The 72089-nt window shown below is 31.4% G+C and overlaps 1 protein-coding gene and 1 long non-coding RNA gene across 2 annotated transcripts; one reads left to right on the top strand and one right to left on the bottom strand.

The window, feature by feature from the left end:
* The first annotated feature begins 15226 nt into the window (after positions 1 to 15226).
* LOC123658020 lies at positions 15227 to 15984 on the top strand. The gene is made up of 2 exons (XR_006743811.1): positions 15227 to 15385; positions 15865 to 15984. It is a non-coding gene; the product is annotated as an uncharacterized LOC123658020 (long non-coding RNA).
* Positions 15985 to 17753: 1769 nt separating this feature from the next.
* Positions 17754 to 34651, bottom strand: LOC123658043 (lachesin-like). Its single transcript, XM_045593525.1, has 11 exons — positions 34401 to 34651; positions 32921 to 33009; positions 24202 to 24305; positions 22585 to 22792; positions 22110 to 22265; positions 21279 to 21407; positions 20174 to 20311; positions 19887 to 20036; positions 19553 to 19621; positions 18899 to 18982; positions 17754 to 17836 (listed from the first exon to the last, which is right to left on the bottom strand). Exons 1-11 carry the CDS (start codon positions 34649 to 34651, stop codon positions 17754 to 17756), a joined length of 1461 nt encoding a protein of 486 aa, XP_045449481.1.
* Positions 34652 to 72089: the final 37438 nt, after the last annotated feature.

A 72089-nucleotide genomic window follows, 5' to 3' on the forward strand; every position in this document is an offset into this window, starting at 1 on the left:
TGTAGCAAATATTAAATAAAACTACAAAATGAAATAATTTCTTTAATATATGATTTGTAGATACGAAAATTCTGCACATCAAAGGCATGTTTGCTAAGCAAACAAGCGCAAATTACGACTAAGGTGATAGATGAAAAATTATTCCAGGAAGAATTTTACAAAAGATTCAATTAACTCCGGGCACTCGAAAGGGTTTTGTAGGATATAGGAGGAGTAGTGACTAACGAATTTCGTTGATGCTTAAAAGCGTTCCAATTTTGAAGCTATAGCCAAAAGAATAAATTATGGTCAACCTCAGTATAAGTTTTTGCTGAGGCAGCGTTAAAAGTTGGACGTTTTTAATACATGAATATTTTTAGCTCTAAATTATTATTAAGAACATTATTGGAATTTTGTATATTTAATACTATATATTCTTAATTTAAGATTTTATATCGAAATATTTTTATCCCCACATAATGAATCAGTAAATCATAACAATAGACTTTATTGTACACCAATATAGAAATAATACATATCAGATTGATTTTAACAGAGTATCATAAGGTACAAAGGGCGGCTTTATCGCTGAAAAGCGATCTCTTCCAGGCAACCTAGGGGCTGAGGAGATGGTATTGTGTCGGTGTACAAATTGAGACATAAACGTTTGAATATATTTACTTAAACACAGATACATAGAGGTACATACATACACACATACATACATACATACGTAATTACATACATATAAACAAACATACATACAAATATCGAAACTTGTTTTTCAAAGATTCCGAAAAATTTTATGTCAATAAAACCCGGCAAATATATAGAACTCACTATATATAAGAGAGCACTTATTTCATTTTTAAGAAAAATATATGCATTTACAACTACGGACGAGAAAAGAGAACACAAATTGTGTCTCTACATTTTCTAAAAGCACTGTCGGGAACGAGCAACAAAGTTTCTTGATATTTATCAAATCGTCTTCTCTGTTTCACCGAAACAAGGCGACGTATGTATAATCTTATTGTAACGTTCATTTTGAATTACAATGAACATTTCATATAAGTTTTTTTTAGAATGAAAAAGAATATGTTAATCAACAATATTTCAGTCACAATATTTTTTTTTTAATTATACTTCTGGATAGATGTTCTTATGAAAAAATAAAAAGGAACAATTTTTATTCCTCACATACAATATTTAGTGGGAAAGTGCCCCAAAATTGAGTTTTTACGTAACCATTTATTTATTGTTCTCCTATTATGGCTGAAGGGTGCAGAAAATGAAAATAATTATGGTTAACCTTAGATGAGATGGACCATTCTCAAAATAGGTTACAGCACATAAAACGAACCTATCGTGCACTTTCTTTATGTATATAAATATAGTTGCTTTTTGTCATAGCTAATAATTAAATAAAATTACTTGAAAAACTTTATTTTTTAATTTATTCTTAAACTTTGTTGACGATAATTGTCAATGTAACAATGTACACCACAAGTAGTAAGTATAAGTTTACATAGTAAACCTTAATATTAAATACATATAGTGCAATGGGCGGTTTTATCACGCGCGTTGCACGTCGCTTATATAGTGATCTCTTCCCGACTATCAAAAAAAAAAAAGAAAAAAAAAAATGAAGTAAATACTTCTACGGTTCGCTTCAGCCTGTAATATCCCACTACTGGGCATAGGCCTCTTTTCCCATGTAGGAGATGGATCAGAGCTTAATCCACAATGCTACTCTATTGCGGGTTGGCGGATATATTCCATACTACGAGTAACGATCGCTATCAGGTGTACATGATAACAACCGGGATCGACAGCTTAACGTGCTCTCCGAGGCACAGTAGGGAGACCCACAAGGACTGTACAAACACCCAGACCACGGCAAACACCTGTATGGCCAATACAAATGCTTGTCACGTGCGGGGATCGAACCCGCAACCGCCAGCGCAACAGGTACAATCCATGGCTGTAACCGTTGCGCCAACGCGGCGTCATCTACGGTTAATGTACATTCTACGATTAATGTACATTCTACGGTTAATGTAATTAATAAATAGATGTTAGATTTATTGTTTAATTAAATTGTTCTGTCTGAAAATAGTTTCATTTCAGGAGTTTGCTTCCAATATACTAACAAAGTCGTGAATAGACCATAAACTATGAGAATAATGACTTATCCATTCATTTTGTAGTTTCCATATTGAGGTCACAGCTTAAGTTATCGATAGCCATTAACTTATATTGTAACATCTTCATATAAGTTATATTTTGTTTAATGAAGTTTTAAGTTATTTTGAGTAGTCGGAAAATGGATATTACAGAAAAAAGCCGGTAAGGATGTCAATATATATATATATATCATAAAACTAGGTCAGCAAACAAGCGTACGGCTCATCTGATGGTAAGCAATTACCGTAGCTTATAGACGTCTGCAAAACTAGAAGCATTGCAAACGCGTTGCCGTCCCATATCACCAATTTTCAACGGGGAAATGCTACCAGCATTTTTGGAACAATTCCGGACATGATTTGAACTATAACTATCTGTAAATATTTAGTTATTGAATTGTGAATTGTAAATATGAAACACTATTATTTAGCTGTGATCTTCTGTAAGGTCGAAGTATTAACCCCAGTCGGGCTGCTTCATATTTTGAGCAGGAACTTTCCTGCCTCAGTTAAAAATATTCAATAATAATTCTTGCACACATATATAAATATCCTATACATACGTGTCGTATATTTATTGTTATTTGTTTATTATTACTTTTTATTTTTACTTGAATTATTTTTACCTCACACTGTCGCTGGAGTCGCCGGCGGGGTGAGTAAAAGCGTTTCCCAGCATTGAAAAAGCTTAAATGTTGCAGGTTCGTAAGTGTTACGGTAACAGTTTACAATTAGGCATTTTTTTTAAATATCATATCAAAAATATACCGTTGATATGATATTATGAAATGTTTACAATTCCTTAATGTGTGGGTACACAAAAAATAAATAATAAGAATTAAAAATAGTATGGTATCGTCCCCAAGATCAAAGATTTTTGTTGTAATCATTACAGCCTATATAGTCCACTGCTGGACACAGGCCTCCACAAGTTCGTGCCAAAAATGGCGTAAACTCATGTGTTTTGTCCATAGTCACCACGCTGGGCAGGCGGGTTGGTGACCGCAGTACTGGCTTTGTCGCACCGAAGACGCTGCTGCCCGTCTTCGGCCTGTGTATTTCAAAGCCAGCAGTTGGATGGTTATCCCGCCATCGGTCTGTTTCTTAAGTTCCAAGGTGGTTGTGGAACCTTGTTATCCCTTAGTCGCCTCTTACGACACCCACGGGAAGAGAGGGGGTGGCTAAATTCTTTAGTGCCGTAGCCACAATTTTGTTGTAATATGAAACTTTGAACAGTTATGGGTGCTGTAAAATACTCACTATAGAGGGCGCCGCAGTCGCTTAGAACCGAATATAAAAATCATAGTATTAAAAATTTCGGCCTAACGAGTCCATCGTTCCATAGCGTAATTGGCTAGAGAACCGACACGTTGAGTCGGAGATACTGGTTCGATCCCCACTGGAACGGTCGATTTTGATATGATATAAAAAAATGTTTAGAATGCCCTTATGTGTGGGTACACAAAAAATAAATAATACGAATACCATCAGGCGTTATCACATGCTTGTTTAGCACTCTGATGGTATTGTATAAAAATATATTGTAGCTCCACTCAGGTCAAGCTGTAAGGGCTTCTTTAGGAATATGCCAACTTATTATAGATAACTTATAAGGTATAATTATTAATTTTTCCAATTTGATTACTCCTAACTATGTAGTAAGGGTACACAAGTAATTGAACAACAATATCTATGTATTACTGTAGATCAACTCTCACAACACGGCTTTAGATATTCCAATTTTCAAACAAATTACTTCTATGTTATTATACGAATCATGTTGTTTCATGTTTTAAAAGCATTTCATTGTTCGAAGCGAGCAACGTAGTTACGTAGGGAAAATGGGATGGTGCATTTCGTTTCCTGTGCCTTGGGCTGCAAAATGAAATCGCCACGGAAGGCTTTTCATTTCGATATTATTTTTAAGTAAGATTGCATATGAGTAAATCTCGGGTAAACTTTATATTGACTATGAGTATGATTAACATAAGTTTAAATTTCACGATGGTAAATGAATAGGTTTGGTGATAAAATTCAACTTTTATTACTTTACACATTTAATTGTAACTAGTCGTCGCCCAGTGATCGAAATTCGTATAGTTAATTTAATTTAAGTTATAAATTTGAACGTTATTAAGGTTCTATTGTCAAAGACTACACTTCTATGACAATAAAAAACAAAAGAGTTATATGCGTGTGTGTGTGCCAAATACATGGTAGTGTGTAAAATGTTTTTTTTATTGATTTATTGTATTTTTATGCATAATCAAAAAAAGTAGTCGCTTTCATTTTCTGTTCTATATAAACTATAAGTGTGCGAAATTTCATACTCCTTCGTCCGCGCAATTTTCGTAAAAAGAGTACAAAGTTTTTGCTTCACGTGTTAATATATATATCGTAATATTATGAAACGATATGATTTTTTAAAATGTATTTCTAAATCGTCAAATTAAAATAAATTATTTGTTTGTTAATAGAGTAAATAAATAACAAATAACTTGTGAATTAGTAGTAGTAGTAGTACGAGTAGTATGTCATTTCGCTAAATAAGAAATATATTAAGTTTAATGCCTTCTTACCGTCTATCATACAATATATGCAGCATATGCAGTGGCGCTCTTTGTTTTCTGGTTAGCGTAAGCGAGACACAAATTCAAATAAATTGCATTAGAATTATACATATGTGAATTTATTTTACACAGTTAGCCGTGTTTATTTACTTTTTTAATTTAAATATATATAGCAAGCCTGCTGGTATATTGTTAGCACGAGTTATATCTAATAATCCGTTTTTACGTGATTATTTTTTCGTCGACCTACGTTGTATTATACCGCATAACTTTTTACTGGGTGTACTGATTATGATGATTTTGAATTTAATCGAAAGCCGATTACATTGCGGTACACACGGTCTCCATTCCAGAACACGTCTGCTCCAGCAGCAATCGATCCTATGAATGATACAGGTAACCAGTCCAGTGCCACTGACACTAGTTAGCTAACTTGCTAATTCTGTGGGCTATATCGGGTACCGTCGTCCTTTCGCGGAAAGTCTCATTTTTAATCCTATCTTTGAGAGCGACCACCAGCATAGCCCGTTCAATTGCATGTTTAGCGAGTTTAAGCTTGTGGGTTAGTCCCTTCGTCAATGTCCACGTCTCAGCACCGTATCTCAAACCATGTAGGACGAGACTTTTGTCTTCCGAATATCCGAATGAAGACTCGACGAAGTCTGCAAAACACCACCCTGCAAAATCTCCTATCGACTTCCTTCTCGAAGTTGTTTCGGCTAAGTTGAATGGTATGGCCTAGGTTTACATAGCCCTGAACAGCTTGGAGAAGGTATCATCGACTGATACCGGCTTCAGTATGGCTTGGTCGTTAAACATAACTTTCGTTTTGTCCAGATTCTTAGTTACCTAGACCGACTTGTCGGGAGGATTTATTTAGACCGCCCCGCATTTGGCCTAGCTCCTCCAACGTATCCGCAAGACGACAATATTGTCGGCAAACGAAGGTGAAAGAAGTATTTGCCGTTAACGTTGATCACTTAAAATCGTGTGGTTCCGTTTAAAATTGACTGAAATCTCTTGAGTACTTTTGGCGTTATCCTTAATGCGTATTTAATTAAATATTTTTTTTTCCACATACACACACTACACATTTCAGCCTATCGCAGTCCACTGCTGGACATAGGCTTCCACAAGTTCGCGCCAAAAATGGCAAGAATTCATGTGTTTTGCTCATACTCACCACGCTGGGCAGACGGGTTGGGGACCCGAGGGCTGGCTTTGTCGCACCGAAGACGCTGCTGCCTGTCTTCGGCTAGTGTATTTCAAAGCCAGTAGTTGGATGGTTATCCCGCCATCGATCAGCTTTTTAAGTTCCAAGGTGGTAGGGGAACTATGTTATCCCTTAGTCACCTCTTACGACACCCACGGGAAGAGAGTGGGTGGCTATATTCTTTACTGCCGTAACCACACAGCAGGCTTGCTTATTATTTATTATATTGTATTAAAACAAATGAATGATGCATTTCAATACCAACATACCATTTAAAAGTTATATAATATTTAAATTTAGGAACTATTTCTATCTATTCTAGTATAGTATACGATAAAGATTTTTCTCTCATCGAGGAGGTCTATACAATAGAATATCGAAACACATTGCCAGCATTCAATTCTTTTTGCAGTGCTGATATGAATATGAAATGATATATCTGATTTCAAATCTATGTCAAATGTGATTCAGACATGTAACACGTTTTGTATGAGATGAGAAAACTACCGTATATTGGAAAAACTGTTCACAATGAGAACTCGTATGAGGACACATTGTCTGGAGGCGAACTAATTAGTGGTTTTATTATTAGACTTGCATGGTTTAGTTACGAGTGGAGTTATGAACATAAAATAAGTAAATAGGAACTTTAGGGCGTCGTAACAATGAAAATGTCACTTTATGAAATGGGCTTACTGTTGATTAATGGAGTTAGAGTGGTAGCCTGCTTGGCGTTCTTACTCGTTTATTCATTTTGGTACCCATGTCAGAATAAAACAATATCGTAAATTATAATCCAGAAATTTTACAACGTGGGTAGTATAGGAGGGAACATAAAGAGACCGTGTCTGTTATTTTAGTTTAATAGCTTTGGACAAGTTATCGATGACCATACAAGCTCTACAAGTATGTTTATTTCATCAAAAATAAATGGAAATACTACACGTAGCGCATTACAATAGATTAACACGATTCCAAGCAAATGTAGTTATTTCTTTCGAATGCATTTTAAATATCTATGTAGTTTCAACAAAATATATTATGTTAGTGTTATACAAATGCTTTAGATCAAAAATCCGTTCCAGCGAGGATCGAACCTGCATCTCTATCTCACCGTGTCGGTGCTTTAGCCAATTAAGCTATGGAATTTAGACATTATGTCATTTATGAATAAGGGCATTTTTTTTTGCAATTAAGCTACAAGAGTTTGAATAATAAAAGTTATAATACTTGTTTAAAAATATATTGTGAATATTTCCTCTATACTAGATACATGTGTGCCCCAATACTAACTACATCGAGATGTGGCTTCTTTGTTCAATAACCTTAATAATTCGTATAGTAAATAAATGGATATTGAATCTTATTAAATTTCAATGAAGCTGTAATAATTTACTCATAATTGATTTCGATTACGTTAAAATATATCTAAGTATTCAAAAGTAAATATAAACGAAGGGTTTTAGATATTAATTATTTAATCAGGGCGGTCTGTAATGGAACAGAAACAATAAATGTCATGCGATACGATAACAACGCGATAGACAGTTTATGAAACGCCGTCGGTCCTGATAAATGGCGCTAAGGGACTCGACGCATGTAGTTTATTCATAGCACTCGTCAAACTCATTATGAAACCCCGAGGAATAATAGTGTATTCATCGAATTATTTTTAAATGTTAGTAAATGTGTATAATTTTATCATGAAAGTGATTTTAAAACAAAAAACTATCATTTTTAGTACAGAATACTTAATACTAATAATAAATGTTTATTGCTGTTGTCTATCCATTTGTTTAGCATCAAAAAATTTTGTATACTTAACGAAAAATAAATAACGTGTGAGGGTTTCGATTTAGATAATAAAATACATCAATAATGCGTAGCACGAAATTAAAAACGTACAGTAAATATTTTCAGGGGTTGCTTTGAATGAAATTGTATTCCAATATGGCGGGAGGGGCATTGAGAGTGATGTTTAAATAGGCTGCTAATCCCACCAATATTGAAATATCTGCGACAATATTCAGGCGGGATGCGGTGATCCGCTTTTATTAAAACACCGTTTTACATGCGAAACGGTAGAAAAACGAAGGTACGCCACTATTACGTGCTCGTTGTCGTCTCTGCGTATTAAAGACACAACAATAGGTATTACTTTTTCAGACTTTCAAATTAGAACTGTGTTGTCTGTAGTAGCACGTTTGAATGTTTATTAAAAATATTATTATTTATGATGTAATATTAGTGAAATATGTTTATAAAAATATACTATTCGTATTCTTATGAAACAACAGCATCGCGCCCCGACTTCGCACGGGTATTTAAAAAAAAATCCAAAATATTTTATTTTTCATATTTTTTTGTCAATATAATATAGCCAATGACACCTTGGATAGTGTAGCTTCCCAACAGTGAAAGATTTTTAAAAACCAGTTCAGTAGTTTCGGAGCCTATTTAATGCAAACAATCAAATCTTTCCTCTTTAGAATATTAGTATAGATTTAAGATTTCGAACGCTGAATACTAGAAAAATATTTTTTAAGTTTTATAGTGTCAATTCAATATAATTTCGTTTGATACCTTCCAACGAATATCAGTCGTAATGCAATGAGCTTCTAACGATAGGTTCCGTAGTAGTAAATATCTAGATTTAAGATGGTAGTAAATGTTACTTAGGGTGAATACATAATTTTTCCAGAAAGACGGGAATGATTCCTTTTATGTTTCTACGTAACAAGTATTAATGGTCCTGGCCGGGCCACCTTTCTTCTGTCATTTGCGAGCAATTAGGACACCCTCGTTTCATAAATTGCGTAACAATATGATTAATATCGTTTTTATTATGTCTTACTAAATTTTTAAAGATATTTCAGATCAGAAAATTTGGTAATTTTATTATCTCACAAATTTGATCGTAAATGAGATTTCTAAAAGTACTTAATATAAAGCAGCAATTAAAATACGGAACGATGGTAATTATATATTTTTTTCGAATTGTTTTTTACATAAAATACATAAACGCTGTGTCTCGACATTGGAGATAATATTCCATTCATTTATTTTTCCAGATACTTCTAAGCGTAAAAATTAATCAATTAAAAATAACAAATTCTTGTTAGGGCCTTATTATTTTTTTATCAACCACTTATCATAACGTTTTGTCTTTTTTAATCGACAAAAAAGCGAGGTTTCCCGCTCAAAGCGTGTTATATTTTTCGGGGTATGCAAAATTAAAGCATAACATTTTCCGTCGTTGGTTGTTCTTTATTATGTAATTGGTAGTCCACAAAAATTTTTCGTTTGTTTTTCGGCCTTAGTCGGTCTTTTGCAGACGACTTAGACAGTGTCAGACGGACACTGTGTCGCCTAGGACACTCTTCAGGAAAACGCAGAGTTGCCTAAGCTCTGCGCCACCCTCTCGACCTCACTGGCTAGGCCCACAGGAACTACGAGTCGATACGTGTGGAGCCAGTTCTGTTGCAGGAGTCTTTCGCGTTTTAGAGCTATGCCACGAATGCCTGACGGAGACCTCATTCCGGGTTTCAAATGAAGTTTTCCTTCTCCAGGTCTCTGATGATTTTGATCCAGGTTTATCCCTCGGTCGCCTTTTACGACCCCCACGGGAAGATAAGGGGTGGTGCTATTCTACTCGGCCGACACCACACGGTTTTTTTGTTCGTATTTAATTACCTAATATTGCATCATCTGCGCACTTATGAAGTATGCAACAGCTCGGCAGTAAAAAGGTTAAATAATTTTTTGAGTATTTAAAACTAGATGAAAAGAGGGATAGGGATCGAAAATTTATCTTAATATTCAACCTCTTAAATGAATGTAACTATTTTTAAGCCAGTGTTAAAAAAATGTTTTTAATAACATTTGTCATGAATGTATAAAAAGCCTAGCAGCTGTGCCCACGACTTCCTCTACGTGAAATTAAAAAAAAATTATTGTTCAGTTTGCAGAGTTACAAATTACTTCTTATTCTTTCTTATTACATCCGCTATCTGCCAGTAAACGTCCTGTCAAAATCGGTCCAGCCGTTTTAGAGATTGGCCGGAACAAACAGACATACAGACAAAAATTGTAAAAAATGTTATTTTGGTATATGTACAGTGTATACACCCATATGCATTTAGTAAAAAGCGGTTATTTTAATATTACAATGAGACACTCCAATTTTATTTATTTGTATAGATTTCTCGATGCATTGTTGAATTATTTTGTTTCAATAAAGTAATAATGATGATGAAAGTGATTTAACGAAGATTATGTTATTTATTACTTGCCATTTTCTTTATATGAGTCCAATTATTTGTTTCAAAATTTTCACGCTCGTATAGCTACTGTTACTTTGAAACTTCGAATACTATATTTTAACAGAAAAAATATTTGTATTTATCGCATTCATATGTAAAGTATAAATTTGTTTCAGCTACTTTAATTTTATAAGATATATTTTAGGAGGTGCCGATCTCTTCTTACTAACTCCAATACGTTTTAAAACCTTAAGCCGGTTGGAAATTGTAAATGAAAAATAAAACCGGAAGCTTACGCCAAGTTCACGAGTAAACCGCGCTAGAAGAGACCAAGGAAACAGCACTTCACTCAACTGCCTTGTTACAAACGATAACGTTGACCCAAGAGTGTACTTACACTTTTTACAACGCAACATGAGTGCTAGTTACGGTTAGAATTAATTTAAGAATTCGATCGATAAAAATTTACCTACTTTTGAAATAAATAAAAGATCGAACCTCTCTACAAATAAATATTCAGGTTACTTAGAAAAATATTTACTTTTTAATACGGTGAATAAATTTTATATATGCGTGTATTCTATTAATTGAAATTTGTAACATTTTATCCGTTTTTTCATCTCGTTAATTTTTTTTTATTTCGAAATTTTACAATATTATACATATTTACAATTTAAGAACTAAATATTTACATATAGTTATGGTGTTTTAATATTATAAATCTTAAATAAAGAAAAATTAAATTCTAAGGTTTCTAAGGTAAGCTATTTATAATCGATATACTTTAAATATAATCAAGGTGCGTTGGAAAAAAATATTACGAAAACAAAATCTCATTTAATTTAACAAAGTTCTAAAATAAGGCATTGTGTAGAATATTTTTATCTGTGAACGTTAAGGTATAAAATATTGTTACAAAAATATATATCTTAATAATAAAACCACTTTAAATATATGCAATTAAATATCATCTGAATTTTAATAAGGTATATCGTTTCGGAAAAAAAAAATAAAAAAAAAATTTGTATGTCAATCAATACTTATGTTATTAAAACATATCTTAATATGGATTACGTTATTTTGATACAATAACATGCTGAGTTGAAGTTCGTTTAACAATTTGTAATGGATAGTTAGTCAAATACTTGGAGCTTATTTCAACTCTGCCCGAGGTGGAAAGCGCAGTGCAAATTATATTTAGCACAGAAATTACACGATCATCCTGTTTATTTGAATGGATAAATAGATTATGTATATGGAACTCTACAACAACCTTATCCGTTATTCATTAGATTGTGTTGCTTGCAAATTAAGTTGGCACTGTCCCAGAAATTGATATTTTTGATAGCAGCTTCTGTATACATATTTAGAAAAAAGTTTTAAAGGTATGTTTATGTGCAAACAATATAAAGTTACAACCTTGAACTAGAGTTAATATAGATTTAAGCTGTAGAGCTCTTAGAGCTCAGACTTTAATATCTAGTACGTGATATTCAAATCCGTAAACGGACATTACTTTAAATTCAGATAAAGATATAAATATGTCAAAAGTTTCTTTGTTCAATAAATTTCATACTTTAAGTGGATACAATCCCACAAAATCTATGTTCGTACATTTTAAAATGAACGACGAAAAGGAAGTGATTATTTTAATGGTGGGAAGTCATAAAAAATGTTGGTGTTGGTTTCGTCATTAATGTGATGGACATAAAATTATTTTTCTGATAAAAATCTGTAACAAATGTAGGTAAAGTACCAGGGAGGAGACTTTAAAGAAAAATGGTATATCGTTTTCATATTTTTAATATAAGGTAGATTAATTTCGGTACTTTATAACGAAACATTGTAAAAATAATTACGCTCACAATGGTAGTGATGAATAATATTTGTAAGTGTTCTACAATTTGCACCTGATCATTTTTTATTGTATATTTACTCGATGTACTAAGTTAGAGATAAATGTGGAAATGTGTCGCTGCATATTGTTATACTTTATAATATGGCCTAGTTTGTTAACCACAAGTTACTCAATTCGACCGTATGTATATATATATATATATTTTTTGAGTTAATTGGTCTGCGATAATACAACGCAGCATAGCTTGTGTTTTTAATGCTAGCAGCCGCAACCCAGTACGCATCTTATTATACTTAATTTTACCTTCTGAGCCTATTTGCCCGTTAGAACAGTGTTATTTATTAGCTATGACGATGTTCTGGATAAACTACGCGGCTTGTCTTGAACCAATAAGAGTTAATTCAACATAGAATAATACGTTTAAAGATGTGGAATTATAGGACAACGTTATAAATCTTAAAATGTAAACACTGTTTGAGGTTTTTTTATCACTTTGTTTAACATGATGTTGTCGCATTTGTCGCTCACATAAAATAAACGGGTAACGACATTTTAGAACAAGTAGGATACATATCAAGCGTATTGACAGTAGACCAATGTTAAATACACAATACTTTGTTCGTATTCCATATGACGCGCGCGACATTATAAAATTGTAGGATTATATGATGTCTTACTGTCATTGCTAACATTTAATATGCGATTATAGGCAGAAGTTTCATAAAAGGCCCGTCGTCGATGCGCACGAAGCGCTGATATCGCATATATGACGGAGGATTTTTTTGAAGCGGATTTAAATTGCATTATGATTTATGATTGCATTATATAGATATATATATGTATTTTTTTATGTATGTTCGGGGATAACTTCGTTGTTTGTGAACCGATTTTGATTTTTTTTTGTTGGATATATCTTAAGTGTGGTACCATGATAAGAAAACCAGGGTCTAATGATCGAATCCCAGAGAAATCGAGGGATATCCTCGAAAATCGTAGTAACGACTAGTGCTTTAGTTGTTTTTTTTCGTCTACTTACGTTGTATTACTTGTCGATGTAATTGAAGTCGGTTTTTTGTCGTTTGCGAGCAAACACAATTATCTTGATAGCCTATGCAAAAACCCTGGATCAATACAAAATAGTAAGCAAGAAAATATGTAATGAATTTTAATTAGCTATACTCGAGACAAATTAACAACAATTTTAAATGAAGACATGACTTGTTTTTCTACTTACCGATTCTAAATTGTCTAGGAAACAATAGTCGTTGTTATTATTCGGCGGCAGCTCGGTCGTCGATAAATCCTTGTAAACAAAATTGTAACTGTCATCGATATCCTTCTTTACGATTGTATCGTTGAAGAGGACGTGAGATTCAAATTGTACTGAATCGTTTCTTCACACAGACGCCTACGAGCGTGTGTGATCTGAAAGAGCAGTTAAAAGCTTTTAACGTACGAGACCGTTGGACAATGACTTTGACGGGGCGTTATTATTATGTTTTATTCTCCCTCTCGACGCCTTATTATTTTTATACCTTTTCTTTATAGCAGGTTATCGGCTATAAAAATCGAAATGTTTTTTGCTTGATTGAACCTTCGTGAGGCGCGTGTTTTATTTCCTTATAACTTATACCAATATATTGTGACATGTTCTTAATATTAAGTTATAATAAATTTTTATTGTACTTATTACTGTATTTTCATTGAATAAACGAGATAGTCTGTATAACTTAGTAGCGTTATCAAGGTTTAATGAGACCATTCTGGTCTATTAACATTTTCAATATAGGCAAGCTATACAGCAATTTATTGATAGCTTGATAAGTGGGCGCGATAAATTAATAGCTCATTTTATAATAAAGCATGCGGTGGTGCGAGGTAGATAAGCAGGGCTAATATGGTGCAACCTGCTCACGGCTTGAAGCTAAGTTGTATTTTGCATAAAATCGATATGTTGTAGGGCGCTTGTAATAATAAATTCCTCTAGGGTAGGTTATCTTAGTTTCATTGTGTCTTTATCGCTAAACTCTGATAATTTATTATTGTAGTCAAGGAATACGAGAATTAAAAAATACTTTATTAGTATATATACAATAAAAGAATTACGACATTTAAACTATTGTGTTTTCTGTGTATATAACTGAGAGATTTTAATTGACATCTAAAGCCATTATAATATTATAGTAGTAAATTTTTTATACTGTTGGGTTTCCTACCAAGATATAATACATAAATACATACCTGACAAGTCTATATTATTATATTTATATATCATAAGCAGCCTTATTTTGCATAGGGGTGCTAAACATTGTAGTTTTTATAGTTATATATTCTGATATAGAGTGCATATTGTTTAATATATAAACAGTCTATAATTTTACAATGCATTTTATAAAGGTACGTTTGTTAAATTGAATATGTCTGTGTTACATTCATTCTATAATCCTTATATTAGCAATACGAAACATTACATTTCTAAATAATTAAGTAGAAATAAATTTAAAAAAATATTGCAGACCGTAGGAAATAATCTATTATTTAACAAATGCCACAATATTTATTATTGCAAAATGAGCAAGGCGAGTCTATGGGACAAGAATTAATGGATCTAATTCATAAAGATTTAAATTTATTAGGGCACAGAAGGAAATATCATGCTCGATGTCTGTAGCAGCCTGACTGGGGGCGTACCTCGACCTTACAGAACATTACAGCTAAATAATACTACCCAGTGTAATACTGGGATTTGAGGGTAGAGTCGGCGGCGCGCTTGTGATACTTCTGGCGTTCCAGGCATCTATGAGCGACTATTATCGCTTACCAACAGGTGAGCATAACACTTGTTTGCCGACCTAGTTACGAGTTACAAAAAGATGACATGAATATAATACCTCAAATTAAATTTGTTCGTCAAAATAACACAATTTTTTACTAAAATTTTAGTTTCCAGTTTTTACTTTGAATTATAATTAGTTACAGCAAAGGAGTCCTTGACGAAAAAATTTCATGCGAGTTCACCTCAAAAAAGCTTAAAACTGATACGAGTGAAAAACAAAGATGGCATGAACGTAGCAAAACGTCAGTAAAAAGTATAAAAAAATCTTCGTTGCAAAAATAGAGGCGCAGGCTTCGTCCCCCGGGCAGCTGCTGTCATCGCTTTCAGTTATGAATAAAACTCGACGATGTTTCTGCTAAATTTAAAACTAACATAGCTATATTCGGGATCGTCAGTCACTTCATAGACTGATCTAAGTGTATTCAGTACTTTCGCGTAGTCAGCGTAGTATTTTATGCAAAACAAGTTCCCGAGGATTAAAGTAAGTACAATTATTTTGGAAATAATAGTTGTTCGCAGCTCGACATTTCATATTTTCTGGAAGCTAGCTGCATAGCATTCAGTATCATCGAGATGCGAGAGATAAGAAATGAAAGTTTTAAAGTGTTAGTTTCTATTATCGTAAGTAGGTCGCGGGAATAGTGTTTGCGTACTGTAATAAGATGCCTCGAGGGTATTCGTCATTGCTCTTATGTAAATAAGTCCGCTTACGGAAAATATTTTTAACGTTACTTTTTTTTCAACTTTTCACTGGACTCAAAAGAAACCCAACTTTGATAAAATAAATTGAATGACCGACCGAAAAATGTATTTTATTTAATGCAACTGAAGATTTTATTTATTGGAGTTGTATTTTAGGTATAAATAATACAAATATAGTTAAAAAAAAGTTTATTTAATAACATTAAAGAAATATCTAACGATCACTATCGTTTATTTAACAAGTCAATTTGTTATCAGGATATGGTTAACGTAATGTGAAGATGATTGTTGAAGATTGTCTACATATAAACATCTATAAAGGTTCTACATTTAACATTTATTGAAAATTTGTATAAATAAATAAATAATGTATCATTATTGTTTCGTTTTATTTGTGAGCGTGATGCATGATAAGAAATATGTTTGAAAGATTTTTGTAAGCTATTGTTAACATACTTTACCAAAAGCGTAACATTTGATTCGACATGTATTTCTCTTCTAATTCAATTACATAATAACATGAAATTTTATTTCTTCCTCTTATCAAATGGTATTTATATTTCAAACTATTTATGACGGTAAGAGCCATCTGATTAGATTATACTATCGATCCACTAACATCTAGTTCAGATATCTAAACGTTTTATTACAACAATGACTGTACACAACTAACTAATACAATTACTCAGGCTAGGAATTTATATTACAAAGCACGCCATATTGTCTTTATTGCGAACAGAATGAATTATTATTTACACATTTTATAGCCAGAGTATTCGTAAAACGGATTTTTATAGCATTATATGAAGACTGACACGCGACTCTGGGGATTTTTCATAATTTAACGTTAAATAAAAGAGAAATGTGTATGTTATAATAGAAAATCTTACTTAAGTGAATTTAGATATCATTTGTAATCGTAAATCGTAAACGTAAGGACTTCTAAAATAAAAGATTTTTTCAGGTTTCACTCTCAATATAGAAGCTTATAACAGTACCATATAAAAAAAATATATCTTTTAGACCAGTATGATAATAAAAGATGTTTGGTTGAGAGTTGATAGTTACGATTTATCACATATCAAAAAATTAAATATTTTGATTCTTTTTCATACTTCATCGCTATTCACTTTTTGTTTGAACATGTCTGATAAACACATTTGATTCAATTAATATATAAATAATGAACATTAATCGAAGGGTAACATCTTGTGCTGCTTAAATACAATTATTTGAAAACAAATCATAATACGATGTCTTGCAAAGTTAATTATATTTTTACTCTAATTAATTAATTTTATATAGCCTAGTTATTAGTTTTCTATGGTCAGTTGTAAATGACTATTATTGTGAAATAAAGTTTTAATAGCTTATTAAAAATATGTTTTTGTTTCAGATGACCCACTAAAAAAAACTTACTATGAACGAGTCAGCTTTCTTACGAATGAAAGTAGTATAATAAGAATAAGAATCTTTAAGTGTTTTCTTACAATTAAGTAAATATAAAAAATAAGTCATTTACGGTAATAATATCGTTGATATTGATTTTCTGATATTATCGATATAACAAACAATATTATTTTTATTATTTACAACAGACATTTAAATTCATTGGAATATTGATATAGAATCAGATATGGCACAATTACCGTAAAATCTATCAGTCTTTATAAAGATACAAATCAATTAACGCCTACTTTTAATAAAATCTATAATAGGCATTTTAATGACAATAAAAAAATAACGGAGTTGTAGAAAAATTAAAAACAGCCTATATAGCTTAAAGTGATATCATACCCCAAAATTATACCCCAATTTTACTTTGTCGAAAATAATTTTAAGTTATAATAGCTCTTGTCTAGGAAACCCATTCCACTTATATTATCCTGAATTTACAAGCCTCACTCGCTGTTATAAACATACGTAAGTTCTTTGCTCAACAAAGCAGACTCAAACTGTAAAACAATTCGATGTTGAGAATTTATAACGCAATAAACAGAAACAGTCAAACGTTAATTTATAATAATTATTTACAGAATAACAACTATGAAAAATACTGTCTCGTTATTTATTATACATTAGTTAACTGGATACACTTTCACAATTAATTGGCACTACAACAGTTCTTTGAAGATTTCAACGACGTGTCAGCTAAGGAGTGCTACGGCAAAAGTGCTGTAAATGAAGCCATGTAGGCTAGACGAGCTAGAAGACTGAGTCGATTCATAATCTGTGGAAAAAAATATCTCTTAAATTGGTTGGTATATTATCGCTTCAGTTTGTAATATTCCTCTGCTGGAGATAGGCCACTTTCTGCAAATAGAATCTGAGCTTAATCCACCACACTGCTCCGATGCGGATTGGCGGATATATTCCCTACTATGAGTAACGATCGCTATTAGGTGTACATGATCACAACCGGGACCGACGGCTTAACATGCTCTCCGAGGCACGGTGGGGGACCCACAAGGATTCCACAAACACCCAGACGACTGCAAACATCTGTATGAGCAATAAAAATGTTCGTGATCTTCACCCATCTGCTTAATGGATAAAAATTAAATAATTATCTTCTTTAGTTTGTTAAAGATAAATCGCAAAAAGGTTGGCTGAAAAATTCCTGGCCAGGCTACTATATTCGGCAATTGATATTCAAACCAGACTTTTTCAGGCAATCCTATCTCATGCTATTTGCGATGAAAGCGTTCATTTTGATGTGAGATTTATTTATTAAACATAGTGAAAGTGACTAGATCAAAATAATGGACAACCCAACGTTTGAATTTTTTAGAGGCTTCATACTGTCGGTGAGAATTAAATTTATTCTTTAAATTCGTAATCGTCGTTCGTAAGTTAGTTAGCCATTGAAATAAACTTCTTACGTGCGTACATAAGTTTTCACACACACACAATTTTTCAATTTTTAATTAAATATAGCCTGGCCAGCAATTTTTAGTCAACCCTTTTACTAATATACTAAAATAAATATAAAATATTTTCATGCATTAAGCAGATGAGCGAAGTTCGTCTCTAGTTCGGATCTTCTACTAATATAATCTAGAAGCTATTATATATCAATATCAACTTGACAAATGACTAATCTAGTATTTTCGGTAATAAGTTTGTAATGGCCGTGGCTTTGATCTCTTACGATATTTATTTCTTTAATTCATATGTTTTGGTAAGTCTAAATTTCTAAACCTAGTCTACAAAATTATTTGTTGAAAAAACAGGACTAAAAGCATTTTATAATTAATAGATATATAAATTTAATTTTATATAGTACACATACCGATATCTTTCCATTCCTCAACTTCGTAGTCTCCAATTACTCTATTTTCTGCTGAACTATCCCGCCAGCGATTCTTGTGTTTACCTAAGACACAGGATACAAAATATCAGGTTAGACTTTTGCTTTGAGAATTTAAAACAAAAGCGCCTTTCATTTCTAAACACAACGTATAGTTTAACAAAGAATATAGAGAAAAGCCCAAATCTGTAACAATAAAAATGTACATTGAAAGTCAAAGAGCAAACAAAATCGCTTTTCCCACAATAATATTACTAACGACCCAATTGTACGGAAGCATTGGGCTACGGCGGCGAAACCAATAAATACAGAATCAACCATCGACCTTTCTCGTTCGGCTGCTACAGGCCGACGATGAATGTATAAAAGGCACGTGGGGCAACAGAACTTTTGACTGGTATTGGTCCTCTAATCGTGGTTTACGTGGCTATATTGAATTTCCAAATTTTCCAATAAGCAAAAGAGAGGATGAACATGAAAAATTAATCCCAAAATCGTCGAACTCGAAAGGGTTTCATTGAAGTCCCTACCTGCTTAAATATTGATAATTTGAACATCTTCGTGTCTTATTTTAGGTTTTATGAATAGAATTAACTTATATTACGTTGGGTAGTAATTTTTGTCCTTTGTATTTACCTTTTTTTCTTTGAGGAAATGTTGGAACGTAATTAATCGTAGTGCTCGTTGTTGATGGGGCTGGAATTTCTGCACAAAATGAAAACATATGAAGAATAATAAATTCACTTTTCTGAACAATCTTTCACATACAAAAAAAGTTATTAAAAATAAATTTAACAACGCCCATTTTTCAACGGTTGACAATTTAATGGTAATTGTAGCAATATAAAAATATTATTTTTTCACAAACGACACTTAAAAATCGACTTTAAAATTTTATTTCATTTTAGTCATACTTGTCTCATCATATCGTAGTTGTCATAAATGTTTACTTGCTGAAATTTTTGCTTACCATCAAGTCGAATAAGGCCGTCCGTCTCGCCGAGGGAGTTCTTAGCTACGCATCGGTAAGACGAAAAATCTGTAGACGATACTTTACGTATAGTAAGTTTCATTTTTCGACTGTAACTATCATCTTTTAATATTGTTGTATATTTATGTCCTGCAAGTAAAATTTTAATTTAAAGTATATTCAGATATATATGAAAACTTCATTAAATTGGAAACAAAGTTACTAAAATAGATGTTTCATTTTTAACTTAGTCAGAGGTCAAATATTTTCAAGAATTAGATACAAACCGGAAATGATCATATCTCCCCGGTCAGTGGTCCAGTAGTTAATGGAGGATGGATAAGCTTCTGTGTGGCACTCCAGCGTTACGTCCTGCCCTACATATGCAGCCTCCAACTGATTCGGGATCGATAACATCGGCGGGACTGCACATAAATCAAATATATTTTAAAAAAGAAATGTCGATAGACTCTATTTGCACACTGTAAAAATATGTCTCAATTTAAATATAATATATCCTGTCTAATAAGCAATGATGTCCTTCATATAAAATATCAAATTTTCTTTGATCATCGCCAATTTACTACATCAAATAGCCACATTACCGTGACGACTTAAGCTTCGTTGTTATAATGGAATAAGACGATGAATTCATAAGGAAGTTTCAGTGGTTAATCGACTGAAAGTTACGTGAACATTTTACTTATATCTTGTAAGAAATGTAAAGCTGTGAATGTGCTGAGATACGGAATGTGAATTGGGAGTAAGAAAATCGGCTCGTGGGTTTCGGGCCTAGATGCGGCTGAGATGACAGCACGGGCGCGAATAGAAGGTACCTATTACAGCGTCCGTGCCATATTCACGTCAGCATAATATTTTAATTGGCCGTAATTACCTCGTTCTAGCGTAAGGCTTTGTCAGGTAGATGCCCTTTCCTCATAAATACTCGTTAACGACATCCACGCTGGGAAAAATAATATTTCTGAACGCTGACAACCGCCAAAAGAAAACGATGTGAAAATGTTATGTACTGTCGGTGTAAGAATTTGAGGCCGAGTTAACAGGGCGAGAGATATGTGCCGGCGGTATACTTTATGGAAAAGTGATATTGGTACAATTTGTACAATATCTATCACAATTTTGTCATACGTATTTATTTCACGTTTTAATTCGTATTGATTGTAATCTACATTACTAAGATATTCCATTACTAAGATATTATTTGACCGTGTCGGTTCTCTAGCCAATTAATCGGTCAGTCGGAGATGCAGGTTCGATTCCCGCTGGAACGGTTGATTTTTGATATGATGTTAAAAATGTTTAGATATTCTTTGAGTGTCACACACAGTTGCACTAAGACATGTAAAAGATTAAAATTAAAAATATACTTACACTGTACCATTAATACAACTCGTTTGCTGATCGAAGGCGGCACACCGTTCGAGGCAATGCACAAATATGCACCCATGTGTAGACGCGACACTTTAAATATAGTGAGATTTTCTCCGTCAACAACATTCACTGAAAAAATATTATTTAATTACTTCTGTTTCTTGCATAATATACGCTAACATAAAGTGTATCTGCATTGTTAATTTATAATTTTTATTTATCTTAGCTTCATTAAACATTATAAAAATTATTCTTTTTAGGGAAGCTATATTTAAATTAATTATACAATGGAATGACATAATATGTATTCAAATTTGATTCAAAAGTAACGAGATTGTTCAACATAATATTAGACAAGCGAAGTTCCACTCTACTGCTTGAATCTTGTAAATATTTCGGCTATGTGAAGATTGTACAATTTGGTTGTATTGTACGAAACAATTGGTTCAAGTTGTCATTTTGCCGGAAGGTCGCTCGATATCCCGAACCATTGAATTCAGACATTCACCTAAAGTCGCAAGGAAATTCGAGACTCGTTTCTTACAGGAATTCGAATTATTCGAGAGGTCCTTTTAAGGTATTTCGTTTATTTCATCGAAAATTCATGGTTAGACTCCCTCTGCTCAAGTGGTCCGCTTCTTTACGTGATTTTCGAGCTTGTATTTTATCGGTCTTTTCCTTTTTCTTCTGTTTTGTTTTGTGAATTTGTCAACATAATGATTTAAGGATGCTTAATATTATTTTCTTTAGTAAAAACGCGTTCTTGCGATGGCTACACTTGTATTTTTATTATAATTAAGGAATACGGCAGCAATTTTGTATTAATATTACCTGATTCACCATTGCAATTAAACTCCTGGCCATCTTCTCGTCTCCACATGACATAAGGTTCAGGATAACCCATGGCTCGACACACCATGGTGACATTTGTTCCTTCACGAACGACCATATCCGTTGAAGTCATATTGTCGATGATCATAGGGGGTACTAAAAAGGGTTATAGTTTGGATAATACGTTTCGAAAATTATATTTTTATTGCGTTGTACGCGTAGTAGAAGTGTGGACAAACTATAAACATACATAAAAAGTTTTCTAAAAAAACACTTCGTTACGGCTAACCTAAATAAATTAAATAGAACTTAAGGCCTGAAATTAATTTTCCAGAGATGATATTACAGTGCATAGCTCAAGACTGGCATACAAAAATATCTGACTGTTTAATTATTAATTTTACGATTTTATTAAATTGGCATGTGTATTATTTGTTTTCGAGCTTTGTTTAACAATTCTGTAGTATATACATACCTACTACTTGCAGATATCCTTTTCTCGAGCGCATCGGGTCAGTGTTGACCTGACACATGTACCAGCCGCGGTCCACCTCCTGCACGTTCTTTATGTGCAGGTACCACGAGCGGTGGTCATTGTAAGATAGGCTGATGCGTGGGTTCTGAGTTATTATGTTGTGGTGGATGCTCAGGATTGTTTGAGTATCCACTCGTACCCATGCTACCTACGCAAAAGACGATAAACGATGAAATTCAAATAAAAAAAAAATCGTAAGATAAAAAAAAAAACTAAAAGTTTATAGTTTTATAGACCTTAAGCTTAGCTTACTGATAATAGTTATAGAAATCAAAAACCTAGCAAGTTACTGGCAAATATTTGTATCAAGTGGCAAGTTATGTTTTCATACTTGTGATTCTCCTATTAATAACATTATACCTATATTCAAACGAAAAATATTGAATTTTTAAATTATTGCTTAAAACCAAGTTTGCTTAATGAATAGAAAACTAATTATTGAGACCGATGTTAGTATTTTCAAATTTAGACTACCACCAGAGTAAACCTTTGAAATGTTCTAAATTTATGCTTAATTTTATTATTGTTTTCAACATTCAATAAAAATATATAAATCTTCATGGAATGGGAGAAGTTCCAAACGCACGTAGGCTATTTAAACATCATCAATCATATTCATTTTCAGGCTAAGTTTATACCAGAACAAACCAGTTTATTCTTGGCGCATCAGATTGTACTATTTTAGCTTTAGGCGACTAGCAAGCCAAAGATGATTGCGTTTAATTACGCCAAAGGCGTGAGACGTTTATTTCGTAACACCAAAAGTCGTAAATTTTATTTTTCACCAAACCAATTGAGCTGTGAAACAGTTCGTCATAAGTGGATAAAGGTTCTTTCTAGAACAAAATAAAATGGAGTTAGGTCAAAGAAGCAGAGATGCATTAAGTATTTTTTGCTTAATATTTTGATAATAAAAGCGGTCTTTGCTATGTAGTGTGTTAAATTATAATTTATTCTACGTATAAAGATTGAATATACTAATAAATACTTTAACTTTAACATTATTACGTATACTTTTTTAGAAAACAAATTAATTCTAAACCAAATTTCGACAAAAAATCGTAAAATTCATTTTTATATTCTGCACTATTATTCGTAATTCAGAACACACAATGAGGTAATTCAATAATCTCTTTGCTCCAAACTACAATGCTACAGAGCAGTACGAGAGCACGGACTTGTTTACTCACGAAAGAAAAAAATAAAATAAATGAATTGTCTTCTAAAACTCAGTGCTGGTGTTTCGCCTCATACCCCTTAAATCTGAGCACACTACATGCCACTCCAATTTCACTAACTAGCCATCCTGCATGATTAATAACTGGCGAATCGTGCATTCTGAGCAAAGTGATATTAAGTTGGCTTGTTAAAACTTTACATCCTGCGCCGCACGAATGAAGTTGTGTGGAATTCCTGTAACTAAGAATATCTGCGAGTACAGAAATATGCAGTTTTCAAATAAAATTGTTTTATTAATTGAGGCACAAAAAATTTATAAGTTTTATATTAAATATAATTGTAAATCAAAGTACTAAATAATGAAATTAGTTGTAATACCTTATATCCTCTTAGATCCTCGACGACGCACGCGAGAAGGGCGTCCCTTCCGACTGTCACCGTGACGTTAGGTACCGGCTCGACGAAACGAGGAAACAAAGATTCTGCAACAAGTCACCAATAAAATATTCAGTTGTCTAGTGTTTGCGTTTGTCAGAGTGAATTATTATTTTTAGACATACGTAGATTTATTTTTAAAAATAAATACCATTCTATTTCCAATGGCGCGTTTTTAATATTGATCGGCTTACGTATTTAAAATTTATAACGCAGTTTCTATAAACTCTTTTATCACCTCGCTTTTCATTTTTATTTTTGAATTCTCTTTTTTTTAATCAATAAGTACTTTATATTAACACAAAGGCAATATGATTCGCATGACATTTTATCGCTTAAAGGATTATAAAGAAAGGATTTTTTGCAAATGGGAAAAGTAAGGTTTTATGAAGCTTTGTGTAAACATCTAAATTTCATTGCGAACGAAGAATCTGTTAAATATATCATAATTATTATTATATGACTATATAAGAGTGCACTAAATATAATCGTTGTGCTACTACAGTGCTACTTAGTACATGCGCTGTTTTACGTAGGTAATTTAATAATTCAACTGAAAATAGCGAACTAGGTTTCTATCTGGTTTCTAGAGCACTGCCAAGTTCTGTATACCGTGTACCCCTTACATCGAGTTCAGCGTTTTTAAAGTTTACGTTGCCTATTGTCAACTACAATGCCCTGCACAAATACTTAGTTATTTATTCAGATCTTTTCTTTGAAGGCACATGTACCTTGTTAATATGAAAAAAAAAAACATTTTGTATCTGTTCACACATTTTTTTTCGTTTGAACAACATGTGTGGACAATTTTTTTCATACCCTTGCGGAATTAATATTTGATTTTAGAAGCTAATATTATATTATTTTTTTAGCATTGCATTTTTTTTTTAGTTATAACATGTACACAACGTCGTATTATCATAATGAAGGTAGCATAATGACCGTGTTTTAGGTATCAACCGATTGATATAGATACATATATTTTTATCATTAAATAATAATAAATAATACACATATTTGACTAGCCCCTCTGAGGCAGTTTGTTTGACTCTGCATTCTGCTCCGTTGGTAATCTATATAAATAAAAATGAATGTTTACCTATATCTTATTTTAAAAGAACTCACAATAATTATACGTTACTTATTTAAATAAATTAAACACGTATAAGAGGGTTCTTAAAAAATATCATAACACACAGAATTTAAATCTTCAATTTTATTTTATTTTAAATTTTTATTAAAACTTATTAAAATATAATAATCAATCACATTCAAAAAGAAAAAATATGTTTTAGAGGTAACAGTTCAATGATCTATATCGTATTTATTTATAATTGAGTTAACGTCAAAGCTAATGTGATACACATGTCGATATGAACGATGTTCAAAGGCTGAGACAATCTATTTAGTCTAAACAACCTGAGACACGGAAAAATATCCGCGAATGATTGATGAGTGAACGCGAATAGAACAAATCCATCCAGGGCCCATCAATCTTGGCTGTTCATGGGTACAGACTTCCTTGAACGACATTCCCTCTCTAATGAAAAGAGAGGGAGAGAGAAAGAGGATGAATACCTCGGAGCACATATAAACAATCGGAAAATGTTGTTTCTAATATCCAGCGCATGATAGATGGTTCGCGGCACGAGTTTCACTTAAATAAGTGATAAATTCTCTGAATGTAATTGAATAAAAAAATATTCAATTTTCAAACTGATAATGTAATGAATTTTATTTTATACGACATCTAACAATTGCTATTATTTCTACAATTGTGTTAAAACGTAATGTTTGAATTTGTTGTTGTAATATTTGTACTAATGTATTTTTCTTTGTAATTTTTTTTTTATTGTAGGCAGGTGTATTTTAATATTTCTTAAAACATTTTTCTTATAATTGATGGCTTTAAAATATGCTGTTGTGATTAACACAAGCGTGAAGTATCCCTAATTGTAAATAAAGTACATCCCCTACATCATAATAAAATTTTGTTATATTTTTATACTGTATATTTTATTACATACAACAAATTATGTCAAACAATCTGCAGTTCGACCGCCAACGCTCGCGAAACTATAACAGATTTACTAAAACTTTCACGAGAGATTTGTTCATCTCGAAAAGTCTACAAATATTACGTGATAACATTTTTAATGTTTATATTTTGTTAGACAACCAATATAACTTATCGAAAAACAGTGACTAAGATTTTTGTTCTTAATATTTTTTATACAATGACTTAACTTATTTATAATACTTTAACCAACATCACTGTTGTAGGTACACAGAGAAATAGTTATTATAATGCATTTTTTGAAAATATTATTAATTTATAAAAATCCTTTACAAATAATCTTAATTATATTTATAAATTACGTCGATAGTTTTTAATATGCATGTAATGATTTCGGTACAAAAACAATTAAGGTTGAAACTCAAATTCGAAGCCAATTTACGTTCCTCTGTGTATTTGCTACGGCAGGTTGTTTGACGAGAATACAATTACCACCTACTTTCCTATGTAAAATGCAATTAAAAGGAAATCACCGTGATTCAAAATCCTACCATATAATGTTATATACAGTAATTGGGTAGATATTTTATTTAAATAGAAAGATACAATTTTAATAATATGTAATACCAGTCCATAAAATGAAACATAAAAAACATTGCATTTATAAATATTTCTACAAATCATAAACTCAGTTAATTGTTTTATTAAATTTTGTTTAATTTTATAGGGGTCTTATACCCACTTTACCAATACCTAAAGACGTTAAAGATGATGTAAATTAAAACACACTTTTTCGTCCAAGTCCAAGTTTATTTATATTTTTAAAATACTATTATAAATATTGAAAAGGAGAGTTCATACTGGCATTTGGTATTTGGAACAGAGGAAATATGTGGTTGAATTGATCAAAATGTTAAGTGTTTGTGAATGCAAGTGACGGACCGGCCTTTCTCGGTATCCGTATTTACCTAATTGGGACAGTACAGTACGCTGTGATAAAAGTCCACGTTGTCCAACCCAGTAAATTAGATTCTCTGTCCCACGTTCCGTTGCTCTGAAAATTCACATTCGCTTTACTTACCTCTTTTACCCCAAATTAACTACCCCTCGTCTTAATTGAAAAACGCGTCAAAGCTCCATTACCCTATTAAACTCTGTCCGCTTTATTGCTATTTCATATTAAATATGTTTACCTTAAATTCACTCTGACATGTTTCAAATATTATACCGCGCTTAGTGTCATTTCATAATAATTAAACTTTTATGAGAGATTTTACGACTACAGAAAAAAAAAACTTCATTCAATATTGTTACATTGTATACATAATTGTAGAATATAAAAAAGTTTGCGTATCAAAAAGCGGACGAAAAAAACAATAAGAATTATTCGATACCTAATCGCTTAAGCTTATTACTATGCACCAGTTATGCGTTCGAAAATTGAATTATCTGTTTTCTATTTGAGTACAGTGTTCTAAAAATAAAATCGTTTCCAGTAAATGCGAGCTGGCGAGTCTCATGCAGCACCACCGCGGCTTCAGCGTGGGTACATTCATGAGTATCGATTTTATGCAAAATGCAACAAGATTCACTCGAATGTCTATAGGTACATACTATCGGAAACACCTATCGGGCAATTACACGGGAATCGGTATCGGTCTTGTAAATAGCTAGGAACGGCGTCAGGACGTTGAAATGCGACGTCCTATTCGATGAAATTGAGAAAATTGATGTATGTATGAACACGAAACACAATTACGGGTTAGGGTATAATTGCGCCTTAAGCTTAAATGGCTCTAATTTGTAATATCATGTAGACAGCTAATTTGAAAATATCAGATTCCATGAACAGTTAATTAATCGAGCGCTTCTTACATTTCTATTAAAGTAATAATACATTCGCATGTAGGTTTAGGTTACATACCTTAATCCATCAAAAGATGATTGTTTATCTTAGCCATTTATTTCAATAATAATTATTTTATATATTCAAAAAATATGTGTATTGAATTGTTAGTTAAAGATAAAAAAGATCTAATAACTTGGAAAAAATTTAAAGCAACCGGTGTCTATTTTTTTGGTAAACTTTTTATATGCGAAATCTATTATATAGCGTTTTATATTACGCGTTCTATTTCTGTACCTTTCATTTGCTGAAATATTTCGCGTGCTTTTGTGTTTTATTTTGGAGTCGTCCATAAATCCTTTTAATAAAACGAGAAATAATTTAAGTTCAATTAGATTTGTTGTTCCAATTTAGTTTTAAGAATAGATGATGTATATATTTGTAATTGTTTTTTAGGAATTCAAAGTTATTCAACTGTTTAATATTTATTTCTACATTAATAAAATTTATAAGTTTTTGTATTTTATTATTTTTTTGTGTGCTATCTCGAAACTTTCTACTGGGTGTATTGATTTAGACGAATTTTTTATTTATTTATAGTTTTTGAGGTATATTTAATAACTATTTGTATTTAGCTCCTACATACTTATCGATGTAAGTTTTTTTTTATTTAAGAACAAACACAACTATAATATCCAAAATTGTAAAAGTAGGTTCTCATATCTGTAGCCGACAGTAACACTAATAATAAATAAACATTAAAGTTAAGGTTTACAGTACATGTCTTTATATTCCTTTTTTTTATTTGTATTACCGTATTATTATTTGTATTTAAACAGTGCACTGTAAAACTATTGATTGTTTTTGCTGCACTGATTATTACATAAATTGTATCTATTTTTTTTCTGTAAATAAATAAATAAATAAAATAATTAATTAATTCAGTGTCCAAATTGACTTTCTTTTTAAAAACCATATAGTTTAACCAGTAAATTAATGATTAGTACAACTTTTTTTTAATATACCTACTAGTGTACGTCGTCATCAAAGTCATCGTTAAACTAACTTGTATACAATGTATGTAAAAACGACATTTAATAAAAACGATGTTTACAGGTTACAAAAGTAATAATTTTACATATATAATGTAATTTTACAGGGTGTAAAAGTAATAATTTCCGATTTTTATGATTCTTGTGTAGTAATTCTATACCGTTATAATTAAAATATAGCAAGGGTAAGAAAATATGACAAGTATGATTATTCGTCCACTAAATCATTAGGGACCTATCGGTTACGCTTCAGCCTGTAATATCCCACTACTGGGCATAGGCCTCTTTCCACATGTAGGAGAAGGATCAGAGCTTAATCCACCACGCTGCTTCAATGCGGGTTGGCGGATATATTCCCTACTATGTGTAACGATCGCTATCAGTAGGTACATGATAACAACCGGGACCGACGGCTTAACGTGCTCTCCAAGGCACGGTGGGGAGGCCCACAAGGATTGCACACACACCCAGACCACGGCAAGTATGGCCAATACAAATGTTTGTCATTTGCGGGAATCGAACCCGCAACCGCCAGCGCAACAGGTACAATCCATGGCTGTAACCTAACGCGGCCTCACCTATCGGTTGATGACTGTTATTAACTCAATTAGTTTTGGAAAAAAACTATTTTAATGTATACGAGGAGTAATTTTATATTGCATTATTGTTATATTTCCTTTGTTTACTAAATTCGATGTATCTACTATATGTTTCATCATTTTTGAAAAATTTTAGCCAAATTAAAAAAAAATAAAGCAAATCAGAGACGATAATAAATCTACTGATTTTTTACCACTGTCCTGGTCTAGCAGCACAAAAGTTTCATTATCTCCGACGGTTACGATTTGACGCAGTTAGACCCGATATATAAATTCATATAAATGTGTAGTTCTGGCTTATTTTTCGCCGTAACTCAGACAAATATTAAAGCCTTTGTACCAGTTATTTGACAAACGGTTTTGACCATCCTCACTGGATTATTAGGAAACTACTACGATTGGTAGGGAATTTATTAGCTAATCCACAGTGAGGCAACGTAGCGGATTAAGCTTTCCCATTTGAATGGAAAAGGCATTTGCCTAGCAAATGCACATTTTAGGCTGTTTTAGTTCAGCTCAGTGATTATAGAGTAAAAATACACCCGTGTGATTACTGTTGTTCTATTAAGGACGCAAACCATTTCGGGCTTATCGTAAAAGGCACTTGCTTGTGTTAAATTTTATTTAAAGCTATTTAGTATTCTTTATTATAATTTAAGGTTATATAGTAGTTATTAACAGTACCAAAAAGTCAAAATATTACAAAAGTTCGTTTACTTACTATGCGTTAAATAAAATATTGTATACATAAATGTGTAGCATATTAATCGCATGTTCATAAACTTTTACGAGTATAACAAGTGTTTATATAGTATTTATTTGTATCCTACTTCAATACATTTACAAATATAACTGAACAACACGAGCTCAGCGTCAAGCGATCACTTCCCTCGTATTATTTCAGATATGTCAGTTTATTTTTGTTTCAGCCTAGTGCTGATAATACATCTTACTGAAAATACTGTGTCATATTTTGTAACCTTCACACTTACACTATATTGACATATCTTTTAATATATATTCATAATATTATTCCTTTCATTATTTGTTTTTACATTCCGCAGGGAAAAAACAAATCTTTTCTTATTAACTCATTAGTATGATTAAGAAACCTGTATTGTTTTATTAAAAATTTTATAGCTTTGAATATTGTCTTTAATTATTGATTGTTTTATAATCTCGAAAACTACAAAATATTAAAAAAAAACTCATTAAAAAATATCTCTGTAACAAGGAGAGATAGGAAGGATAAGGTTGTAATACATCGCGATACGACTCAATGGGTGTTGCCATATATGGCAACGCTGGTGTCACCGCGCATGTAGTCTGATAGTACACAGTACAAGCTTCATTCATAGTTACAGAAGTACAAACATGATCATGCTTTGGTGGAATTCGTAAACATTAACACGTAGATAATTAGTGTTTACATTTGTATAGTGTTTCAAACAATGTACATAATATTATCTATTACACAGAACCACTGAGACTGTGTGCTTAATTTACTTTGTTGAATTTAATATAATGTGTTTCGATACAGCGCAATACGAATTAATTGCGTTTAAGTTATTGAGAAAATTGGTTTAAAGACCTTTACTATCTACTAATATAACATCTAATTATGCTGTTATGTTTTACATTTATGCTATACATAATATTACATATTCTGTTAAAAAAGCGATATTTGTGTAACGAATTGCTTGAGAAATTTAAACAGTATCGATATATTACATATATATTAATTTATATGAGATAATAAATATGTTTTTTAGAACCAGATTCAGACTGTAATATCTTTATGCTGGGCATTGGCTTTTCTCGACGAAGGAGAAGGGTCGAAGCTTAATCCATCACGCTACTCCACTGCGGGTAGGCGAGTATATACAGTAGGAATACTGTGTGTGATCAGTTTAACTTGCTCTCCGAGGCATGGTGGAAAGACTCAAAAGGACAGACATCTAGACCCGAATATAGATATACAAGTTCAAATATCCACTCTCAACAGGAGTCGAAACAGCAACCGTCTGTGTTTAGGCGCCTACATGGTACAGCAATTTCATTACAAAAAGAAATTTTAAAAAAGTTAAAAGAAATAAAAAATTAGTTAAACTTAAACAATCAAAATTGATGTTGCGATTTTTTTGTTTTAATACAAAAAAACTTCAAGTGCGTACCTAAATTAATTAATAAATAACAATAAAAGTTGTGTACCTATTTAGATGTTGAAAATAATTGAAATCATAATAACATTCAGTAAATAATATTTAAAGAAAAGTGATATTTATATGTCTCATTTAAAATAAAAAAGTAATTTAAAATTAACTTATTTTCTTCTTGGAGTTAACGATAACTTCAAAGTTTATACAGAATTAACAAAAAGTTTAGAGTACTTGGAATGAAAGAACCAACTAATAAGTAAATAAATAAGTCTTATATTTCTCATTTCATTTAGCATAAATTATCGTTGACAAAGTATAAAGCACTTAAAATAATCTCTATAAATTAAATTAAATTAAAGTTACATTTGCAATAAAATGTTTAAAATTTTTAAAATTAATTTTAAAAAGTTACATTCAAACTTGCATTCTTATAAAAAATTGGAATTACGATGTAATAAGTACTTAAATTAATTGATAATTGCGAAATACAATGAATAGAAAATATTTAAAAAAAATGATCAATAAATTAAAATTATTAGATTAAAATAAATGAGAGCCCCCTCCAAGGTAAAGACCTCCTCCATTTTTCTTTTATTTCTTGTTTTCTTCTTTTGTGTATTTATGTCGTATTTTTTAGGAGGGTTGTTGTCAAGAGAAAAACCAATGTCGCTTTTCTCTCCCGCGGTGACTAGCCGTGTTGGGTGTTGAAATAGTAGAGGAGGTCCCGTTGGTTTTTAAATTATTGATGTAGAAGTTTTGATTATTAATGTTCACAGAGTTTTGGATTTTGTTTCGAATCTTGTTTTTTGCTTGCATAAATGCTGTAATTTGCGTTTTGTTCTTTTTCGAAACTTGCTTCATATTATTTTTGCCATTATGGTTTGGAGATATAGTTTGTAGGTTCCTCTTTTTCGATGGTTGTTGATAATCATTTGGTTTGTATTGGTGTAATACTATGAGTTTATCATATTTAAATATAGCCTTTTTACCTTCTGCTTTATATTTTAATATTTCAGTTTGTAATTGTTTCCTTTTCTCCAGAACGTTGAGTGGATAGTCTTCTTTAAAATATATGGCGCTATTTTACATGTTTTTCTTATTTTATAGTAATTTTTTCCCCATAGTAGTAAACGTCACTAAGAGAAGAACACAGAAAGAACCAACTACATAACCATATCCAACTACATATACCAACTACATATCGATACCTTTGGGTAGAAAGGTCGTATAAACCAAAACCCGACTTTTCAGGAGAGCAGAAAAACGATTTTTTTTTTACATAAAAATTCATACTTTTTTTGTTTTTGAACTTATAAAAAAATGATATATGAGAAAGGTTCTTACAATTCTCGAATGAAAACGGTTAAATCATCAAAACCTATCTATCTTCTATAGTTTCAAAGTTAGCTTGGATTTACGTCTAAGAAAAAATCAATTCTTGGTTAATACACCCCATGAAAATGTACTTAAAAAAACTATATAGGTCGTATATCCATTTTTACTAAGCTTATGGTCACATTTACTGTCGTAAAAACCCATAGATGTAGTTTTTTTTTTGTATTAAAAACCATTTATAATCATAGATCAATTGAATTCTGACTAATAAACAATCATGTTACTCCCAGAATTAGTAATAACTCAATTATTATTATTCTAATACCCAATAATGGTCGATTCAAATAAAATAAAACTACCTGAAATACGAAATCAACATTTATTAGGTATTATAATACCTTCTAAGCAACATTTACTATTAATTCAATAATGGTACAACATATCTAACAGGTTTAACATTTTTAAATTAAAAAAACAATTATAACAACACACTGAAAAGTGAAATAAAAAAATCTACTTAGCCATAAAAAAACAAAAAATATTCAAACTTCTTCTAAATTAAAGTAATCAGGCATTTTAATTATTTATAAAATTATGACTTGATAGTTTTTTTTTTAATTTTTGTACATAATTAACTGTAATTCAATAAATTATTGTATTAAGCCTTTGTTCTAAGGCTTACTTACTAAGTAATTTACTAAATTACAATTAATAAAAATAATTAAAAAACGATCAAGCACCAAACGTGACCAACTTATGTACTAAAAAGTAACTTATTTATTATATAAATTTGTATTCATAATTAGTTTAAAATAACTTATGAATTGTTACTATAAATTATTTTAATTATTATTATAAAATATTTTAAAATAAATTATGAATTGACAAACACATTTTCAAAAAATAAATTTAGGTGACAAAGAATACAATTATTTAACAGTCTTGTTTTTTTTTACTAAATAATAATTATTTTGCTAACGAATGAAATGTGAAATTACGTAAATACGAAAAGTTATTATTCTTTTATAATAATAAATGTATTATTCAATTAGCTCTTCCTCGTCTTCTTCGTCGGTCAGCGTAAGAGAGTCAGCCACATTTCCATGGGGTAAGTTAAAATAATCATGGTGGTACCTTTTTGGTATAATTCCATTATCACATAGACGTTTTAAATCCTTATATTTTACGTCTGATATTTGCAATTTGTTTTTGTAAAGTGCAGTTGGGGACATAGTCATTACCTTTTCATGTGTATCATTGCTTACACCTTGTTCGGGTAGTATCGCACGGCTTTTCGATCTTCCTTTACCTCTACCTTTAGATTTTTCTTTATTGCCAGATTTTTTAAATAATATTACTTTATCAGGTGACGTCTCTTCTTTCATTGAGTATTTAATTTTTTTTTTTTTTAATTACATTTCATTTGGACTCTTTTTCTTCAACGTAATGATTCGGATGTTTCGTATTTTCAGTGTTTTAGAAGTTTCAGTTGTAAATGTCGCAGCAGTTATTTCATTCCAATTGAGAAAATCAGAATACTCCATTACATTAACATTATAAGGCCTAGGATTTTTTCTTGCAGCCTCAATGTATGATGGTTACGTTACGTTAGGGCGTATAAGCCATTTACAATTAACGACTATTTTTACGCCCTGAGTTAATATAAATTATGGTCATTACATCATAACAAAACTACAAAAAAAAAACATTCGGCTTTTACATTGAAAATTTACCTTTTTTTAGAGACTATGATCGAAAATTTCTGGGTCGTATTAACCATTTTTGTGCGAATTTCTGCATTTCGTATATACAGATCGATAGAGAAAAAAATTCTGAGAAAAATGATATATATAACTCAATTTGGCCAAAATGGTTTATACGACCTTTCTACCCAAAGGTATCGATATTGTTTTAGGCAGTTATGTAAGCTATAACAAGCAAATTATTTACGCTCACGGATCATTTAAATAATTGTGTTTGTGTTTGCTCGCAAATGAAAAAAAAAGATTTCAAATTACATCGATTACTAATTATAAAGTAGGTAAATAAAAAATTAGTCCAGTAAGATACGCGTTATCGAAGATTAACTCAAAAACTAGTCATCAGCTCTCAAATTTAAATTAGAATTACAAGACAAGCACCAGCTTTCGATTAAATTTAAGAATCATCAAAATCGGCATACCTACCAAGTAAAAAGTTATGTGGTATAATACAATGTAGATCGACGATAAAATTGTCAAGTCGCATTACGCTAGATATAGCTCGAAAAATACTTGTTAGATCTCAACAAAATCTAATTGGGACAACACGACACGCGCCATTTTTTGATTAAAAAAAAAAAAAAAAAAATTAAAATCTGTCCACTCACACAAGTTCTGAGGTTCGAAAAAAAAAAATACAATCGAATTGACTCTTCCATTTTTGGAAGTCAGTTAAAAACTGATTAAATATTTAAATTAGCATTATTTTTGATGTTTTTAACCCGACACTAAATTTGAAGGCAGAAAATAAAAGTATAGACCATTATTGTAAATCAAGGAAATAACATTTATTCAGGCAAAAATCATAAATGAAAATATTAAAGTTATACTGTCTCTTCGGCTTATAAAAATACTCTGCATGACAGCTTGGCGTTATATTACAGTTATAAATCAGAGACATCGCGAAAGAGGCGCGTGGCGCGTGGCGAGGTGGTGCCACCTCGTAGGCGACACCAATCAGATGCATAAATATCCAGAACACCTATGCCTACATCACGATACGATTCGATTCTACATTACTTGTTGGCATTTGCCGACCGTTAAATAACATGCTTTCGTTTCGACTTATCTCGTAGCCAATGCTAAATGTGATTTGTTTTTTGATTAGGCTAACGTCCCAGTAATTTTAATGATTAATTTCTTATTCTTATATCCTTTCAATAGTTAATATTATGATATAATTGCCAAAAATGTCTCTTTTTAGCTCTTAATGTTATATACGATATTTTAGTTAACTCGGCGGCACTCGCTACTGGGTAAAAAATACCACAGAGTACCTAAATCACGTGATATTTTTATTATTAAACATTGTGGCAACTCAGGACTTTAAGTACCTTCTGGCTAATAGTTAACACGCGCATGCGTCGACGGGCGGCCAGTTCGCGCACTGCGCTTGGCGACAACGGATGTGTAAAGTGAGTATGGGTGAAAAATACCCGGTAGCGAAGGTTCTTGTTAATTTTTTTTTATGTTATTGGTTATTTTATTTTGTTTTAGAGCTGGTTCATGATGAGTTCCCTACTGACGGATCAAATTATAGAAGAATGTCTAGAACAAGAAGATAGTGAAGAAGAAAATGTGTCAGAAATAGAAGATTTTGAGGAGCATAGTGATCATGAAAGCGGAACAGAGCAAGAAGCAAGTGATTCAGATGGGTCTTCAGTGTCGGAAGAGAGTTTTCCTTCGAATTTACATATTGAGAATACTGAAGATGAAGAATATTTAGAGGATGTACCGTTGAAGTACTTGAGGCGAGGTCGTTTTACTGGAAAAGACAAAAGAACTCGCTGGCAAGTTCGTGAGCCGCCGCGACGTGTACGAACAAGATCCCATAACATTATATATCATTTGCCGGGACCGATTGGCGAAGGCAAATCTTGTTCGTCTATGTTAGAAGCCTGGAATCTTATTTTTCCGGAAACGTGTTTACTAAAGATAGTCCAGTATACTAACATTTATATAGAAGAGCTAAAGTCTAAATTCACGCTCACAGGCACACCCTCAGCTTTGCGACCGTCCACATCTGCTTCCCGTTGTGCAGTATGTGAATGGAAGAAGGACCGAAAAACTAAGACATCTTGTAAATTGTGTTCCAAAAGAATATGCCGTGAGCATACAACCCCAATTTGTGGCGATTGTTATGTCAAAGCAAAATAGTTAAATTAGGTACAAGTTTTTTTGAAACATAATGTTTGACGATTATTTTCTCGATGTTCATTTAATATTAACAGTATTTTATTTTTTGTTATTTTGGTAGAGTCGAAGGTCGATTTATAATTTTTGATCTCATTTTTACGTGATACCTAAGAAAAAAAAAATTTTTTTTGTCAATTTTTCTAAGACTATGACGAATTTTTGTTTTTTGTATTTTATTTTTAGGATAAGCTATAATTTGAAATAAATAATAATTCAAACTTTAAATTTTCTTTTATTTATTAGACATTAGTATTGATAAACTAAATACACCATTAAAGTCTGTAATACAAACTTATTTTCCAAGATAATATCATTTAAATTATAGGTATTTTTTACCCGGTAGCGAGTATTCGTGCATGTAAGCACCTAGCGAGTACCACCGGGTTAAACGCCAGTGGAATTTTTAATTTAATTTTATTTTATTAAAAAAAAAAAATAATGTAGAAAAATAATAATTAATGTGACTTTGAGTTTAGTTTAATATTTTCGTTTACATTAAGTGATTTGTTTGGAAAATAGTTTTATATTTCTGGTGATATGCAGCAAAGGTATTTTCTTTGATTAAATTTCATCTTTATCGCAACGAGAGAAACGTTTATGGGAACATATCGCCAGTAAAGGTTTTTCAACAACAGCAAAAAAGGAAAAAAATATCGAGGTCAACAGTCGTATTGTAAACGAGTAGTAAAACTTTAAAGCGCTGTGTACACGGTGAACGCTAGTGCCTGGCAATGGTTTCTGGCTCATATCGTCAAATTGGAACGCGTGCCTCGCGAGGGTAAATTACGTTACGGAGAAAACGGTGACGTTGAGATTCACTTATAGTATTCGCCATAGTAATATCCAGCATAGCGTTGCATTGTTATACCGTTAATAAAACACTATTGTGTAGCGGAAACCGCACATAGAAAAATCAGTGAGCGTCGCGTGAAATGCTACCGTTGCCGGCATCGGCATAGACGTCAAGAAATATGACCAAACGTTGCGCACATACGAAATATATGGCACAATAGAACGCGGCTCGTGTCGAGCCGTGCCGGTCTCTGGGACTATTCGTACCTTCCGGTTATTGTTGGCAATTTTTATGAAGTTTTTACTAAGCGTAAATCCGACACTTTTCTTTTTACATAGAGAAATATATGACATAATTTTGGCATTGCATATTTTTCCCCTTTTTATTTATGTAAAGAAAGTATATTGCCATAAAATGGATACCTCGCTTTCGGCAACCCTTATAGAACGAGAGCCTGGGTTAAATAGTTGGATTATAAACACAACAAAATTATAAGATCCAGATCACAAAAAAATATCCGAATAAACTATTCAAATATTTGTAATTAATATTCACATTACTTTAAATGGTTTCTATTTTACCATTCAAAATCACAACACACATTTGAAAAATAAGATAGGACATTGAAAATAATTTGAGAAATTGCATTTCGTGACTTTGGTAAGCGTCGTGGCGTAGAGGCTAACTTATGATGCAAACTGCTGTTAACTTTAAGGAAGAAAACTTGTTTCTAAATATTCTCAAAAGACGAGAAGACCGAGAAATGCAAATAAGGAAGCTTTATATTCATTGCGATTTCTTTAAAAAATATCGACTTTGCTTGAAACTTACAAAAATTAGTTGCAAACTCGGTGAATATAATGTTTTGAGCACGACATCAAAAATGTCAACTAAGCAACATGCATAATATATGATCTCGAGATAAGTTTAAAAAGACAGGGTCTGCTTTGTTTTAAAATTGTCTCGGATAGTAACGGCTTTTGTATATAAATTTAATGTACAATTTTTTCTTATAAAAAGAAAGACTTGTTTGCTTGTAACGTTACATAATCTATATATTTATATGTGAAGCAAAAACTTTGTAACCTTAAACTTGTTACCCTTTTTACGAAAATTGTGCGGTCGGAGGAGTATAAAATTTCGCACACTTATAGTTTATATAGAAAAGGAGTGCAGAATGCTAATATTTTTATAAAAATATATTAAATCAATAAAAAAAAAACATTACACACATTACCATGTATTTGAGACAGACATGCATATTATACTGTTTTGTTGATTATCAAAGATTGTACTGAAATTGAAATTTTTAAAAAAAGGCTCTTTTTTTCATTATTTTTTGGTTTTCTTTAATTTAAACTTTTAATTATGTTCGAATTATGACCTCTGTGCGACTACTAGTAAACCTTATTAAGCTAAGTATTCTAAGATTGACAGTAATAGAAATGTCAATGTGTTCGTTCATTGAACTGATATATTTTATATTCTTAAATTTTGAATAAAAGCGTTGATACTAAGCGTGAGATCGTAAGATATTGTTACATGTCTTCTAATTTTAGTCGAAATATTCCTTATCATATTTTCACAATGTCGGGGTACGATGTCGTCACTGACCCGTAACCTCTCGTTTAGAATACAAATGTTCTTCTATTCCATGAATATTCTTGGTTTATACTATCGGTATATTTTTAACCTTTTATAAAAATACACTTCTAATAAAATTGTTATGTTTTTGTAGATCTAAAGACAATAAGCTTTTATATATAATTTTAGGTTTGTAATAATTTAAGTATGAAAATAATAACTTGATTTTAATAATTTCCAAATAACAATATATGTTTATTGTTATCAAAATCGAATTGTAGCAAAATGTTATTAAAATATTACATTAGGTGTCGTACCTAATAACTATTTTAGTATACTAGCCATAAATGTCAACGAGAATAGCATATTCGAATTCGTATAACTTGAGCCTAGATATAAGCATATAGCTAACTAAGTCAAAAGTTTTTGGTGAACTTGAAACTAAAATATTTTATATTACTAGATACAAAGTTATGTTTCTTTGATTTCATAGGATTGTTTGAGGAGGTCGAGTAAATCTAAATCCTACGCAAAGCCGCTTATAAAGCAGTTCGAAATATTTTATCAGACAGAGAAACACAAATTCTGTCTATTCCTATGAAGTTAAAGCGTTACAGATGTTCGATCGTATTTTATGCATAGGCTATTTTGTAATACGTGGAGGGAATAAAAGAGGACTAAAGAGTTAATTATAATGTGGTTTAAGACAAAATTATAAATGCTAGTTAATAATGGAAATCTTTAAAGGTTAATTTTGTTTCTAGAAATTGCTTTTGAATTACTTTTGAGTCGTTATTGCATAAATTATAATTGCATTAGTTTATAAAAAATGTAATTATGGAAACGGTATTTTGACTCCGATTCTTTTTATTTTTTAAATCAGTTAATAATGCAAGTGAACATAATGCGTACTATTTAACACTGTGCAGTAAAAATTAAAATGTTCATTGGCATAATAGCTTTTCGAATAACGGCTGATTAATTTTTCAAATTATTATGAGCAATTAATGAATCCAATTAGCTAATTGGATTCCGAGTTTATGGACAGATGACTTTTTAAGTGAAACTTCTTTAGAATTGTTGTCATTTGAATTTTGATGAAACGAAAATGCGTCACAATACATAAATGTATAAGAGAGAATGAGATAGAATATACTACTGCTCAAAACGCGTAAGTGACGCGTTTTGCACGGCGCTTACGACTTTTTTCACTAAATCATCGTCAATAGAACAAATCGGAACGACCTATCTTTCTACGACTTTTTAGAAGTTTCACTTCTGCCGTGTGTGAATTGTGAATACACACGTACATTTTTTTAATTAAAAATCCAAACCTTCTCTTTTTTTTTTAGACTTAATGGATTCAATGATGAGAACAAACAGTATAGCATATATAAAGAATTGTGAGATAGTGTGTTATGAGATAAGGACTAAATAAATTATAGAAAAAATAAAATATAATATGTAAATAAATATCAGTGCAATAAAATGCGAAATAAATTTTAAAAATCTAGTTTCATAAATATCATTGGTAGGAAAATTATTCACCAACTTATAGTGGAGCATTTACTATGTGCATTTTACTATTTCACTTAGACCCGTTAACATATAAAAAATGCACACTACAAGGCAGTGCACGCACAAATATTCTCAACTTCAAAGATAAGTAGAACGTCCTACAATAAGCTATAAAAATCGGTCTACGACTTATACGAGTAGAGTAATAACCTTAAACGTCAAACATTCTGAAAAGTAACACGGGAGCTGTTTCATACAAAAAGCGATACGCACTTTTTTCGTTATAATATTGATGAAATTTTAGGTTAAAATTTTAAAAGATACGTTTTATCATATATTATTTTTAGTATTTACTTCTTAACATCAAGATGAATAAATTTTATTCATAACGAAATATTTTAATAATCAGTTAGGCCTTTAATGGTTATTTTTTTTTTTAATATAACTAGGTATAACTAGGCAAAGAAGCGTACGGTTCACCTTAGGTAAGCTGTTACTGTAGCTCATAGACGTCTGCAACACCAGGAGCACTGCAAGGATGTTACCGACCATATCCTCAATCCCCCAGAAGCTCTGGTCACCTAACGCACCAACAGGAACACAAAACTACTTGAAAGCAGTATTATCTTCTGTAAGGTCGGGGTAATACCCCAGTCGGACTGCTCCATATTTGAGCAGGAAATTTCCTGCTGAACACATCTTTTAAGAAATAAACAAAGTAATAAAACGATAACAATATATTAATCCAATTAAGAATGTGGTTTTTGATTTATTGTTATTACTTGATGGAAATAAATCAGAAAATATTTATAGCATTTGAAATATAAAAATTCTTTCACGAAACAAAACTTATAGTGGCATTTCAAGCGTGGCAATTGTCAGTTCCATTAACCTTCAGAAAGAAAAAAAAAAATTCATTCTAATCGCACGAGCGGAGAGACGAAACGTGACAAATAGTCTAATGTTCACTAAATCAATGGTGGAATTTGAAATCAAAAGTAATCTGCGTACGCGGAAACACGGAAAGAGATGGATGTCTAGGAAAATACAGGATAAAATTCAAAAGAAAAGCAAGGTGGAGCGGGCGTGCGAAATTGGCTTCATTAGATAAAGGACGGAGGGCGGTACAGTAAACACACAATGCTGCACGGAGATCTGTCGTTATGAATTAATTAGCGTACATAGTTGTGATACTCGAATTTTAACACGTTAACGATGCTTTCTTTTTTATTTCATTATTTTATTTTTAAATTAAAAATATGATGTTGGGGTAAATTTATAACTTTTACTTATTTCCTACTACAATTAGTTTATAAAACGCATTTTAAAAATGTTATGGAACCACATGTCATGTGTCATGTGGTTCCATTCAAATTTAATTTAGATCTGGCAGGTACTTTTCGAGTTATATCAAAAAATGAGTATTTACTTGACTTTTTTTCGTCGTGCTATGTTGTATTATACCGCATAACTTTTCAATAGTTGTACTGATTTTGATTATTCTTCTTTTAATCAAAAGCTGATGCTTGTCACGTGGTTTCGTTTGAATTTGATCGAGATTTAATAACTTCTTTTTGATTAATCTTTGATAGCACGTATTTACTTGACTATTTTTTCGCCTACCTACATTGTATTACTTATCGATATAATTGAAATGGTTTTTTTTTCCTTTACGAGCAAACACAACTATTGTTAACCATTTTTAACTAAAGAAAATAAATAACAATAATAAAACTGAATAAATAAAACGATAAATACAATTTTTTGAAGATTTGATCCAAAAAATAATAACGTAATTAATGTAATTTATATGAGTTTATATGATATACTTTGTTCCAGCACTTCGGAATCGCCATTTAAAATTTATTTTAGGCTTGAGTGATTCTACTAGTATTTCTAGTATTTCAGAAGCTTGTTTTCACTGGGATAGGCTTTTTTATATTGGTTTAAACTATGGCAACCACTACAAATTACTTATTTTAAAATTAATAGTTGTATTAAATTAATTCTGATAAATATTCTATCCAATAAGGAAAACTATCACTATCGTCTATATTATAATTGTAGCCCAAAATAATGCATAGCAGAACATTAATAGCCAATAACAACAAACAATAAATAACGTAACGTTACTTTCATATACAAATTTTTGGTAGCCATTCAAACCCTTTTATGCCATAAATAAATATGCAAGTCAATTTGATACTATGATTTTGATTTTTCATTCAATACTATTACTTATTTACGGCTTTTACAGAAATTTCAAATTAAAACTTCGTTATAATTTCAAACACTAAGTAAAATATATATGTGTAATTATACTTAACACTAAAATCAAAAAGTATTAGCAAGCAACGCAATTATTGTTTCACTATTAAAGAAGAGACAGAATTTAACACGATTAACATGAAAAACTCTGCGGAATAGTGAAGCAATAAAACTGGTCGAAATTCTATTTTATTACGAGTAACATGAACATTCAGGTAAACTAAGGCGACCTAATTACTGGATTTTAGAGTGAGCGTGTCGCTCGGCGCATCACTATGTAATCTACTTATCGATAGCGTGCGGTGCAGTGTGTGTAATAACAGATCGATATCAAGTCAGCATTACATTGTTTTTGTTTAACTCATGTTCTCTATCAAAAAAAAAAAAAAAAAAAATTGTTTCGTTTCACGGTTGCGCTTATCTTAAATTGCATAATTATCAGAGTAGCCGACGTTTTTGGTTTTTTGTTCACCAATTAAGATTTATAACGTTTTACAACTTAATGGTTACTAAAAATATTATTAAGTCATATAACGTAACATTTACAATAATGTATGCAAGTGCCAAAATATTGGCAACTCAAAACAATTATCATCTAATCTATATATCTATCTATATAAATAAATATGAGTCCCAAATGTACGTGAATAGCTGCCGAATGACCGCACTAAATTGGATGGGACTCTTTTTTCGTTATTGTCAGGGACAGATTTGTATGAAGGGAAAAAAAGGATAAATTAGCAAGATAGATGGAAATGGATATAGTGAAATTAGAAGTTCACCGCGTCAGTTAGTAAATTTAACATCAGTTTTATCTTTTAATATTTCATCGTTTTAACAAATCGCTGCCAGAATTTCTTTCTGTACGCGACCATCGTGCGCTTAATACGAGTACCATTATGTATTCGATTTTCGAATTATTCATATTATTCGATTGATTTTGTCGTGAGAAGTAATAAATAAAAAAGTAAATGGAGTAAATTAATAGACAAAAAACCAAATAAACTTCTTAGCAATATTTTATTAACGATGGCTGAAAATTGTAGCATTCTAGTTTTATAGGAATTTAAGAATTTAACGACGCCTTGCAATTGTTAACAACGACAAACCACAACAATGCAATAAAGTTAATAATTTAAGATTGTTTCCGTATATCAAAAATATTTTGGTGTTTACCCCAATCTCATAAATATGTAGTGTCAAATATTGTTCGCATGAAATAGAAATACTCAATCCCTTACTTACTACTACTACGAAGCTACGCTTATTCATGATGTATGTAATGTTATTTTATTTTATAGTAACCTTATAAACTATACAAGCAATATAATTTTTTACGATTTGCTAGACTAGCTTTGTCTATTGGAAACTTTACCAATATCTTTAAGTTTGTACCTTAAAAGTTTTTAGTATCATTAGAAAATAAATAAAAATGTTAAACATATATGTAATACCTTACTGCCATAGGCCTCTTTCCTAATATAGGGAAGAAGCTTAATTCACTACGCTGCATCAATGCGCGTTGGCGGATATATTCCCTACTATAAGTAACGATCGCTATCAGGTGTACATGATAACAACCGGGACCGACGGCTTAACGTGCTCTCTGATGCACGATGGGGAGACCCACAAGGACTGTACAGACACCCAGACCACGGCAAACATCTGTGTAGCCAAGACAAATGTTTGTCATGTGCGGGGATCGAACCCGCAACCGCCAGCGCAACAGCTACAAACCAGTGCTGTGGCCGTTGCGCCAACGCGTCGCCTTATTAATTATACAAATAAATAAATTTTAAGTGCCTTTTAGTATTTACTTACGTAACACGTAACCTCGTAGGTTCAACATTATTACAAAAAAAATAAATAATATTTTTTTATAAATCTTATTACTTATATTCAAAGCAGTATATATCTTGCGAGTGCATATAAATTCATTAAGGAAGAACATAATATAAAAATTCTAGTCAAGATTTTCCAGCGAGCGCGGAGATTTTAATGATATGTTATGCGAAAAGTGAACGGGAAAGTTTTGCTATCGCAGCCGCATAGCTGGTGTTAGCGAGCCTTGTTTATGTGGCAATTGGCATTGCAATGAACTGACATTCTAGCGAGAGCAAGTTCCAAAAGCATTCCCAAGTTGAGTAACAAATTGAAGCATAGTACTAGAAACTCGCAAATAATCATACACAAGGTACCGACCTAGGTAAGTTTTGAACCAAGCGTGAGCTGAAAGTTCATCCAACTTTAGTCAGATAGTAATTTACTTTTGTGCGGTCAAGCATCTGTCTTGATGTGGTTATAGGATTCGTGGCTCTTATGTTAATGTACAGTAAACAGGATAAACTTTTGATCTCTCTATTAAGCGTATATAAAACAAAGGTAGCAGGATGTAAATTATTTAATTAAACTTTATCATCATAAAAAAAAACAGCTATTGTATTTGTTGTCCCTTCTTAATCCATTTAATATTGGCGTTTTATATGAAAGTTCATTTTCAAACGAAGCAAATAAAATTTGATTAAAGAACAATGAATATTGAAGCTAGAGGACGATTTAAGATCAACAATCATACAGATTCAACAAAATCCATTAATACAGTTTTGAATATTCTACATCCGGCAAAAAGCTAATCTGCTGAATAATAGCGTTATAGATATCAACGCCGAAGCAGGCGTTGTCAAAATATGCCGGTTGGATTTATATTACTAATAAAGATAAAAAATTGCTTTGTTGATGATTTTATTGTTTTCATAACAATATTAGGCGCTAATAGAGCTGTGACTAATGGGGGCCGTGGATGATGAATTGCGCAGATGAAAATGTTATTCAACTTATGTTTTATAGATAGGTTGGGAGCAGATTAATAAATTATATATATATATCGAATACAAATAATAATAAACTTGCTTTTACGATTAATTTTGTTTAACTTCATTGTATGTTAATTGAAAAAAAAAGGCAAATCGGTTAAGCTATTCAAATCTAGGTATCTTTCATACGTGTGAAAATATTTGTTTTTTTTTTTATTATTATTTATATTTAAGGGCTTATTAAGTACATAAAATTAATAATTTATAACGTATTAAAATTCCGAAGCACGTAAATGATCGTCGGGCTACAAATATTCATTTATAATTAGTTTCGGGCGATATTGATTTGATTAATTAAATAAATGTTTATGTAATCGTGATACGTTTCTACTCGCTTATTATGACATACTAACAGATAGATAAAGCAATATAATATTTGAACAATGATTATATATAATATATAACCTAATATATACCACCAAGAAAATAGTTAAATTTACTTAAATATTGAATACAATACTTACTAATTAATACGTGATAAAATATGCCACACATTGAAACCGAAATAGATAATTCTTTCTCAACTATTTTTTCAAACTTAAAACAAAACAAGTTTTATACGTTTAATTTTTACCGAAGCAAAAAACGAAGAAAATTTTTATTAGATGCGTATATTTACTATTTAATGCTTTTTAAGCATGGCTTACAACTTTGAAAATAAGAAGTCACCTTTGATTCTATTATTTAATTAAAACAAAAATCATTTAGCGTTGGCTACCTCTATTTTCTCACGTGTGTGTGTGTGTGTGTGTGTGTTTTTATAACAAATAAGAATTCTGTCGGACTAACTTAATTATTATTTTCTTTATCTTTCGATTTCTTTATAATAACTGTATACGCCTTAAAAATATTTTTTCAAATCGAATAACATCATGTAAGAATATGCGTCCTAGAAATGTTAAAACGTAATGATTCTGCTGTAGACATACAATTTTTTTTTTATAATTATTACCTGAGGGATGGTTGTTTTAAATAAAATGTAATTAAGTTTAAGGTATATTTATACGAATATAAATTTAGGTATATTTATACGAATATAAATTTATAAATCGAGTAATGCATGATAAAACAATGTTAATAAGTCGATACATAATAGTAAGTGCGGTATAAGTGGACTTCATTTTCTTACATTATTTTAATTTAAAATATCCTATTTTAGATATATACTCTATCTAGAAAAAATATCTTAAATCTATGTGATTACTTTGTAAACTTTACAGAGGCAAATAAATTACTTTACAGAGTACTTAAGACAACATTATTGGATTTTTAAAGTGCCATTTAGAGTGATAATGACTGTTAGTATTGTATTGTCAACTACACTATAAAATAAAACAAATTACGTGTTGTATCGTTACACCAATTGAACCATAATATGCTAATATTGGTTATAATTTTGATGTTACCCATTAACTTTTAGAGAACGATGGTAGGTAATTTAACGCCAGCAATTTGAACAAAAGCCTGTTCAGTCTTTGAATCTTGGAATGCTCGTTTTATATTTCTTTTTTTTTGTTTGATATAAATGAAAAATTTTATTACGCTGATTAATAGTTGTTTTACATACGATATTAATGAAAAATAAATATGAAGTCTACACTAATATTACTGAATTACTCTTAGGCGTTAGTTTACTTAAAAAATTATAATAATTTGTTTACGGATGATATAAAATTTAGTAAAAAAAATTAAAAAGGTAACCAGAATTATATATAAGATTGCCCATAATGTTTTGATAACAATGAAATATTCATGTAAAATATGACTTGATGTACTTAAATGTGTAAAGTTATATGAGGTTTCGTATATATTTGTTTGATGTACAGCGATGTGGATCTCAATGTCATTACTATCATGATATCATGATCGTTCTAAATTTGTGCTTAATTAAAGTAAATTTTAATAAAGAAGTGGCTTACTACGATGCAGTGTAGTATTGATTGTCTGAGATCTAGGACTAATGCTGATGCTTGCTGTTTGATTAAATCCAATTCAATTAAATTTATTTCTTACAAATCTTTTCATACAACTTTAGCAAGACAATGCTGCTATAAAAATTACAAAATAGACTCTAATTTGTTTAGATACATTACATAAAATTATTTGTTATATTACGTTAGGGGTCGTCCATTAATCACGTGACGTTAGAAAAGGGGGAGAGGGGTTCGGAATAAGATCACGAAATATCACAAGGAGGGGGTGGGCTATCACGATATAGATATATACGTGTACATGATTTTTGAACAGTATGTATTTATTATGTACAGTACATTTCAGTATGTGATTTTTATGTTTGGGGGTAGTCTAAACCCTCACCATAGATCAGTAAAAGGTAGAGTAAGTAGTAGGGGGTTAAAAAGTTGCTAAAACATCATGTGATTAGTGGTCGACCCCTAATAAAATCATATATAATTTTAAATATATAATTATGTTATATTTAGCTCGAACGGTCGGTCACACGATATTCTTAAGAATATTTACGATACAAAAAAGTTTGGCTTATTGTAGGTATATTTTGTTATTTGTAAGGAAACAATTATTATTCTTGGAAGGACTTAGGGATGGCTCAGCCCACCTGGCGCCCTTTTTGACGCCCACGAATATTACTCGTACAACCTACTATTAAACACTTTCTTAGTTATAAAGATTTAATAAAACTTTAGACGTAATCGATTTAAATAGTACCTTTCGTGTTAGTTTGATATGATCTAGAATTAACCGAAAATTAATAACGCCACTACTGAATAATATTTTGAGTTTCATTTTCTTTTTACTTTCTGTGCACATGCACAGTTCTTTTATTTCCGAAAAAAAGGTACATATACTCAATTCCATATAGATAGAGAAAAATATATGAATATCTATACGGGCTACTTGAAACCGTCAAAAGTTTTCATTTTTTGTCATTTTATAATTTATATTCAATTAAATTAAACACAAATGGTTTTTATTTCAAAACTAGCTTAAAAACTTATACTTTTCAGTATTTCTTTTTAGTTTTATTAGTAGTGCAATCTGTAAACGAAATAGGATCTGGGCGTTTGTTGGTAATTTATCTTGCTGGCTTTAAGTAGTTGTTGTTTATTCGCCGTGTTTGTATCAAGATGAATAAAATTTTGTTCTTAGTTGGTAATTATGTTATACTACCTTTTAATGAATTATCACTTCTAGTTCTACATTGTAGTAATACGAAGCAAGGAAAAGATATTATAGCTAAAAACTATTTATCATCATCATCATCATCTTCCTGCCCTTATCCCCACTTATGTAGGGTCGGCACAACATGTTTTCCTCTTCCATTCCTCTCTATTATTCGTCACTTCAGTGCTTACTCCTTTCTTTCTCATATCCTCACTCACACAATCCATCCATTGCTTTTTCGGTCTGCCGATCGCTCTTCGTCCTTCGACATTCATCCCTAACATTCTTTTACCAACATAGCGGTCATCCCTCCTCATTACATTACATCGAGCAAAAACTATTTATATTTGTAATTTTCAGATTTGAAAGTTTGAATTAAACGTGAAATATTTTGACGTTACCCTTATATTTTGTATGGACTTCTGTATTTTTCAAAACTTGTAGCAGATTAACCAGAAGAACTAGATTTCCTTTTTAGGAATACCAACGTAGTTATGTAGATGAGATTTATTAAAACCGGGAAATAAATATTTAAAGTAGACATAAGGCCTGTAACATCTTGACAGATGATTTAAACAGTGTTTGTGTTATTTATGCGACAACGCCGTTCGTGGCTGAATAAGCTAATCCGTGAACGATACATTCGTCCACACTTTGGACACGCGTATTGAGGATTCATCGGTGGAGGAGGGGGCGTGGGGCGATTGTGTCTCTTGGCACGCTTTTGAGCCAGGTCTTCGAACCAGGTGCTATCGTGGGTTTTGCAGCCCGTGAAGATGGTCTTCCGCCACTCATTGCGGCTTGATGCTAGGTCTTCCCAAGAGTTGCGATCAATGCTAAATGCAACCATGTCACGTTTAGCGCAATCTTTGAAACGCAGCATAGGTCGCCCCACGTTACGCTTTGCAAACGCATATTGGCCCAATAAAGAAATTTAGTGATTAATTTAGTTTTTAATCATGTTTCTGGTCACTAAGTATTTACGACAAAGTTTTATACGCTACTTTGATGCTTGTTTTTTTTTTGCGTAAACCCAGGCAAAAAGCATACTTGTTAGTAAAAAACTTGTGAAACACTCTGGGTCCTCAAGAGACTAAAGAATCCTTTGTTTAGCAGTTTGTTTAGGCGTTAATCTTTAGTCAAGACTTTTAGATTGCTTGCTTTTATCGTCAATAAAGCTATGTTTATTAACAACAAACACTAAAAAAAATGAATTAATTAGTAAAAAATATATAAAATGACTATTTGAATGTGCTTTTGAATACTGTAGATTTCTGATTTAAAGTTTTGAGTGACGATTTTAGGGTTCGAAATAGTGCATTCTCTTTTAATTAAAATGGTTTCTACATAAAGATTCTACATAAAGGTTCTACCTGAACCCATTAGGAAAATTTTTACTGTTCATTTCTAATAGATAAACTAAGAAACTATTCGAGCAATTTTAAAAATTTGAACGGGAGAAATCAATAGCCGCAATCGTATAACCTACACGAATGTAAGCGAAAAACGAATATTAAAAATGTTAATGCTGACGATAGCTAGTTGATTCCTGCTCAGACGATGAACATGTGTTTAAATAAAATTATTATTCAGTGTCTTTTTTGGTAACTCATCCTGCCTTCAAGAATTTATTATTTATTTAATTTATTTATTTGTACTTGGGGAACAAACAGTACAACATAACGCAAATAATAAGAAATCAACCACAAGATATCGCACAAACTAGTTAAGATTCCACTAATAATATGTAATGAATGAATATGTAAAACATCCGTTTCAGGTTCTTATCGCACGTAATTGAGTGATTGTTGCTGTTGCTAAGAATTTATTCGCCAACTTAAACGTACACGGTAAATTAGGTACTAATTTGTACTGGAGAAAAGGGTTCAGATTACGATGATGCGATTCCATTGCAATGATAATAATAGTGAAATTTTCGAACAATACCTGTATTTCACATAATTTTGCTAACTTACAATCTCGGTGATTGGACATTTAAATGGATAATTTGAGTTAATCATATTCTAGTTATGTTCTGATGATGTTCTGAATTATAACTAACTATTGTTACAAATAGAACAAGATATTGTATCGTTTTGTACCTACTGAACTATAGAACTCGCATTGTTACACTGTTGTGACTTATGTAGCTTAGATTTGATATTTATATCTAGATATATTTTGATTAAGGTAGATTACAGAAGGATATATTATGCTCAAAATCTAGAACAGACCATCTGGGGTAGTATCTCAACCTTATAAAAGATCGCAACTAAATAATACTTGTTGTACCTGTTTCAATAAGGTAGTAAATAAATAGTAAGGCTTTGAATTCAGATTTTATTTTTCAAAATAAAACTGGTACAATGTTTAGTATAATTAAAGAAACAATCAGTCAAAGAAAAGCACAAATTCGATGGATTGCCCTAATTAGCACAAAAAGCACAATTAAGTCCACGATAAACTGTCTTGCAGTTTGGCGAGTTAAAAAATTGTAAAGTATTTGGTCCAAATAAAGAATTTATTATTTATTATTTACTATAATGGAGTGTGAATGAATTGTAGAGTTAAGGTAAGTGACTTTGGGAAGTAATGTATATATCTCATAGAGATCCTCTGATCACATGGTCTGTGATGACAACCTCTCTGTCACGAGTGCCTGACTAACATGAAGTGATCAAAGAAACAATCCGAATTTCAGCTTTATGACACGACTCTTCGACCTTTTCACAATTTATATGTATATATCTTTTAAAATGAACTCACATTCATACAGAAAAAAGCGCACTAATGTCATATTAATAATAGAGACAATTAATGGTGATTCTACAGTCAAATATTTATTTTAATAACTTTCAAGACCACCTATGTAAACGGCTTAAAATATACTTTTGTATGTGTGTCTATATTTATATTTAATCTATAATAACAGTTAATAACTAGTCTAAGCCACAAACACGTAAATGGTCATTAATAAATAAATATAAAGGTTACGTATCACATCTATATTTTTATACATGTTAGCGTAGCTATTTTTGAAATGAATACTGTCAATTAAAGACCAAATACTACATACCACATCTAAGTTATATTAAAAATCATTCAAGTGGAAATAATATATGTTTAGATGTAAACTTATCTTGTGCTTCATGTCTGGTTTAATTTAACGCCTCCCAATTGTATTCGCTTTACACATAATACATTTGTAAGTTTGTATATTACAAAACTTCTCTTAAACGACACTTTAAGCGAATTTTTTACACAATACATAAAATCGGAGCCATAGTACTATTTTTTTTTTTTTATGGAACCAGGTCGGCAAACGAGTGTATGGCTCACCTGATGATAAGCGATTACCGTAGCTTATAGATGTCTGCAACACTAGAAGCATCGCAAACGCGTTGCCGGCCCTATCTATAGCAGTTTTATCATGGCTGAGTATGGTATTCTGCTCTTACCACTGAGGCACAGTACCATAATCATGTCAAGACTCGTCAAAACCGTAATGGACATAGAACAGCCGGTTATTCTATAGCAATTAAATTAATATACATCTTTCAGTAAGTAAAAATCTTAGGACGTACGGTAGTAACTATCACGGGTGATTAAAGCTAGACGTGGTTGAGTGGGTAGTTCACTTGATTTGATATTGATTGCATCATTGAAATAAATTTATGCATTACTAGACATCTCACGTATCTGCGTTAAGCTTTGAAATGAAATGGGTTAGTTATCGTCAAAGCATGATATTTTAAAATTTCCTTATAAAGAGACTGTCTAACGTAAAACAATTTTATTCCAACAAAATCCGAGGACCGTGAAGTAAGTATGCTAAAGCAAACGTATGACCAAATAAACATAATTAACTACATAAATCATGTATTGAAGGTAACGTATGGTACGGTTTAAGTCTAGTAATAACACTGTAAATGGTGATTCGGTCCGGTACTTTTTGTATTTGCTGAATAAAAGTACTTTTTAAATGATATAGCGAGTCCTTTTCACTTTATGTTTTTATATTTCATTTCTTGGATATTACGTTCCGACGTGTGTCATGTATAAAAACCATGTTTAATCAACAATCTGATGAATAATAAAAAAATACTTTCATTTGATTAAAACCCGTAAAGAAAAATGTCTGAGTTTATTCGCTTTAACAGAGTTAAGAATTATACAGTAATATTCTGGCAGAAAGTCGACTATTTTGAATATAATATTACAAAGAACAAAGTTTTGTTTGTTCGTTTTTCGCTGTTTTCATGCACGACGCTGATTAAAATAGTTTCTACACTGCATAGGCTATACTCTTTTAAGAACGTGAGTTGTACTATTTAATTTGTTTTAGTATTTTAAGCAATTATATTCGTTGTTACATGTGGAAATGCAATTATGTTCGTTATTCGGAAAAAAAAGCAGACAACCAAGGAGAACAAGAAACGTAACATGCAAATAAAGTTTGCTTGGAACAGTTATAAAGATGATTGATGAGACATAGTTAATTATGTCAACGTAGTTGAAAAAGAAATCAACGTTGAAGAAAAAAGACAACAAAACTATTACAGACCCACTAAAACTTTGTTAGCAAGAGTTGAAGCAAATTCGCGTTAGGTCACGTAAGGTTTCGTAGTTATGGAAGTTTACGGAACAAAATTATTTGTGATTTGACTTGATAAAAATGTGTGGGTTTATTGACGCTGTATTTCATGCAAGACATGACAAAATTTATATATTACTAGCTGACCCCGCAAACGTTGTTTTGCTATATATGTTATTAACCCGCTTAATCCCCCCCCCATATAACTTGGGGTATGTAACTAAGGGGTATGAAAAATAGATGTTGGCCGATTCTCAGACCTACCCGATATGCCCACAAAATTTTATTAAAATCGGTCGAGCCGTTTCGGAGGAGTTCAATGTTTAACACCATGACACGAGAATTTTATATATTAGATTTTAAAAAAGAGTAACTGTGGAGTTTCTTGTAGATTCTTTTCTGCAGAATCTATTTTTCACATTGATGATTTTTATACTATAATTCATTTATTAAAATCGAATAAAAGTTCAATTTGTAAAATGACATTTCGAAAGTGCTTTTAACTGTCCCAGAACAAAATAAAATTGATGTGATTTTTTTCTAGAGCTTATGTATTTTTTAAAGTATTGATAAGATTGTTTGTTAGTTTATTTAGAATTTTCTGTTCTTTTTATTTAATTAGCGTTAAATAGTTATAAAACATAAAAATAAAACATCTAAAAAGCTTAATTAAAAGTCACATTCACTGTACTTATAAACGAATTTAAGAGAAAGGCTTGGTGCTACTGCAAATGATAAAATAAACTTAGAGAACATAAAATAAGCGTGTCTTGGCTTGTTGTTTTTCGTATACTATTTCATTTGATTTTATTTTCGTCTATACTTAAAAGCTTATTCGTAATTAAGACTTTTTTAACTCCAACAATTTTTTTATTAACTTATATTCAACAAAGGTTTGATATTTTTTATAATCTTTGTAATTAATATATTTGGATATTAATAATATTACATTCAAACCTTGAAACAAAAGAGTTGTATGGGGCATGATATTCTTGTAGTACATTTGTACAACACTTACATACTAAGCACATAGAATCAGTGGTAAGGCATTTTTATGTATGTTGAAATTTAATACCTAGGCATCTAGTAGTTTTTTTTGTAAATACAGAAATGAATTTCACGTTTTTCCAAAATTATTTTAGATAGATTACGAACTTACGAATTTACTTTGAACAATAAAAAAACTTAAAAAAATATTATTTTTATTTATAATATACTAAATTAGGTATTATTTTTAACATAAGAACAAAGATTTTTAAATTTTTTAATTTGTTCATTCATTAAACTTCTTTTTTAAGTCTATACTGACTATATTAAACTTAATTTTAAGATATTTACTTGTCTCCATAAAGAATTCTGGTATGCGAGATTTGAATTAAATGTTTATTGGAATTATATTGTTCTCAGAATAAATGTAGAATAACATAATACTGGTGTAAGCATAAATTTCAGTTTAGTTAACTTGGTAACGTCAAAATGAGCATAATTTCTCCTTGCTTAATCTTATGTTTCTAGCGCAACGCAAGGTACGCTATACATCACTCAAGAATAACAAGTTATGCAGCAACAGTGTGCTGGAGATAAAAAAATTCTGTGATATAGAAGCTTGAAAATTAAGTTCGCAGTAAAAACCCTAATGATATGCTTATTATCTATACAAGTAAATAAAATTGGAGTGTGCATGCATATGTAATGCGTATGGTATACGACGCGTTAGCGCAGCAGGCGACGCGTTAGCGCAGCGGTAATAGCACTGGCTGTTGCGCTGGTAGTCGCGGATTCGATTCCCGCTCACGATAGACATTTTATCGACCATATAGATGTTAGTCGTGGTCTGGGCGTTGTATTTGTGTATTGTATGTGTTTCCGGACCACCAACACAGGAGAAAATCCTACTGGGGGATCCGTTGAGTGTGAAGCGTTTTTTAATTCTTATTCTTATTATCATACACGGTACCAAGATAAAATTCTCTACAATTTTTGTCTGTCTGTCTGTCTGTTTGTTTCGGCTAATCTCTGAAACGGCTGGACCAATTTTGACGGGACTTTCACTCGCAGATAGCTGATCTAATAAGATGTAGCTTAGGTTACTTTTATTTCAGAAATTTTATTTTATAACTGCGAACTGAATAATAACTTTTTTGTTATATAATGCAGGCACAGCTAGTTATTTATAATTTTTGTTAAGCGACAAATGGACATAATGCAAAATGACATACGAAAGTTTCTGTTTTTCGAACTTGGTTTACGAATATGTCCTCAGCTCATTGATACCCATTTTTGTTTTTCATAAGATTGTTATAACTTTCTAAAACTATAATCGTTTATCTAATATAGGCTACGATAACGAGGCGGGATTATTTGTACTTTATAACCAATTTCAAGAATCTGAACTATCCGCTCTCCATTATTAGGAACTTAAAGAGATCAATAGTGCTTGATTTAACAAAGCAACCAAACAAGGGATTCAAAAGTAAATTTCAAATATTCGTGGAATTTAACAGAGCTCGGTAAACAGTGTGAAGTGTTGAGAACATTCTACACTGTCTATATTTAGCTATGACTTCGACTTTTATTTATTTATTTATTCTTTATATATCGAGTACAATGGCAATAATGGAAATAAATGTACTGAACTCAAACAGCTTGTAAATGTGCCGTTACAGAGCAATATGAGGAGACGTATAGAATAAGAGATGAAAGGTTGATCATTATAAACAAGACTTATCATATAAGAAGAGTTAAATTTGAAAAATAATGAGTAAGATTTAGTATGTAATATCTTATTTGAAATTTTATTTACATTCAAAAATCAAATCTACATCATTTAAATGGCTTATATTGTTTAGTTTAGATATTTTAATATATTTCTTAAAGTTTTAGAAAGCAAGTATGCGCTTTGTAATTTTTGTTTTGAACCTGAAATTTTTGTGAGGAAATGTTGACTTCACGAAGTTGAAGTCGAGCCGAAACGAGAAGTTTTTTTTTTTTTACTTCTATTAGTATATCTATAAATATTTTGTTATTTTTCCCATACTTCTATTGATATTCCTTATTACTAACATTATGATGTAGCTCGGGCTAGATATGTATATTTTATTACAAATATTATACACGTTATAAAACGATTAGATATCAATAACAAGGCTTTTTCGTAGAAACGATATAATTTCAATTTGCCATACATTACAAAGAATCGATAGAGTTTCGTCACATTCGTAATCCTTTAAAAATAACGTTTTGGAAACCATCTGCCGCAAAAATGTTTCTTGTAAAACACTCGTCATAAAGATAAATCTTGTAGACTATTTTATTTATAGAAATGTGTCAAATCCTCTTTACTAATTACGAATCAACGAGATTAAGAGCTTTTCCACTAATTCCGTAATACTTAAGCTTACACAGATGCGTCTCATATTCAACACAATCAAATGCCTTAAATGAATCACAGAATATTCGGATAGTATTCTTTAATATTTTCCACGAACATACCCGGATATGTTTTTAAGAAGTATTTTATTCGCAAGTATTAGCGAAAGACTTCTTTAAAAGTATTAAAAAAAATGTTAGAAATTAGTTTAATTTCTGTTACAATCCCTACTATTAGGTACTAGGCATAGTTTTTACTCATTCACTCAAGTTTATTTATATACATTTCTTTTTTTCAAAGAATTATTCATTAATGAGATTAATTTAATTAAATTGTACAGGGGGAATTGTTCCAAATACGAATTGATTTTAATTTTTATGATGTATATTTGTTTTACTTAAATCAGCTCTAATAACCGAAATAAAGCCATTGTTATTTTGTTTAATCTTATTTTTTAAACGGAAAAATAATTATGTATTAATAAATTTGGACATGAATCCTAAAGATGATGTTTTGATATTTGTGGAACAATAATGCGAACAATGCTGTGAATTCATTAAATGGAATATTCCACAGGTTTTTTAAATTGTGTATTCTTTATTAGATCTATGATTTACTATAATGGAATTAAAATTAGTTAAGTAGTAACTTATATCGATGGGTTGCATTAATGATAACAATTTTTTTATAACCTGCCTGTTCGAACTGTTTGCTGTGACCACTGCTTCGGAGCTTGTAGGTTCAATTCACACATGTCCGGTTAATACATATTTATTTTTATTTAAAAATTAGAATTAACTTTATTAACTTGACCGGAAAATAATCGTGTAGTTCTCAATTTCATCGTCTTGATTTAAAATTAATTTATTTTTAATGTAAATACTAAACTTTTTAAAAATACAAAGCCAAAAAGGGTTTTATAACTAAATGGTCCCTAAAATAATTTCCAAAGGCTGTCTAATGGTTCCACTGCTTTATAATAATTATTCTATTTAAATATTCAGTGTCTAATTTTATAAATGAAATAATAATCAGTGGTCAAGTCACTACATTTCAAGTTAAAACATTTACAATTTATTTTAGTAATACCTACTGTTCCATTTAAATAAATAGGTATATTTTTATTCAATTTAGGACATTTATTCTACAACAGAAATTTGTCATTTAGATTTGGATTCCACACAATCTTTTATAACTTAATTTTTGAAAGTTGAAGTGAAAGGTCACTCATCACGATATCTCCGAAACTATAATACCTACAAACTTGAAATTTGGGAGGTTGGTTTCTTATAGGGCGTAGACATCCACTAAGAACGGATTTTATGAAACTCGACGCCTAAGGGGACGCGTAATGACGATGCGTTGGCGCAGCGGTCATAGTACTGACTGTTACGCTGGCGGTCGCGGGTTCGATCCCCACTCACGACAAACATCTATATAGCCTATAGGCTATATAGATGTTTGTCGTGGTCTGGGCGTTTGTGCATGTGTATTGTGTGCTTTTCCGGACCCCCAACACAGGAGGAAATCCTACTGGGGGACGTTGAGTGTGAGCGTTTATTAAAAAAAAAAAAACAAAAAAAAAACGGGGCTTGGAAGTTTGTATGAAAGTCCTATGTTTTTGAAGTGACTTGAAATTTAAAATGTATTCTGTATAGATGGTGAGGAGGTGTCCAAATAATGCATCGTAAGCTATATATATAAAAGAGAAAGGTCACTGACTCACTCATCACGAGAACTCAAAAACCGCTGGATGGTCCATCCATCTAGGATGGACAAAGATGAAATTTGGCAGGGAGGTAGATTATAGTTAGTCGACGTTCGTTAAGAACTGATTTTGCGATATTCCACCGCTAAGGGGGTTTAATTGGGGTTATAAGCCTGATAGGTTATTTATACTGCAGCCTGAAAGCAGCCAGCTATAAGCCTGATAGGTTATTTATACTGCAGCCTGAAAATAAAACTAAAAATATGGTGTATGGAGGTTTTATAAAAATAACTATTACACAATACTAAATTGTAAAAAGTTACTCAGTGTGATAAGCATTTCAAGTGACTGAAATAAAAAAATAATTTCTGTTAAACATCTTAATAGTAATGCATAATTATCTTCATAACCACGCGGACGTAGTCGCGGTCAACAGTTAGTGTATTATAAAACAAAGTCCCCAAAAGTGTATGTGATCGATTCCCTCAAAATCTACTAGAAGGATTTTCATGCGGTTTCACCAATGGAGAGAGGGCTTCAAGAAGAAGGCTTACAGAACGGCTAAGCCGATTTTGATGAGAGTTTCACTGGAAGTTTGCTGGGAAAACTTTGTGACACACTTATTTCAACGCGAGCGAAGCCGCGGGCACAGCTAGTATAATATAATAATATATATTAATTATACTTTAGTACTTTATCACAAATGTAAAATAACATTATATAGGTATATATAGTATCATAATTTCCGTTTAAGTTACAATTAAATATTGATTATATAATTTTCCGATTACGTTAAATATTCTAAAACAAAACCCAATATGATGTTTATAGTTCATGCAAGATAATAGTAATAAATAAATAAGTTACAATCGAGTTTATTTTTATCGATTATAAATAACAATTATTGCAAAATCCCTTTCTTCATTTTTCAATAACCTCTTACAAAGATGTAAGTTAATATATATATGTATGTCAATAATCGTTAAATTTTTACAGTTTCATATATTTAAGTAAAATAGTAGTATATATATCAATATTTAGGGCTTTTAAAGATCTTTAAAAATAATTTTCATAATAATTTATGAATTGTTTGTGAAATAAAAATGAATGTTGTTAAGCGCATAAATCGAGAATAGTTCGACCAATTCAGCTAACTTATTTTTTCGTATATTCCTTAAGGCCCGCGGAAGGTTTAAAAAAATTAAAATAAAAATAAAGTAATATTTACTATTAACTTTTGATAGAACGAAGTCTGTCGGGCAGTTAGTATGTTAATAAATTAACAATTACTGCACCATTAATAATTATACTAACAGTTATAAATTATATAAAGGTCATTAGGAACCTGAGAAAATTTAATGCACGCATTATTAATATGATTATATTAATAATGCATGCATTAAGTTTTCTCAGAATTACTCTTATTATTGTTTTGTTTTCAGATGTATCGGTATGGCAGTTAAAAACACTTATTTGCAGTGTTAATTATCGTAGTAACGTTTAATATAAAATTAATTATTGTAATTAAAATATAAATGATTATAGCATTACTGCATACAGTAAAAATATAGTAAAAAAAAAATATTTATTTTTTAATCATCACAAACAAATAATTGTGCTTAGGAACATTTAGTAGTGAATAAACAAAGATTAAACTTTAATCTACTTCGTATTGATAAACGGTTCCCTTGTAATTCTTAAAACTTCTTGAAATTAAATCGCCTTTGAGTTGTTTTACATAAAAGGATAACTTTATTTATCAAAAGTTTAAAGCATAAAGTAACTGTAAAAGGAAAAACAAGAGAGTGACTGAAAATGCTAACTTTGTGAAGAAAAACTTTTAACACGCCTTTGATTTTTTTCTTCCACCTAAAGTGTGAGTAAGTTTAAAAATGTAGTATAATCTAACGAGTTTATATATTCGCCGAACTAAAATGAAAAATAAACAAAACAAGAATTTGATTTAGATATTGACAATATTTTATAGGAAACAGAAAATATTTAATTTTTTAACTTACCGTCGGATGATGTAACTGGACTTGTATTCATTAAAAGTAATATCGCTGTAGAAAGCCAAGCATATCCTAGACAGTTCATATTGGCTTTGATTATTTATTTAACCCATCAGCATTACAATGAAGGAAACTTTAAACTTTTGTATCTAACGCTAATATGTCAACAAAAGTGTTGTTAAGAGTTTGTTGGTATGACGATAGATTTCGCTCATTGATTTGCTGGCTCGACGTAGCAATCGGTTTGATTAAATATTCATTGAGTGGTTGTGGGTCGAGTAGGCGGCAAACGGAGAAGTCGTGGTCGCGCTCGCGGTGCGAAGTATCGTTTAGGTGTCGAGGCACGTAGCGGCGGCCTCGGGGCACTCCGGCTACGTACTGCCCGCGCTACATGGAACCTCGCCGCTTTGTCTACGAATCTGCTACGCTCGCGGCGCTTGCGTAGCCCCGCCTCGCCTTCGAATGAAAGGACGGAACATTGCCAGTATTTGTAACAGTTTGCGTCAAATTGATATAAATGGAGACGGTTTTAATAAAGTGTAATTGACTTTTGCCGACTTTGCGTCGCATTAATTTCGGCCACGCTAAGACGCCTCGGGCAGGTGCGGCGCTAAATACCATCGGAGTAACTTCTATTTTTCCCATGAATAATCTCGAATTTAAATTAATGTTAATTATGACGAGATTTTAAGTTCCATAAGATACCCAAAAGATTTACGTTTAGGAACAAAAATGAATTTCCCTTTTTGACATCTATACATCTATACAAATTAATAAAATTAGTGTCTGTTTGCAATATTAAAATTGCCGCTTTTTACTAAATGAACATGGATCTACATCCATAAAATTTCTTTATTTTTGTCTGTCTGTCTGGTTGTTCCGACTAATCTCTGAAATAGCTTGACCGATTTCGACGGGACTTTGACTGGCAGATAGCTGATGAAATAAGGAGTAACTTGGGCTACTTTTATTTTAACAATTTAATATTTTATAACTCTGTGAACTGAACAATACCCTTTTTTAAATTCTATGTGGGCAAAGTCGCGGGTACAGCTACAATTAAATATAAAATTTATTTTGTAGTAATTTCTTTTATCTTAACTTGTGCAACTAAAATTTTTCTTACCTGAATATTGCTAATTAACCTCAGGTTGAACCAGAATTAATGAAAATTACCGAAACTAATGAACACATTAAGACTTAAACATAATCCTCATTAAGAAAGATAAATACTAATATTTAAGACCGAAATGACAATTCGATAGCCGTATGCTAGTTGTATTCAAGATACCGAAATTCTCGGGAATGTTGTTATTTAAGGCTTTATCACTAGTTAACATAATCGTGTAAACTTTACAATGGGAGATGAGATACGGTGAGAAAGCGACAGGTGATACGTATTAGACCACTGACTTTACTCGTTACGGTGACAAAGTAGGACAATTTGTGCCGACTTTTGTTTTTAATACAAGAAAGAAATAGCTATTATAATATTTTGCTTACAGCGATCAAAACTACTTACATAATATACATCTGACTCAATGGTGATTATTATAGATTTCAGTATATTATTAATATTCCTTTTTTATCTAAAATCCTTGAATGGATTATTAATTTCCAGCTTACCTTGTTTTTAACTAGACATAGTAACTGTATTTGATACATAATGGAGCCTTAATGGATTGATTAAAACTGACAATTAATTCCTTTTATTACAAGGTGACAAGTTGAAAAGGAAAGAGCGGCCGGAAGAAGTTATAGACTATAAATTCTATAAAGCAAACTACAGATAATAATTACACAACAGATAATAGATACTACAATAATTTTAACTAATGACTAATACTACTATAAAAAAAGTATATAAACTATCACTAAACTGCCTTGCGTGGCAACAGTAACACCATGATCCCTTACCAGTTCGGTTACCGACTTGGCATTAGCACTATGACGACACCTGCAAAGGTTTTTGACAACATTCGGTTTGGAATGAATAGTAGGGTGTAACTATATTAGTACTACTGGACTTCAGCAGCGCATTTAACATCGTCGATTACGACATACTCCTAAGTATTTTAGAGTCAATTAATGTGTACGCCGTGTTAAATCACAACAAATCAAGTGAGCTAATTTGGAACTTGATATCGTATTCAAAATTTATCTTTTTTACCTTATTTGTACCGTAAACACTTGTGGTTTTGCTTAGTGTATACGTATATTTATTTATATGTTTATATATTTGCTTATGTATGTGTATTTATATATATGCATATATTTATGTATGTATGAGTTGTATATAAATAGTTTGATGTAATTTTATTATCGACGCACAAGCTTGTTATGTTGCAAGCTTCTTTCTGTTTGGTAGTCTGGGAGAGATCACTGCTTAGTGACAAGACTGCGCATTGCACTCTAAGTCGATTAGGTCGGTTATTTATATCCTCTTTACCTATGCCTTTACAACTTTTTTTAAATATATTAATTTTAATTTTACTAGTAATGAGCTATAATTTCTTAGTTTCTCATTTTTGTCACTTATAATTTCGGCTATGTTATGCCTACATGTTTCTTTATATTCCATGTGTTTAAATAACGCGTTGTATAATAATAATTATATATTGTAAGAAATATTTATGATACAATAGCCTTAGAGACTACACGGTTTTCTATAAGTTTATCAAGTTAAGAAAGTATTATATAACTACATTTTTTTTGGTACATAAAAACAATTAATTTGGTTTTAAAATATTTTTTATTTTACGTTATAATAAATATTTTCTATAATCATACTATATTAAAAATAGAATTTATGTACTACTGGTTGGTATGCATAGCTGTAAATTTACGTGTACTTATTTATTCTCTTAAGAAAGGGACAAATATTCTTTGGAGAGCTATAAAAATAAAATCCACACAAACAATATTAGGAAAATGTATGTAGTTCAAGGCAGCGGATATCTTGAAGGATTAGACGAAGGCAAATCCTATCTTGTAGGAAAGTCTCTTGATTTGGATATATACGGTAATATTATTGTATATTACCAAATAAATAGGGCTGAGCGACGATAAGCACGGACAGAAAGCGGGTGGTTATATAGGGGATCCGTCTCGACTAAGCCTCGGGAACCCTTTTTTCCGTCTTCGCAAATCGTCGGAGATTAAGCCCGAAGAGCTCACACCTTCTCGCCAATATTTTTTGTGGTTTAACCGCGGGTAAATAGCTGTGATACAAAGTGTTTTGTTGTCATCGAGAGTTCTTTTACAAGTTTTTTTGAAAGGATGTCGCTTTTCAATGTAAATTTTGTTTTTATGTTTTTTGAGATATGCTTTGTGTTTTTTGGTTAGTAGAACTAATTTGTTAACTAACACAGATATATTTAATTCCTGAATTGTTATAGATAATAGTTTAACTGTGAAGTATTTACTAAGTTTACTAAATTAAAATTGATTATTGTAAATACAGATAATATTTTATACCAAAATAGATTTATTTATTAACAAAAATAAGAGATACACAAGAGGGGGCCTTAACCCAAAAGCACCGTTCTCTTCCTTAATCTTCGTTCGTTCCTTTCTTAACTTTAGGTAGAGGATAGTTATTAGAAGGGGTGTAATATGATAGGGGTGTACGCAATATTTAGGTACATGTTAATACATAAAATATACTCATACATAAATAGATACATAAATAATTTGTAAACAAAATACGCTATAAACAAACGACGAATGATGTAGTAATTTGAAATGATAAATAATAATTAGCGAATATGAAATATTATTCTTTTTTGTGCGAAGTGAAAATATTGCATTGTAAACATTTAGAGAAAATCTTTTTACACGCGGCGAGAAGAACGTTAAAGTTTGTTCGTTTCAAATTCAATATATTATGGCGAGCGTGCTCTCGCTCAGCCGACACCGAAACTCACTCGAGCGTTGCTCACAGAAAATTTATTGTTTTTCTAAGAAAATTTTCTTCGCACAATGCTACATCCTCACTGAGCCCTCGGGTTGGAGTTGGAAAAGCTTAATGACATCAATGTATCTATATCATTTGATAGTTGAGTATTGTCAATGGTAGAAAAAGTTAAAGTAGAAAATGAATTTAATTAAACCTTGTTTCGTCCCACTGTTAGATAACTTTTTTCAAGTGTTGGAGCCTAATCCGACAATGCAGATAATTTCACTACCACTAGTAATGATTGCTTCCAGGAGTCTGTGAAAACAACCGGTACAAAAGGATTTTGGAGAAATGGTGACAAGAGACCCACGAGGACAAACAGCGGTTTATTAGCTACAAATGTCTGTAAATGGAAGTACAAGTATTTATTTCTATTCTATTTTTACAAATACAAATTTTAGTTCCAAGCGGGAATTAAACCGCGACTGCCACTATACAGATTACTAAACGCACCATTACAATAGAATTATTGCCTAAAGTTGAAAATTATAAGTTGGAATAATAAATAACATTGGCTATCTTATTGCATATAATAACAATGTGAACGTCTTACCGGAAGGTATCTTTTTATATCAATTGGAGTTTAATTTGCCACAATGTTTCCATGCAGTTTTATGGCCGAACATATCTAAAAATATTTACAAGATATGTAATTTTATTATAGTGTTAATGAAATCATTTTATTATAATAATAACATCATTTTTAGTCTGAAATATTGTATTTTGACCATATTTTCATCATGTCATTTTTATTTACGTACATGGATTATGTTGGCTTGAATGCTGTAAGTAGCTAGTAAGCTGTTATATTTTGCTTATTTTTGGTAAATTTAATTATATTCAGCTCAGGCAATAAAATAAATCAACATAATTAAAACATTTACTTATTACTATATATACATATTTATGAAATATTAATTTAATAACAACATTGACGACCACGCTATAAATCATCGGTATGGATGTCTCGTCTTTTGTAAATTGTAAGTAAATATTTACGTTTAAGATATGCTAACTTCCTTGTTTATTAATATTCAAAAATGGCGTTTTCTTTTATACAGAAAATATCATTGTTTAAATATTGCCTTTAGAGGAAAATCTACATAAGGTTAAACATTCAATAAATTGAACATCATGCATACTCACAAAAAAGGGTCCATACGCCAACGGCACAATTTAAAGATAAAGTCTTTTATCGGACACATAATAACGTTCTGTGAAAAATCGTTAGCCTACGCTCACGTCGCCGGTACACGTGCGCGCAGGGTACTCCTGAGACTGATCCCTCCATACTTAGATTAAATTTGTTCCTATAAAAATGTGTTCTCCAGTCGATAACGTCGAAAATGTGCAGATGTCGCCGGGCAGTGTATGAAGTTCGCGATAGGGTACGCGACGTGCCGCGCCTACTGACTCACGGGTCCTATCCCAAACATTGCTGGTTGAATGGCAAAAATAAAATAGTCCTGCTGAATCTTTGTTCGTTCGATTACGGAAAAATATACCTCAGTGGATATTACGACGTTGCGTCCAATTTTACTAGGTCAACTTCCGATAAATACAGCGTTAATTGAAATCTTGTGAATACATTAATATTCATTTAACAAAATTTAACGCAGGCAATGACGGGACATAAAAGTACTATAGACAGATTATGTACATTTATCGCATTAAAAAGAATTAAGCAAAGTGCTCCGACAAAAACTTTTATTTTGTGATCGCGAAAAGAAACTTGCACATTTAGGTATGAAAAAATGCGAATCACTCTCTGAAAGCAAATCAATATTCAAACATAGAAAGTTTGGAACAGGCTTTTAAGTTAGGAAAATTTTATTTCGAAATTTAATGTCTGATTTCACTAAAAATAATTTGTTAAATGTTAAAACAAATTTTAATTTCAATTGGAAGATCTGCTTATTATGTATAATACAAGAATAATATAATGAAATTTAAGAGTAGATAGATGTTTATAGCGTTCTAAAAATATAAAAGAAATGTGATATGATTTTATTAATATCACAACTGGTCAAAGACATCCGTTTAAGAAGTTTTATCCTTTAAGCTCCTTCCCATTACGATTTCCCATAATTTTCACCCGTAATAGGTTTTTTTTACGAAAAAATAAATATACTTATAATTTATAAACCATAACATGAAAGATAACATGCTATATTTCAAAAGAAAATACTTTTTAATAAAAAAATAAACCGTATTCCAAACATTTATCTTCATTTTTTATTTCATTAATCCAATCCATAATAAAGATTTTGCTTGAAACGAGCTCGCGTATTATTACCAATGAAAATATTCTTTCGACGAGCTAATAATAATTAGATCAGAATAGATTTTCTACAGCGTCTATTGTTTGGTTTGGAAAGTAGGCGCGGAGGCGGTGGAGGCAGCGCGAGGGCACAATGCCTTCGTCCGATAATGCTTGCAGCTCGAACGATCAATCTTTGGGCTATTACTGTGTTTTAGCGCCTTGATGTATTGTTTCAACTTCAATAAAGTTTTGATGAATTTTCTCGTGTTCTCCCCAAGCCTTTGTTAAATTGAGGCCTCGGATATTGATGAATAATTTGATGGCTAAGTAATATTGATATAATTATTTAATGTCTTTTATCTTATGAGATTAAACGTTTCAATAATAAGTTTTAAGTAATAAAAAATTGCTGTGTGGTTACGGCAGTAAAGAATAAAGCCACACCCTCTCTTCCCGTGGGTGTCGTAAGAGGCATTATCATCAACATCATCACTTCAGCCTATCGCAGTCCATTGCTGGACATAGGCTTCCACAAGTTCGCGCCGAAAATAGCGTGAACTTATGTACCCTCTCTTCCTGTGGGTGTCGTAGGAGGCGACTAAGGGATAACACAGTTAGTTCCACTACCACCTTGGAACTTCGAATCGATCGAATCGACTTAAAGTCCATTGATGGCGGGATAACCATGCAAATGCTGGCTTTGAAATACACAGGCCGAAGACGGGCAGCAGCGTCTTCGGTGCGACAAAGCCAGCCCTGCGGTCACCAACCCGCCTGCCCAGCGTGGCAACTATGGGCAACACACATGACTTCACGCCATTTTTGGCGCGAGCTTATAGACGCCTATATCCAGCAGTGGACTGTGATAGGTTGAAGTGATGATGCTGATGATCAAGTAATAAAAAATAAAATAATAACTTTTGAAGTTTTACTTCAAAATGATGATACAAAGTCGAAATAAGTGACACGTTGACTTGATTGCTTACTTACGTTTATGAAATTGGTTTGAAATGTAATGATATAAATGTATTTCGCTTTAAGTGTCGTAATTATGAATTAAATATAACTCTGTCCTCAAACTGACTTTGGGTTCATTAACAAAGCAGTAAATGTGTTAAAAAACTAAGGATAGGTTTTTAAAGTCATTGTTTTTAAAATTTTAATTCTTTCTCAATAAATTTTAATAGCTAATTCCAAACGCTATGAAACTATTATATTCACGTGTATTGTTGTTTTCATTTAACTTATAGTTACAAATGAAAAAAAAATATTATTTTAATGCAATAAGCGTATAATATTTAAATATAAGCATCATCGAACCAAATGGCAACAATATCGTTCGTTTTCTTAGACAGCATTTTTCTCAAATTTTCTTACATAAAGGGCGAGGTAATATACGTTTTATTGGCCCGTTTTTCTTTTGAAATAAAATGGAATTGTTGTTATATGAAAACGTATTTTCACAACAAGCTGCTAGCTGACGATAATAGCTTTTTTGTAATTTAAATACGATAAACTGAGAAGTATCCTTAGGTAGATGTCAGGTGACAGGGTATAATGGTTTGTATTCTATTCATCTGTTTTTTTACAAGTCTAAAATTTAAGGAAAGTACGTTATTTATAACGGCTATCGCGAAGAGATAACCTAGTAGAGTTAATAAAATGCTAAACTGAAGGATAACAGGAGCAAATCACACCGACAAACTAAAACTAAATAATCAGACTAGATTGAACAAAAATATCAGCGCAACACTTTCACTTTGGAATAAGGATGAGACAAAGAGCAATTTACCATTCCAATTTCCAATCCAGTCGATATAACGAATAAAAATTCGGAATGTTAAAAGTCTTTCGTTTTCCGTGGTTTTCCTATTTTCCTTTAGCATACCCGAATTGATAGATCACAACTGGCAGAAGAGTGTTACGCAAAAAAAGAATAAAATCCCAGTGAGCGGTGCAGGGATTCGTTTCGTAGGTACGTTTCGCTCTATGCTGTGGTTGTGAGCACATGACAGATCTATGAATCGTGCGGCCGAGCACACGAAGACTTTTCAATAGAGCTCTTTGTTTTCGAAAGAAACAATTTTTGAGATTTATGAAAAAAGCTAGCGTGAAATTGAAGTGTCTTTAGTTTTATATCAAAAAGTCATTTTCACTTCAGTAAACGACAAATATCACAATAAAACTGTTTCGGTGAAAATTCTATGTATCCTAAAAGCACACTAATAACTAAAATATGTATGACGTATTGTTGTTTTGACATAGTCTAATAGAAAATGTTTAAAATTATATTTTGTAATTAAATTATTCTTTCGTATTGTTCTTATTGGTAATAAATTTTATTTAGGAATCTGTTACATCTTTAAATATTACCTTACAGTACCTTACATACCATCCAATGGTGAAATATATAGGCAGACAATTTGTGGTGACCTTAAAAATGAAAACCTTTAAACTACGCAAATTAAAATACATAGTATCGAAGTTTTCTAAAACATTTTATCTTTCGCGCATCGCTATATGTGCACGTTTTTGCGGTGAAGGAAAAAGTTGTGAGAACATCACCGTGAGTCGAAATAAATTACAATAAATGCGCAGTGTACAGCCATCAATCAATTCGAACACAAATGGGCGCCTTTTGCCAGTTATTTATCTTTATGCATCATAAAAACCGTAGAAGGTACTGTGTCACACTTTACAAGCATATATGCATGAATTCCACATGTAGTTTTGTACAGCATTTTACAAGGTATAATTAAAAAAATAATAATAATAATTGAAAAGCTTATATATATTGTCCTGGTTGTGCAATTAACGTAGAATGATTATTTTCAATGGTATTTTGGTTTTAGGGAGTATGGGGATGTCTTTTGTTATTGTTTTTCTTAACAAACTGTGCTACCTGAATTAATTAACTTATGATTTTGAAATATTAAAGGAATAATTTCTCAAACAAATTTAAAGAAATAGGACTGAATCGGACCACATGTTACAGAATTAGAACCCGTAGCGTGCATTTCATATAGGCAGAAAGGCACTGCCCTTGGCATGTTACTAAAAATGATATATAAAACACGAACATTACATATTTTTGAAAAAGACATAAACCAAAATTTAATTTAAATCCGCTTCATTTTGAAAAACCCGCCGTAATATATGCGATATCAGCGCTTTGCGCGAATCGACGACGGGCCTTTTATGAAATTTCTGCCTACAATCGCTAACAAAATGTTAGCAATGACAGTAGGACATTATATAATCCTACAATTTTATAATGTCGCGCGTCATATCGGATACGAACAAAGTATTGTGTTTTTGAGGCACAGCCTAAGAATAACCTGTCAAATCGAATTGTCTTGGATTCGATACCGTTTTTTACCAATAATTATGATTTTTGATACGGTCGCATAATCGCATCCACCGTCCGAATCATTCCACAGAGTAACGTTATGACAATTCACTTTGAATTTTTAGTTTGTGCGTTATTGGTATTAGTGAAAATATTAATATATTAGTGATGAATAAGTTTACTTAAAAATATGTAACGTAGATGTGTGTTTGATAAAAGTAAATAGTGCATCCAAAATCAACACGTTCGATTCTACAGATAAATTGTTCAGGCGTATCGATTTAACGTATAAATAACAATGACGTTATAATTTTTCATTTATTAATAAATAAACAAGTACTTTCATTAAGCATACAATTTCGTAACTAATTAATAGTGGTGTCAATGATTTTCTATGTTTGTCACAAACGAAATTTATCAGAGTGCCAGCCTTATGAGGTCACTATGTCTAACCAGTAACTGATTTCAAATCAGGATTTGTTTGATAAGTTTCAGTTGCGTGTATGTTACGTGTATTTGTATGCCTGCATTATTAGTAAAAATGCATTTTACTTGTCCAATAATTTACTTGTCTGTTCTTGAAATTATCTAAAAGCCTATATTCCTAACAAATATGAAATAAATTTGGAAAAATTTGCGAGAAAGTAAGTGCAGTGTGGCTGTTCATATTTTTTTTTTGATTGCCTACCCTATCTAAAAACTTTATGCTCGCCACTGATTAGAACTAAGTAAACATTTACTTTTATATAATTCCCCTCTCCCAAGCGAACCACGCTAAATTTCGGTATCGAGAAAAATTCAAGCTTACAATATAAAGTCAAATCGTACCTGGTTTAATTTATTCAGTAGTTTTGGTTTGTTGTGTGTCAAGCTACACATAGATCAGTGACAGATAGATAAAAATGAAAAAGTATCAATTTCTGCATGCCCAACAAAAAATAAAAAATACAAAATATCTTTATTGTACATAATTATAGTAAGCGTTACTGTTTGTTTATTATAAGTATATATTATTTACAAATACGAATCTAGTTGATATATAAATATTCTTATATATCTTATGTTATAGTTTCTTTAAATCGACGACGTGTGTAAACATGAATCACAAAAAAAAAGCCGCGAAAATATTGAAAAGATAATTAGCAAATATAGCCTTAAGCGTAATTTTTTATATGTTTATTATTTTTTTATGAAAATGTATAAGGTGGTACATTTTCGTAGCAGATTAAATCAAGTTCTGTTGTAAATTAAATTAAAGAGAAAAAAATAATAATTAAACTGTAATATGATTATAGTTTAAATACCTGTTACCAGTCTGCCATATTTTTTTAAATTATTTTGTTATTAAGTACATATTAATTTATTGGTTTCAGTAAAAACTTAGAAAGAAGTTTTTCATTTTTAGTACCTACGTGTCGCCATAACCAAATGTGAAA

Source organism: Melitaea cinxia, chromosome 11 (genome assembly GCF_905220565.1).
Source record: "Melitaea cinxia chromosome 11, ilMelCinx1.1, whole genome shotgun sequence".
Taxonomy (NCBI): domain Eukaryota; kingdom Metazoa; phylum Arthropoda; class Insecta; order Lepidoptera; family Nymphalidae; genus Melitaea; species Melitaea cinxia.

Bases quoted from the DNA above. Each gene is read 5' to 3' on its own strand.
- LOC123658043 (XM_045593525.1), bottom strand. From the start codon at position 34,651: ATGAAAGAAGAGACGTCACCTGATAAAGTAATATTATTTAAAAAATCT. The intron at 33,010-34,400 runs GTACCACCATGA...CATGTAAAATAG, and splicing joins AATGGAATTATACCAAAAAG to CGCCATATATTTTAAAGAAG. The intron at 20,312-21,278 runs GTAAGTATATTT...ATTTATGTGCAG, and splicing joins AGTTGTATTAATGGTACAGT to TCCCGCCGATGTTATCGATC.